Genomic DNA, 72,089 nt, shown 5'->3' with positions numbered 1-72,089 from the left:
ATTCTCAAACACAATTAATTAATCAATTAATTATATAATTGTAAATTATATCTCATATAAAATACAAATTTTTCTTAAGACCGAATTTGAACATTTCAAATTCTCACTTTACCTAGTTTTTCAATTTTGTCCACGGTGACCTAGCAAGAGACCCGATGAACCTACAGATAATGGGCTCCAACGATCCGAGACTAACCGGTCAAACTCTTTAACCTAGTTAATCAACATTCGTTAACTAACAGGATTGTCCACTATAGCTTGTAGTTGCACTCTATTCACTATAGATATATTATGTGTCCATTTGATATAACTGTCATCAATAAGTTGATCCTTCACAGATTGTTCGTAACCTCATCTAGGTAAAATATCGAAATAATCCTGAGTTACATCTTTTCTCCTGAAGTATCACATTCCATCTAATGAAAAATTGATTTAGGATCTTAATCACTAAATCCATTCCCTCTCAGGTTAACGAGAGGATAAAGCCCCTTGTTCAAGACTCAGGATCAACCCTTAAGGAAACAACCTTTCTACAATCCCTAAAATGGGTAGGAGTGAATTCCATTTTACAAATTCTACGTCTCCAACCATCTACCCAGTCTTATCCCTGAAATGGGAGGCATATTGAGCAGTGATGTTGGGCTTACCCTCATCTATGTAGATCAACGGACATTCACGAATAAAAAGGAGTTCATCGACAACATAGGATCAAGATCAAGTTACTTAGGTCATCAAGGAGTGAAATTAACCAGTGTTAACAGTAAACGGTGTTAATACGTAAGAGTGATTATTTTGTAATCTATTTTACACAATTTCATCATGTAGAACACCCCTGCTCACATGTCTCTACATGAACGAACTGATCACATTGTTTATGAAACTTTATAATATTTTTAACAATCATAAAGCGGGCCATATTCAATAGTATCTCCAAGAATAGGTACCCAAACTAATCCAAGTATTATAGATGGTTTAGGCTATTTTACTCGAACTTGATCAAGTTTATGTCTCCACATAAAGTCCAAGTATTCATGACAATAGCCAAGGGTTCGTAGTTTATTGGATTTAGAGTTATTAAACAATCAACAACAGTTGTCTGAATAAACTTCATATATGTTTACTGTTTACAAAACTACGTGTTTTAAGACATACAACCCAATAGGTATTGCGTTCATAGTTGAAGTGTTAAGCAGATACTTGAGCAACCTGAGAATGGATCATTGGAAAGCAACCAAACAGGTTATGAGGTATTTACAGAAAATAAAAGATTATATGTTTACTTATCAAAGTTCAGAAGTTTTGAGATCATTGGGTATTCTAATTCTGATTATGCTGGATACCAAGACACTTTACGATCCACATCAGGCTATATCTTCATGTTGGCTAGAGGAGTTGTATCTTGGAAAAGTATTGAACAAATACTTATGGCATCTTCTACTATGGCTGCAGAGTTTATAGCATATTATGAGGCATCCAATCATGGAATATGGTTGTGAAATTTTGTCACTAGACTACGAATAGTGGTTGGCATAGAAAGATTACTCAAATTATTTTGTAACAATAAGTCGGCAGTTATGTATTCTAACAACAACAAAAGCAATACGAAGTCAAAGCATGTACACGTGAAGTTTCTAGTTGTTAAAGAAAGAGTTCAAAATGGTCAAATTTCGATAGAATAAATAGGAACAAACTCTATGGTGGCAGATCCATTAACTAAAGGTCTATCACCTAAAGTTTTTCATGGGCATGTTGCTCACAATGGTGTTAGTTACTTTTCTTATTCCATGGTTTAGTGTGAGTTTGTTATTGAGGATGTTCTTTGACCTTATATTGTTTATTTTCTATATAGAATAAAGTTGATAGTTTATGTTTTATTATCTAAAGTTGTTTATCATGCATGTAGTTTAGAAAATGCAGTTTAGCATAAAGTTTTTAATAATGATCTTACCAAGGAATTTTGACCAGTTAGAAATAGGCATGATCTAGATCATTTTGTAAGTAGTTTCCATGCTATCCACCAATACATGATCTATGTCATTGAATGTATTGAAATTGGTGATCAAGGAAGGTTTAGTTACAAGGGTAGTGACGAAAACTGCCTTGATTTCGTGCTAATACAGGAGATGGATTAGATTAAACTAAAGGGGAATTCTATTATTGAAATAAATCGTTTATGCGCGCTTAAAGTTTAAGTGATTTAATTATATCAAGTACACAGACATAGCCCAAATGGGAGATTGTTAGACATATTTAAATAATAATATGTTTAATTAAAGTATGACCTATGTATGTGGATTAGTAATTTATCACATTAGGTTATTTTATTATATTGGGTCATATTATGTGATCTAATTAATTAAGGCCCTAGATTCCTATTTGATTATAAACGTAATGGGTAGAATCTAATTCCTAGTTAATTAGGGTTTATTGGGAATCCTAATTGAACTAGTTATAAAAAGATCTTAGGGCTATAGTCCCTTATATACTAAAACAATAAGCACTCAATCTTTCTTGAATCCCATCTAGAGGGAGATCCCATTAAGGGCATTCTGAGTTTTGGTTGAAGGAAGACAATAGCCACTTTAGAGCCATCATCATTTCGTCAATGGAATCCAGTATGTATACATTCTTGAAATTTTGGCATATATGATCATATGGTTTATCTATTCAACATAGATATAAAGTAGTTATGCTAACATTTCTATCACTGATCGACGTTGATAGACTTCTATCAGCTTCTATCTGTGATAGACTCTAATAATAATGTTTATCACAACTATCTAAAAGCAAAAGAATTAACGATGTCTAGTGCATGTATCATAAATTATCCAAAAGAAAAAGATTAAAAAAAAAACTACCAACAACTAGCAATAATAAAATGATTATTTATTGATAGGCAAGTGATAGTAGTCTATCATAGTCTATCACCAGTGTGTATTTTTATTGATAGTGATGACAATATCTATCACAACTATCTAAAAGCAACAAAATTTTCATATTTAATAACAATGTCTAATGTATAGTTGATGGCAACAAAATTATGAACAAATACATTATCTCTTGATAAACTACTAATAGTAGTCTATTACATGTTATCACTGATAGATAGTGATAGAAAACTTTCATTGTCTATCACAGATAGACAGTGATAGACAACTATTAGTATCTACTTGTAATAGTTGATGATAGTATTCTATCACTTGATCTATCACTTGGCCTTCCATTATCAATCATTGTCATTCTAATTAATATTTTTGAACTAACAACAAAACTATAAATGGAGGAGGAGGAGGAGTTTCCGATGAGTTTTTTACGAGTGGGTGAATTCTGGGCTTAAGTTTCACACATGTGTTTGGTGTTTGAAGGGCTTTTTTGTCCTTTTATTTGGGCTGTAATGGTAATCCAATTTGGTTATAAAGTTTTTTTATTCGTGTAAATATTTTTTTCTTATTTTTTTTTATTTTTGAAAATCTCCTATAATTAATATATTTACACAAATTAGGTTTAACCAAAGTATTTAAATCTCAAGTGATACTTGAACATAAATAAATTGGTTAAGCCAAATATCATCAACTAAGAGATCAAAATTACAACATTGCTCCACCTACCTTTTTGGTACAACAAACATGAGCGGTAAAGAGTTAAATTCCTAACTTAGAAGGAGTACATGTTAATTATGGTTAAATTAGGTTCATATTTAAAATAAATTTTATGTAACTAATTATGAATAGGATGACATTAAGTATAAGTTGCTAGTTCTAATCAATCAATTTGCATCCTGCTAAAAAAACATAATAAATTGTTTCGAGGTAATTGTAACTAATAAATTAATTCTAAATAGTATGGCCCAATTAAAACAAATTAATTGCTTTAAACGTTTAGATAATTTATTTTTATTTCTCCTTCAATCCTATATGCTCTCATTCAAGATTATTCTAAATAACTCATATTTCTATTATGATGAAAGTTTTGAAACATCTATGAAATGTCAGTAAAAATATATTGGTGTTGGCATTATCTTAATGCATTGGGTAATCTGCTCTAATAACATAGTAAAAAAACAAAATCAAATACAATTTTAAAAAAAAAGAAAAAGAAAGCTTCCCCAGTAATTAACTGTGGTTGGACACAAGTATTTTTCTTATAAACTTTTCCCCAGGTTCTTTTCCCCCAAACTAATACATATTCATAACAAATTCCCATATTATAATACAAACTAGGTTCACAAATACTTCATTCATAGAAATAGTTTATTTAAATTCACCCCGAGACATTGTATATATGTGCCATTGATTAAAAGAGATTATTATGGGTAAATCTCTATAATAGACCTTAAGCCCATAATTGGGATAATGTTGTAGCCACCAAATCCAGCTTCTTTGATCAATTGAGCCCACTCCTCTTCTTCTCTCTCTTTTCCACCAGCAAGAATCATCATCAACATGTCGAAGAAAAGTTGAGTTTTGATCGAGTTCTCATCTCTTTTATTGTCGACCACCATATCAATTACAATCACTTTTCCTTTGTGACCATTGCTCGTTATGGCTGTTTTGCAATTCTTCAGAATCTTCACACATTCTTCATCACTCCAACCATGTAACATCCACTATTTTGTCACACCACAAATATCTTATTATTTAGCAATACAAATAAAAAAAAATTAGACAAGATGGAAGAAAATGATGCATGCAATCATAATAATAAGAGTTGCATGTATATATATATATATATATATTTTTTTTTTTTGAAAAGTCGAAGCAGTGGATTTAGTAGATGCATCAAGATATCTGAACTAAATTTACACATTTTTAATATATAATTATACCTCGACAATCATGGACTTCATTGATAAAAAAAGAATAGGTACAAGATCGAGTTGCATTTGTACATATAAAATAATCAGGGTATTATTTGAGGATACGTGGACTTGCTTCAACTTCAACTTAAGTGAAAAAAATAAAAAGCTAACTCAAAATTGGGCTTCAAAATTCTAATACTTTGGCGGTTATCTTAGGTTTAATCGTTTTTTGGTAGTTCAACCCAACGACATGATTCCAAATGACGAATTTTTTAAATATTATTATTTTAATTTCTTTTCTTGTTGTGGCTATTCTAGATTAAAAAAAGGAAAGAAAGAAAGAAAAAAAATAGTTATAGCCAAGCTAACACCAAATAGTTATGTGTTGCCCTTTTTAACAACATGCATCTAATCATATTCAACCATTTCATCAAAAGTTTTTACTCTACAATGGTATAATATTGTCCACTTTGGGAATAAAGTTCATAGCTTTGCTTTTGGTTTCACCCCAAAAGATCTCATACCAATAGAGATAATCATTATCACTTGTATACTCATGATCCTTCTCTTATCTAACCAATGTGGAACTTTGGTCGCATTCCCAATAGAGACAACCAAACTAAGTACTTTTTATTAAGAAAAATACATGAATATATCTAGGTTCCACCCATTTTATCCCTATTAAACTCAATTCTCAAATTATAATTTTTCACATGATAAAATCTTTTTCTTATGAAAAAATAAATATTTTTTACGGTTGTGTATGGTTAAGTGGATAATAAAAAGATAGGTGTAGTCGAGAATGCACTCAAGTATTTTTCTTTGTTAGTAATATATCAATCCTTCAAACGATTGTAGATAACAATAGAACTTAAATTTTACCTTCAAGAGAAGAGCATCAGCGGGAGGTATCACCTTAAACATATCACCTTCAACGTATGTCAAATTTGGTTGATCTGCTTTCAAGTTAACCACAACATGAGGAAGATCAAGCACAGTGCATTCAATTTGTGGAAAAGCCATTGCAATAACTTTGGCCATAGTTCCAGTCCCACCACCAACATCAACCAACGACCCAATTCCCTCAAAAACACATTTATATTTCTCCAATAACACACTCACCACCAACCTCGCATCATTCGCCATGCTTGTGTTAAAAGCCTCCCGATCTCTTGGCTTACTCTTCATGTACTCCCAAAACGGTATTCCGTGAGTCGCCTCAAATGGCGTGTGGTCATTAGTTTGGAACCAGGCTGAAAGGAACTGCCATGTTTCCGTGAGGGTTGGTTTGAGCATGGTAAGTAGGAAAGGAGTTACACTACAAGGGTTGTCTTTAAGAAGAAGACGAGATAAATTGGTAAGCATATATCCTTCTTTTTTTAGAGCAAAGAAGCCGGAATGAGTCAACAAACGCATCAAGCGATATATGAATTGGGTTTTATTAGGATGAAGTTTGAGGGATGAAACAAGAAGAGAAAGGGCCATAGGGCTGGGGCCATGACGATGGATGGCGTCTGGAATCCCAAGTTGAATGGCGCATTTGAGAGACATTGAATTTATGAAGTTGAAGATGTGATTCCATATGTGACCTTCAGCTTCCAGCAACTCGTCGCCGGCAACTACCGGCCACATCTTTGCACCTTCAGAATCCATATTCACACAACCAAAGAAAGACAGAATAATTATGTGTACTAAGTTAAGGTGGTCAGGTCCTCCTATTTATATTACCAACACCAAATAAAATTGAATGCTAAGGTTCTATTAAGATGCATTTTAAAGTCCAATAAATCAATGAACATAGCATTGAAAGTTGAAAAATATTTGATGCCCTTTTTAAAGTTTATGAATATCTAATAGCGCACCATTCAAGAGTTTAGGCATCTATTCATATTAAATAATTTTGAAAATTTACAAGCTAAATAAACATAAAACTAAAATTTTAGACCCGTCGATAATCATTTGATTTTTATTTTTAAAAATTAAATCTATAGAAATTATTTCTATCTCTAAATCTCTTTGTTTGTTATCTGTTTGTTCTTTTTTTTTTAATTAATGGTGTATAAAACTAAGTAAAATTTTGAAAACTAAAATAATAGTTTTTAAAAATTTGTTTCTATTTTTAAAATTTAGCTAAAATTCAACTATTTTCATTAAGAAATATTTAAATAATTTTCAAAAAAAAATGGAGAGAAAATACGTGTAATTTTTAAAAATAAAAAATAATATAATTACGAAATGGGATCTTAGGACTGAAATTGTAATTAGTCCCAAAAATAAATTGGGACGTAGATGAATGTAACAAAGTAGATTATGATTGGGGCGTGGTTGATAAAACCTTAAATCTGCCGTACTTGAATATCCACATAATAATTCCTCCGTTGACATTGAAAAAAGAAAAAAGAAGAAGAAGAAGAAAAAAAGCTGAAAATTTACTTTTAAACATTGGTCAGAATAATTTTAAAGCCGTTTTGAGAGTGCAATTGAATTTAATATGGAATTATTTAAGGGTTCTTTTTTTTGGGATACTTATTTATCCAGACAGTTGAAGACCTCATTCATTTCAACCAAATAAATTGGGGTGGTCAACTATTTGGTAAAACCTTGAAAAATCTACAAAGCGCGTTGGTTGGAAAATTTGAATATTATAAAAAAAATATGCTGTCACGAAGGAGTATAGAGTCAAATACATTGTAACCGGTTTCGTGCCTACTCTCTTTGTACGCATGTTACCCTCTATCGAATCTATTTCACTCGTCGAGTTGGCCAAGCTCAAGCCAGCTTAGACCAAGCTCAGTAACCTGTTAATGGGGTAAGAGATGAGCTTAAGACAACAAAGTTGAGTTCACATATTGCAATTAATAATTTCGAAGCGCAACTTATAATGGCTCAAGACATATCACTATGGGTGTTTAATTTTCCCATATATTCTCCTTCAGGGCAATTTTATTTAGCGATGTTGTATACGAATTTGACTAAATCAATCTAATCTTTTTGAGTTTAGTCTCACCATATATACATCATCAAAATTTTATAGAAAGTAAGTTCATCTTCTCTTCCTATAAAAAATGGTAGTCACCTTTTGTTGAAAAGTAAAAACTTATTTAAGCACAAGCAGTCTGTGTATTATTATTCTGATTATTTTGCTGGTGGCACGTGGAGGTTAGGTGTGTCTCTTTTACTAGATTTTCCCATCAACAACATTCATGTTATTGGTTTTTTATATTATATCATAAAAAAGTAGTTAGGCTAGCTCATACCATTAAAGGAAGTTCCCATCGTTTGTATACAGTACAATGAATTTTTTTTTTTGTCCACATAAATATTTGACATTATTCGTATTCTCAAACTTTCGGTTTCCGTAAACAGTTTAACCATGAAAATATTAAAAGAAATTCAGATGAATTTGGTCATCACATACATATATATCCATCTAATCATTGCCATTTTTGCTCATTTGTATTAAAAATAAACTTACTTAAATCTGATATGATGCATTAATAGATAGATGTAATATCTCTATGTGAGTATTTATGAGCATCAACTTCCTATGGGTTCAACTACTTAGGTAAGAAAATAGTCAACAAATTAGTTGTTTTTAAACAAAAATTTAACCAACTTAAACAGCTTATGTACAACAGAATAATTTTTCTTAAGCATATAACAGTAAATGTCTCTAGAATATGTTTATTTCAAAACTATTTTTTCTCATTTATCTTTCTCTTTCTAATACATATCTTTCTCACTTTCCTCACTCATTTAAACGCATATATTGTTTATTTCATATAACATTAAACATAAAAGATTTCAAAATATGAAATTTGAATGTAATTAATGTATGTGTTTAGATTTGTAGGATAATAATTAATATCATAAAGTGTTTGCATTACGAATTTTTGTATATAGAAACAAAAATAAGAGAATACTTAATTAAATGGAAGAAAACAAATAATGTATTTATAAATTAAATTGAGTATTACTTAATAGGTTTAAATTCTATTTTGGTCTGTGTACTTTGAATTTTATTCTATTTTCATCACTAAACTTTCAAAAATATTTATTTTAGTCTCTGAGTTTTTTAAAAAATGTTTATTTTGGATCCTGTCGTTTTGATTCCATTAACATTTAACAGGAAATTGAGGTGGCTTATATTTTTTGATGGCTTATATTTATTTTCTAGCTATAGATCGTTTATGTCAACAAAAAAAAAAAAGTATACTTCTTATATATATATATATATATATATATAAAAGTGATTTAAGTCCTACTGTTTTTTATATCAACAAAAAAAATGCTACATCAATTGGAATCTCCAAGTAAATTAGAAAAAAAAAATAGAGTTGAATCAAATATAACAAAATGGGCATATTAGTGTAGAAGACATTTTGTAGACATCTGTCTATTTTTCATATAAAAGTTTTTTTTCTCAATCATCAATATTTTATTTTCTATGTACTCTTCTCCACTTTATTTATTATGAGAACTTTTTAACCCAAGAACAAAACATCCCAGATCAAGGTAAAATAAACTAAGAAACTGCAAATAAATGCTACCCGTATAAGAAACAAAATATATAAATCACCTCAACCTTCTATTAAAAAGTTAAATGAATCCTAACGACATGGACAAAAAATAAGCACTTTTTTTTAAAGTTCAAGAAATATAAAATAGATGTTTTTAAGGTTTAGAGACTAAAATAGAATAAGATTCAAAGTTCATGACCAAAATAGGATTTATACCTATTTAACATATTGTTATATAAATTTTAACTCTTAACTTGTCAAGTTCATTTATTTTTACTCTAAACTTTAAATTTTATTAAATTGTGTCTCAAACCTATCTATTTGTATTATCTAAAAGTGGCTTAAGAGTAGAAACTTTTGATTTTGTGTTTTGTCCCTTTGGACATATGAGTAATTTTAATTATAGTGATTAAACAATTTGTAACCGAAAGGAATCGAATTCCTATTGTGGAAGTGAGCGATCGCTTATGTCAGTGAATCTTTTTTTTTTTTTTGGAATAACTTAAATTAGAGAAAAACAAAACAGAGAGGATAAACAATATATAAAGCATACTACACAAAACTTAGAGGAAGGGGAAGATTAGAAAACTTACCTTTGAAGATACTCAATCTTCTCGTCTTCCCCTCTGGTAGTCACGATCTCTTGTTCTCTGCTCAAACACTTCAAGCACGAATGCAGCAACCTCTCTAAGAAGAACACAACCAAAAAAGTTACCTTGCTATTCTCAAGGTGAGAATCACAATAGAGTTCTGAGCTTGCCTTGATTTTCGTTAAAGGGAGAGAGTGTTCTTGAGAGGAAATTTGACAAAGAAAGGAGATGATTCAAAATTGCAGAACGAAAAGAAAAATTCCTCTTCACAGTTTCACATTAACCACACCCTACCTTCTCCACTTCCATATGAGAGATGAAGGAATTATCTCATAATTCCCTCTCTACAACGAGAAATAACTCTTAAGGAGATATTTTTCAAACTTTAATTATATTGCAATTAATATAATTACAATCCAACTATATATTATATCATATATAATATATAACCTATAGTTTATATTATATCACATATAATATAACCTAATATAACCTATAGTTTATAGTCTCTCATATAACGTAGTTTTAATATGAATCATATTCATATTAACATTAACCTATAGTTTTTATATAGATCACATTCATATAATTAATGTTTGAATCATATTCAAATAACAACATCTCACATCAAACTATATAGTTTTAATATGATCATATTCATATTAATTTTTAACATATAATTTCTATATAAATCTTATTCATATAATAAATATTTGAATCATATTCAAATATTTATCTCTCTCATTAAACTTTATAGAATAATGTATTAGCATACATTATATTAATTGTATCTCATACAATTAATTCCCTTTAATTAATTTGAACCATTCAAATTAATCCAAAATTATTTTATTCTAATTAATCTTTATTGAGCTAACAAAGGGACCTTATGGACCATCATTTTAGAAACTCCAATAATACGAGATTAATTTATTAAACTCTTTAATTAAATTAATGAACATTCATAAACTATTGGTCACTCAACTAAAGACCGACAACTGCATTCTTTGCGTTGTAGGTATATTTCTGTGTCCATTGGATATAACCAATCAACGATGCGTTGACACTTCACAAATTGCTCATATGTACAGCTAGGTCAAAATTACCGTTTTACCTCTATAGTTACATCTAACTCTTTAAGTACTATAGATTCTTCTAATGAACAATTAACATAATCTCACTATGACTAGACCCCTCTCTAGCCAATGAGATGGTAGGGGCCCTCATTGTTCAAGGCTCAAAATTAGCTTTCAAGAGAGAAATTCATCGACTTACCCTAAAAACGGGAATGGGTGAATTCCATCTTGTGCAGTTCAGTTCCTAGCTCCCCACTCAGATGAATTCCCAAAATGGTAGGCATATTGAGTTAGTGACTACTTTCACCCATGTAGATTAGAGGACCACCCTCATAAGCAAGAGTGTATAGCATACCCCCACTCACATGTCTCCACATGAACGATTAGGATCAAATCGTTTCTAGCAGTTTACAACAATTGTAACAGTTACAAGGTGGATTAAGGAACTCTAATTATAGAGGACCTTTGAGTAGAAGCGGATCGTCCAAACTCCATTGTGAAAGAACTCATACATTTATAGTCATATAGAACAGATTATGCATTATAAACTAAGTTAAAGCATGCTTTCGAAATGAAAAACAAAGGATAAGGGATTATACCTTCGAAGAACACTTCTTCAAGTAAATCCCTCGATCAAACACAGATGCAACGAGCAAGACGATCTCCCTCGAACAACAACGAACAAAAACTCATCCTCAAACAAACTAGACACTACCACTAGATTACCTTGGTATTCTCGGTGTGAGAATCTAGGAGTGGTGGGCTATGGCTTATTTTGGTTTGTTAGGATTTTAAGTGGAGAAGGAAGACGATCGAGTAAACGAAATAACACTATCGCATAGAAGATGAAGTCTATCGCACAGACTAGATACTCGATCGTCTAGGCTCTTTGAAGCTATCATGTAGTAACTCGATTGCTAATAATATGAGATATGAGATTTTGAAATCAAATTTCATTTTATCCAAAAATTGTCATAAAACTGTGCAACTACCCACTAAGGGTGGTTATTGTGAAAAATATTTTTAATTATCAAATAATTAATAAATATAAATAAATATGATAACTAACTTATCATATTATATTTATAACCTATAGTTTTAATATTGCATCATATACAATATATAAACCATAGTTCTTTTTCTTTATTTTATGGCATTTAATATAAATCATATTTACATTAAATTTAATAACTATGAATCTAATTCATAGAAGTTATATTTGAATCATATTCAAATATTAGTTCCTCCAATCAAATAATAATATATCAAATACATTATATCAATTATATCATATATATAATTTAATTAATTTAATTATATCATATATAATCAAACTCCCTCTTATTAATTTTAACATTTCAAATTAACCCAAAAACTGATTCTCAACTTGAATTCATTGAGCTACCAAGGGGACCTTATGGACTAATAGCTTGAAGCTCCAATGGTACGTGAATAATTGACTAAATTTTTTAATCACGTTATCGACGGTCCGTTAACTGTCGAGTACTTCACTAAAGATCGACAACTGCACTCTTCGCACTACAGATATATTTTTGTGTCCATTGGATATAATCAATCAACAATACGATGATCCTTCACAAATCGCTCATAAATACAACTAGGGCAAATTACCGTTTTGCCCCTGTAGTTATATCTAACTCATTAAGTACCACTGATCCCTCTAATGAACTATAGATCATAGTCCTATTATGACTAAACCCCTCTTGGGCCAAGAGAGGGTGTGGCGCCACATTGTTCAAGACACAAAATCAACCCTTAAGGGAGAAATTTATCTACTTACCCCTACTTCGGGGAAGGAGTGATTTCATCTTGTGTAGTTGAGTTCCCAGCTGCCCAATCAGACGAATCCCCAAAGGACCGCCCTCATGGGCAGGAGTTCACAACTCACTCAGGATTAAAGTCATGTTACCTATGGTCATCCTAATGAAATGAAAGTCTCAATTATGAATGGCGTTATATTACAAGAATAAACATTTCATGGTCTAGTCTTATACAAACTTCTTTGTATAGAATATCCTCGCTCGCATGTCTAATACATGAATAATCAGGATCAGATTATTTGTAGCATTTTACAACATTTGTAACACTTACAAAGCGGGCCATACTCGTAGTGTCACCAAGATAAGGTATCCAGCCTTATTCATATACTACAGACCATTTAGGTTATCACTTAAAACACGATCCACTTGTATGTCTCCATATACGTGTTTAAGTTACAGCGATAACCATGGATCGTAGTTTATTGGTTTATGGTTAATGCAACTAAAATATCAAATATTTCATAGACTGAAGTGAATAAAATATCATATATTATAAATAACAAAATGTTTATTCATATAAGCGTTTACAAACTATAGAACCCTACGAGATTTAGGGCATCAACCCCAACAATGGGTCGTACCTATAGTGTCACCAAGATAAGGCACCCAACCTGTTGAAATACCTTGAATTTGTTGGTGCTTCGAACAACCCCCAAAACCTATTTAGAATTCGTATTTAACATATTTAATATTTGTAGTTATTTACGATTATGATCCTAGGGTTTAGAGTAGTGTGCTATATAAACTCTCTAACCCTAGAGGTATCGTTTGATATAATTTTTCTGAAAACATTCTCCCTAATAATATTATTCTCCCTTTGCCCGTGGACGTAGCTAACACACCGTTAGTGAACCACGTATATCTGTGTGCTGATGTTTTCTATCTCTACGTTCCTTTTTGTGTTATTTAATTGTCGATTTCGTAATACAACCTTATCCATTTACATAGATCATTTAGGTTATTACTTATACATGATTTATTTGTATGTCACCACATACATGTTTTATCTACATAAAATAACCTTCGATTTTTCTTTAATAGATTATTGCATATATAAAATAGTCAACCATTGATTCAAATAACATATAGCTATGAGACTTTAGGGCATACATTCCAACAATCTTTCACTTGCACTAAAATTGGTGAGACATAAGCCAATGAGACATGTAATCCTAGGGCATACTCTATACCCAACATGCTCTCCCACTTGCTCTAACACACTAGAGACATGTCTTGTAGTCCTAGACAGTCTAGAAGATCCTCTCACACTTTAGCCTAGAGAATCGTTTTATATAATTCAAATTGTCATGTCAATAAGAACTATCTGGTCACCACCAAAATGTTTATCTCATTTTGTTGTACTCCTATAACTTAGTGTTTACATATGTCCTCACACTTAGTCCTTGCACCACAATATCTCATAAAGTTGATAGACTAAGTTATATCTGAAACAACTTGCAGATATTTAAGGATATACTTGACTATGCAAATTATTGCTTCACAAGCAAAATTATTGCCTCATAGTCCAATTGACACCACTTAGAATAAAACATGGACTTCTCTAAATCCAGTATGAAATAGTGTATCCCGTAAAGGATCAAATATTAAACTTTATATACTAACTTCTCATTATACGAAAGTTTTAATATTTTAAATTCAATTTTCATACCATCGATTCATCTGAATTAACATACCAATTGTATATTAAATGTCAATTAAGGTCTCATGTAAGATTTATATTCCCTCAACATTTTAGGTATCTTAGGAAACTTTTCCCTTAGACATATCAACTTCATTGTACAATGGTACATTACCATTCCATCTGAAGTTGTTGTATCGAACATTAAATAACAATTTTGTAAATATAAGATGCACGAGACAAATTTAAGATCATGTACTAAACATCTTCATGTGGACTTTTAATATAAAAAATAAAAATAAATAAAAAAATAAAAACTTTAAATCAACTATTTGAAACTGGTTAAACAGTCAAACCTTCATATTGATTTCTACTCATTCATAATGAGTAAATATCAAAATAAAACATATAAATACCTACCCTTCATTTTATTGTATGTACAAGAACATCGTCATTATTCAAAGTCATGGGTTGTGATACTATATCAAACCCTTATTCTCAAATTTCCTAATTGTGAAATTCATTTCTCAAATGCACATCCCAATTTTGCAACCCTACTTCAATTTATGTAGATACATTGAACTTATTTTCATAAAATATTTTTACATATCTCAGATGAAACAATGAATCAAATAATGCATAAAGACTCTATCATAGAAACTAGTTAAGAAATTGACATGCAATCTATTTTTACCAAACAGTTCTAGCGTCGACTTTCACTTAACACCAAGAGTCTTACCTTGAAGATCTCGATCTCCAAGTGATACACTTTCAAGTCTTCATTTTGTAACACCATTTATATCCTTTGAATTTGACCCCATCAATGAAAATCTACCAAAACTTACTCAAATTAAGTACACTACTTCATTTCAAATTTTATGACTTTGACATAATGTCTCTTTGTCAAATTCCTTCAATTTTTGTTATCCATTATGAAAATTTTGACTTCCAATAAGCCATAGTAGAGATTGAGTATAGCATAATTCTCCCACTACTTTAAGGTTTATAATTTTTCATCTTGTCATCTCATATGACAATGGAGACTTCAAGTAAGCCTTTGCAAATGTTGAGTTATCTCATAACTCTCCCACTACGATGAAAACTTATATGTTTGACAATTAGAAATTGACGTTCAAATGAAAATAAAAGATTAACAACATTTGTTAATTATTACGTGGTTTTACTTGGAACTAATTCATCAACACAACTTGATCATTTTACACGTCTGCAACCCTTCATTTTGACTTTCCAAATGAAACTAGTATTTCTCACATAAATATATCATTTTATTTTGGATTGTCCAAAAAGCCATTTGTAAACTCCTCAATGACTACTCACATTTAGGTGTATTTTGGAACATTTATTTTATCAAATGTTTGTTTTGACACAATTGTCTCAACTTACCCAAAAACTCAAGTGTCATAAACTAGTTTTACAATACTTTCATAATCCAATATTGTTTCTCAAACATTTTTTAGGAAATAATGTCTAAAAATGCAATCTCCATTGCATATCTATAGTGAAGTAAGACATCAATGTTGTTTTAAAGATTAGGATTATGTTTAACAAAGTACTTAAAACGTACCAAGTTTAACAAGGCCACATTTCCCCTATTGCTTCATAATTTCATCCAAATTGTACTCAATGCTCGAAGTTCAGATACCATCTTACTGTATCAATTAGGCTTAGAACAATAAAATTCTTGTACTAATCATTATAATCTGTGAAGGAAATCTAAACATAGAGATCCAGTCAGCGAAAGCAGATTGTTCCAAATCCTATTGAGAAAGAACATAAACACATTACAGCTTACAAGAACAGATTATACATAATTCAGTAAATTACAAGCATGCTTCTTTAAAAGAATGAACAAGGGATAAAGTATGCAAACCTTTGAAGAACTCTTTCTTCAAGCATCCCTCGATCAATCTCCAATGCGTCCAACGAAGTACTCGAACGCAACAATCAAAACAGCCATCAACATGAACTGAAGAATCCTCGATCACTATCGAGTCCAACTCGATCCTCAAACCTCGAAGGGAATTAGAATACCACCACAAGAGTTACCTTGGTATTCTCAGTGTGAGAATCCAAGAGTTGTGGACTCTGTGTGACTTTGGATAAAGGAATGAAGGAGGAAGACGATCGAGTAAGTGGGAGATGGATGGAGTCTATCGTATAGACTAGATACTCGATCGTTTAGTAAGAAGAAGCCTATTGTACAAACTTTGCTACTCGATCGTCGAGCAACGAGTATCGAGTAACTATCGTATAGTAAACTCGGAACTCGATCGTTTAGACTCTCTATGTTATCGTTTAGTATAACGCTTTTACTCGATAGACTTTTATGTGAGATCTACTTCCAAATGAATCAACTACTAAATTTTGGGAAACGATTTTCCTTTTATCTCACAGTTACCATAACTTCCAATAACCTCTCACTCTATTGGTTATTAAAGAAAAAGAATTAATTATCCAATAATTAATATTATTATAAATATAAATGATAACCAACTTATCATATTATATTTATAACCTATTTTTTTTAATATTTCATCATATGAAACATACAAACCATAGTTCTTTGTCTATGTTATTGTATTTTATATAAATCATATTATATTAATTCCTCCAATTAATGTATCTAATACATCATATCAATTATATCATATATAATTTAATTAATATATGATATAATTGATATGATATGAGGATAATGAATTAATGTTTTTCATTTAATGAAATAAATTATTAAGTGTAGTAAAATTTAATCTTCTTTGATAGAGACTGATTGAAGTCTATAAGGGTCTATTAGCTGTAGAAATTGATAGTCGTCTATCATTAATACTATCAGTGATAGAAACTGATACAAGTTTATCACTAATAGATACTGATAGAATTTTATCAGTGTCTATCATTGATAGATGCTGATAGAATTCTAACAATTCTATCACTATTGATAGATGTTGATAGAATACTAATAGTGATTGAAACTGATAGAAATCTACTATTAATAGAGATTGATAGAAGTCTATCATTGTCTACCAATGATAAAAACTGATAGAAGTCTATCATTGATAGTATAATGATATAAGTCTATCACTGATAAACGTTAATAAAAGTTTATCAAAATTTCCCAAACAATTATAGGTTATGAGAGAATATATATAGAATGTGATTCATATATACCTTAAATAAGATTTAATTAATACATAAGATAATTAATGATTAATTAATTAATTAATTTTGATCTAATTAAATACCTCTATTGTTGCAGTTGCAAGGGAGTGGAGTAGGGAAAGGAGATATTGGGATGAGATCTGAATGGGTGGTACTCTGCATTTTTATAGAAACAAAAGAAACCTCTCACCTTCCTCTCAATGGCATTCCCTTTTCTTTCTCAAGGTTCTCACAAACCTCTTTGTCCAAGAGAATAGTAAAGAAGATTCTATTGGTGGTGTCTTGTTCGCATCAGTTCGTGTTGTGAAATTCATTAAGACCAAGAGAAGTTCAGAAGACTGTTCTTCAAAGGTTAATTTCTTGTCTCTATACTTTGTTTTTCCACAACATGCTTAATCTATTTTTTTAATTCTGGAAAAAAATATTTTCTCCCAAATTCAAAAATAAAACCGATAAAACGCTTCTGCATTGGGATTCAGTTCTTTCATAAACATATTGATGTAAAATATCATTTTATTGTACTAAAAAGTTTATCATAGAATAAATCGAAAATGGTAAGATTGAAGTCTTAAAGGTTCATACCTCAGATAATGCTACAAACATGTTGATAAAGTCTATTCTTCATCTCAAATTGTTTAAATTTCTAGAACTAATCGGCTTTGACTTACCTAAAAAAGGATGAACAAGACTTTAGCATGGGAGTCATAAAATTCTAGTTGCTTTCAAGGTGGAGATTGTTGAAACCGGTTACTCTTAACCTTTGTGAAACCTGTTGCAACATATAATTTCTTTTATTATTTTAAACCTCTCACTCATTATAAAAGCTAGATGAAAGAGTAGAAATAGTGTTATTACAAGCTATGAAAAACAACTCAAACGGTTGTTAGAAAATTAGTTACAAGCTGTCTTTAAATACATCTGTAAACTTCTTGTACATACATGAGTGGAAAAAAGATTGAGAGATCGAGATAGCTAAAAATACTCATCTTGTAATTCTTGTTGTAGCTCCCCGATCAAGAAATCATCAGCTTCTTCGTGGATGTAGGCTCCCTTTGGCCAGACCATGTAAAAATTATTGGTGTGTTTCCTCTTCCTTTATCTTCTTTATCTTCTGATCGTTTACCTTAGCACCTCCATTGTCTAGATGAAAATCGGCAGCACCTCCATTGTCTAAACGAATCTCGGCAGCATCTCCCTCTGGTTTTTTCCTCTTTTCTCTCTCGTTTTCTTCTACAAGAAAGAAAAGAATAGGGTTGGTCATTAAAATGTTTTCAATTCCCTGAGTGCTTGAGGTGAATCGTAACCATCAAAGTGTATGGTAAAGATCAATCTTCACGAAGATTGTGCTTTTAGCACACGGTTTTGTTTTAGATCAAATTTCATTAGTGATTTTGGTTTTAATTAGGGCCAGGCTGTCAACTAAAGCCCAAATAACTTTGTTTCAATTAGCAATTGTTCTTTCAAGCCCATCAAGCCCAACAAGTGGTATTAGAGCCTACATGAAAACTTCAAGATTAGTCAAAGATTCTAAAGAAACAAAATCTTGGAGCTTTCAGACAGAGAAATGGTAGTAGCAAGATATGATATTGAAAAGTTTGATGAGAAAGAAGACATTAGCTTGTGGAAAGCCAAGTTCAAACCCATTTTAGGGCAACAAAGGGTTCATAAAGCCCTTGAAGATCCAGCCAAGCTACCTACTATTGCAACAAAAGAAGAAAAGGAAAACATTGAGTTAATTACTCATGGCACACTTGTTCTTAATTTGTCAGACAGGTTTTTAAGACAAGTGATCGACCAAGAAACAACATTCAAGATGTGGAGTAAGCTGAATGAGCTCTATGAGACAAAGAATCTTCCCAACAAGATTTTCCTAAGGGAAAGGTTTTTCACCCTCAAAATGAGTTCTTTGAAATCCTTGACAGGAAACTTAGATGACTTTAAAAGAATTACTACTAAATTCAAGACTCAAGGAGAAGAGATTGGGGTAGATAATGAAGTCTTTGTATTTCTAAACTCACTTCCGAATTCCTATAAGGATGTCAAGGCTGCCCTAAAGTATGATAGAGACTCTCTAACTACTGATATTATCATTTCAGCCCCTAAAATCAGAGAGATGGAGCTTCTAACCAGCAAGGAAGATAAGCCCAGTGCTGAGGGTTTATTTGTCAAGGGAAAGTCTAAAAAAAAAATAAGAAAAAGGGGAAGCAAAACTCAACAAAAGAGGGCAAAGAAAAAACCAAGATTAGATGTAAATATTGCAAAAAGTTAGAACATCTAATCAAGAATTGTAGAACATTGAAATGGAAAAATGAGCAGAAGAACAAGCAATCACAGCCTCAACAGAAAGTCCAACAAAATCAATCAGGTGAAGCTTCAGTTTGTGAGGATTCTTACTTCTATTCAGATGCCCTAGTTACATCAAATTTAAAGGCATATGAAGAATCTAATAAGAACCTAGATTGGGTTCTAGACTCAAGGTGTTCTTTTCACATGACACCCCACAAAGACTGGTCAGCACTTATAGAGAATTGGATGGAGGCTCAGTTTACATAGATAATAATAACTCATGTTCAGTGGTTCGTATTGGTTCTGTATCACTCGAACTTGAAGATGTATCACTCAAACTTGAAGATTTCACTAGGCATGCTTGATTCGATTGGTTGTGAATACAGAGGAAAGGAAGGCTACTGTAAATTTTTGAAGAACAACAAGCCTATTCTCAGAGGGGTTAAGATAAATGGTGTCTATATTGTTCAAGGAGTTCAGAAAATGCATTCAGCTTTGGTTATAATTCAGAAGCAGCCTACTGAAGGAGATCTTTGGCACAAAAAACTCTCACACATTAGTGCCAAAGGTCTACAAGCTCTTGCTAAACAAGGAATTCTATTAAGGGAATTCATCAAAGCCTATCCTTCTGTGAACACTGTGTGATAGGCAAGGCTACAAGGCAGAGTTTTGTAATGGCTCAGCATACAACCAAGGCCATCCTTGATTATGTGCATTCGGACCTATGGGGTCCCTCACCTTTCCAATTCTTGAGTGGAGCCATGTACTTCTTAACCTTTGTGGATGATTATTCTAGAAAATGTTGGATACATTTCCTTAAATCTAAAGACTTAGTGTTTGATAAGTTCAAAGAATGGAAGACTATGGTTGAAAAAATATCTAACAATCAAATTAAATGTCTAAGAACTGACAATGGGCTTGAGTTCTGTGCAGAAGATTTTAATATTTTTTGTAGACAACAGGGTATTACTAGACACAAGATTGTTAGGTATACACTTCAGTAAAATGGGGTGGCAAAGAGATTGAATAAAACTATTATGGAAAGAGTAAGAAGCCTACTGTCAGATATAATTCTCCCTGAGAAATTTTGGGTTGAGGCAGCATCTTATATTGTCTATACCCTAAACAGATTCCCTCATGCATCTCTTAATCTTTTAACTCTTGAAGAAAGGTGGACCAAATAACCTCCAAGCCTAAATAATCTAAGGGTGTTTGGTTGCATTGGATTTGTCCATCAGAACAAGGGAAAATTAGATGCCCGAGATATAAAATGTATGTTGTTAGGTTTCACAGAAGGAGTAAAGGGATTTAGAATGTGGCAGAGAAGAGATGTATTACAAGTAGAGATGTTATTTTCAGGGAGGCTGAGATGTTTATGCAAGGATCTACATCTAATGTTACAGTACCTCAAAGGAATAATGATACAATTGAGGTGGAGCAAGTTCTCAACCCTAGCTCTGATCCTTCAAGCTCAGAATCACTTTTTGATCAACTACCTCATCTTGAAGAAGAAGTAGAAGATGTTATTTCTGATCCAGAGTAAGAAGAACCAGATTTTAGGGGGTACAACCTAGCTAGAGATAGACAAAGAAGAATTATTGTGCCACCTTCAAGATATGATGACTACTTAGCTCTAAATACTTCAGATCTATATAATGAAGCAGAACCCTCAACTTTTGAAGAAGCAGTGAGTTGTCCTAAAGCTAAAGCTAAGTTGTGGATAGAAGAAATGAATGAAGAAGTTGATTCACTAGTAAAAAATAACACTTGGGAGTTGACACTTTTGCCCAAAGGTTACAAACCAATTGCATCCAAATGGGTGTACAAATTGAAGGAGGGATTCCCTAATAATCAAGGACCTAGATATAAAGCTAGGTTGGTAGCTAAGGGATTTACTCAAAGACTAGGTGTTGATTTCAATGAGTCTCCAGTGGTCAAGAAAACTTCTATCAGACTCTTACTGTCTATTGTGGCTCAAAATGATCTAGAGCTAGAGCAACTTGATGTTAAAACAACTTTTCTACATGGTTTTCTAGAAGAAGTTATCTACATGAGCCAACCTAAGGGGTATGAGGTCAGAGGGAAAGAAGACCATGTTTGCCTACTTAAAAGGTCTATCTATGGCCTTAAACAGTCACCTAGGTGCTGGAACAGAAGATTCAGTGACTTTATGCAAAAGAATGGCTTTAATAAGAGTTCCTATGATAGCTGAAACACTGACACCTACATTCATCCTATCTATTTGTTACACTATGTGGATGATATGCTATTATCAGGAACAACTATGCAAGAATTAAATAAAGTCAAAGATCTACTCAAGTCAGAATTTGAAATGAAAGACATGGGCCATGCAAAAAGAATACTAGGCATTAATATAATCAGAAACAGAAAATAAAACATTCTCAGCATTGATCAGTCACAATATTTTCAGAAATTGCTTAAGAAATATCATATGACAGAGGCTAAATCAGTTTGTACTCCTATTGCTAATCATTTCAAACTTTCAGCAAAGAATTCACCTAAAGAATCTGACATTGAACATCTGAAGGTAATGTCAACTATTCCCTATTCCCAAGTTATGGGAAGCCTAATGTATCTAATGGTGTCTACAAGGCCGGATATTGCTTATGCTACTAGTTTGGTAAGTAGATATATGGCTAATTCAGGTAAGAGGCACTGGGAGGCAACTAAGTGGATAATGAGGTACCTTAAAGGCACTACAAGTGCTAAACTAATGTATCAACAACTATCAGACAGAGAACCACTAATTGGGTATGTTGACTCTGACTATGTTGGAGACCTAGACGAAGATCTTTATCAGGTTATATCTTCCTATATGGAAGGTGTGTTCTAAGCTGAAAGGCTACATTGCAATAAGTAATAGCCCTTTCTACTACTGAGGCAGAGTTTATTGCTCTCTCAGATGCAGTAAAAAAGGGTTTATGGCTAAAGGGTCTCCTAAGTGATTTTAAGATCAAACAGAATACAGTAAAAATATTTTGCGATAATTAGAGTACCATACATTTATCAAAGCATCTACAGTATTATAACAGAACAAAGCATATAGATGTAAAATACCATTTCATTCGAGAACAGATTGAAGGACAGCAAATAGAAGTGTTGAAAGTTCATACCTCAGAGAATGCCTCCGACATGTTGACAAAGACTGTCACTCAGTTCAAACTTCAAAAATGGCTTGATATTATAGGGTTTGAGCTGAGAGACAAAGGTTAAAAGAAGAAGAGATTCAGTACAAAGAAGCTGAAGAAACAACTTGAAGTTTTCTTTCAAGGTGGAGTTTTTTATTACAAGCTATGAAAAACAACTTCAAAGGTTGTTAAAAAATTAGTTACAAGTTGTCTTTAAATACATCTGTAAACTTCTTGTACATACATGAGTGGAAAGAAGATTGAGAGATTGATATAGCTAAAAATACTCAACTTGTAATTCTTGTTGTAGCTCCACGATCAAGAAATCATCAGCTTCTCCATGGATGTAGACTCCCTTTGGCCGAACCACGTAAAAATTCTTGGTGTTCTTCCTCTTCCTTTATCTTCTTTATCTTCTGATCGTTTACCTCAGCACCTCCATCGTCTAGACAAAACTCGGCAGCACCTTCATCGTCTAGACGAATCTCGGCAGCATCTCCCTCTTGTTTTTCCCTTTTTCTCTCTCGTTTTCTTCTGCAAGAAAGAAAAGAATAGGGTTAGTCATTAAAGTGTCTTCAATTCCCTGAGTGCTTGAGGTGAATCGTAACCATCAAAGTGTAGGGTGAAGAACAATCTTCACGAGGATTGTGCTTTTAGCACACGGTTTTGTTTTAGATCAAATTCCATCAGTGGTTTTGTTTTAATTCGGGCCAGGCTTTCAACTAAAGCCCAAATAACTTTGTTTCAATAAGAAATTATTCTTTCTAGCCCATCAAGCCCAACAAATAGCTAAAAGAGTGATTGTGAAAAACTCATCTAGAGTGAGAAATAGCGTCTTCAAGTTTTCGCTTTTCAAAACTACCATCTTTTTCTAAAACTTGTTAGAATAGTTTTTCTTGATCTATCTAAATTGAGATTGACCATCAAGATTTACTTTAAAAAAATTAATTTTTTTTAACTTATCGATTAATTTGGGCTTTCTCAGTACATCCCGACCATTACACATCGAGATTCGGTTAATTTTTTCAAATATAATATAATCTTCCAAAATCTTATACCAAATCTTATATATTTTAAGATTTTCTACAAATTCAGCCAAATATTATATAAAAAATTTACGTAACTTTTCAAATCTTTAGCTCAATTTATGTTTCACGGTTATTGAATGTTCAAATATCCAAATGGTTTTTAATTGATCAACTTGTGATTTTTAAAATTTGAGAAAAATCAATCTTGCAAAAGATTAAGTAAAATGTGAGAGATTATATAGAATCTCGGTGTTAATTTGTTCGAGAATGTACCGAGAAAGCTCAAATATATAAAATCACGATGTTAATCTACTCGAGATTAGTATTGAGATTTTATATATTTTTCATATCTTAGCTTTTTAATTTTGCAAAATTTAATCTTTCCCAAAAATTTTAAAATAAAAATGTAATCACTTGAGATTCATTTGTATAATTGGTAAATTCATTTGAAATTTTGAAAATTCATATAATTGTGGAAACATAAAATGAACTAAATATTTTTAAAAAATTACATTATAATATTTGGTAAAGATAAGTTAACTACTAGAATATTTGAAAATGTATAAGATCATTTGGTATAAGATTTAGAAAGATTACATAATATTTTAAAAAAATTAGATGAATGTAGATGGATAATGACCGAGATGTACCAAGAAGGTCTAAATCAATCGATAAGTTAGAAAAAAATTGATTTTTTAACTGAATTTCAATGACCGATCTTGCTTGAGATGGACAGAAAAAACTAGTTGAACAAAAAACATGCTAGTTTAACATGAAAATTTGAAGAGATTACTTCGGACAATTTTCCTTTCTAGTTTTCAATCCAAGAAGTTGATCGGAATAAAATGGAGGCTCCCTTTACTAAAGTGGACGTAGCATCAACTTGCTTTGCACCATTGAAGAACTAAAACAAAAGTTTTTTGGAAAATTATAAGAAATAACATATTCTAAGTTTCACTTTTCAAAACTACCATACTTTTTGAAAACTCAACTAGTTTTTTTTTTAAAAGTCAACTAGTTTTTCTCATTCAATCTCGATTGAGATTCATCATTGAGATTCAGTTAAAAAATTAGCTATTTTTCCTCCTATTAATTGTTTTGGGTTTTCTCTTGTGAAATCTCAAGTAGTATTTAAAGTGAAATTCCACTAATTTTTTCAAATATTATTTAATCTTTTCAAATCTTATACCAAATCTTATATCTTTTCAAATTTTCTCTAATTTGATCAAATCTTACGTAATTTTTCAAAATTTTCACACAATTTATGTTTCCATAATTATCTGAATTTTCAAATTTCAAAATAGAGTTATCGGAAAAAATCTAGTACTAACATAGTACATACTATCCATATTCATCATTTGACACGTCAGTAAATGATTTATTAATTTATTATTTATTTTGTGGATCCCACATTATTTTTAAATGCCACTCTTGTGGCAAGCAATAAATGGGGGTAGTATGAAAAATTTTCTATACTACCATAGTACTAGAAATTCCTCCGGATTTATCAATTATCAAAATGATTTTTTTCAATGGACTTTAGATGATTGCATTGTGATTTTTAAATTTTAGAAAAGATCAAATTTTGTGAAAATTGAGTAAGATTTGGAAAATATAAAGAATTTCGGTGTTATTGTATCTAAGATTTTACCCAGAAAATCCAAATATATAGAATATCAATGTTAATCTTGCCCGAGATAGCACTGAGATTCTTTATATTTTCCAAATCTTAGTTAATGTTTTTACAAAATTTGATATTTGGGCAAAAGATTTGAAAAATTAGATAAACTTTGATATCAAATTTGTAAATATTACATAATAGTGCACAACACCGAGAAAATTCAAAACAATTGATAAGAGGAAAAAAGATTAATTTTCTAACTAAATCTGAAAAAACTATTTTAATGAATTTAAAAAAAGTTCTTAGTTTTGAAAAATAAAAAAACGTGAGGATTCTATTTCTGACAATATTTCAATCTTTTCATCTCCTCCTTTGTATTATGCATTTCACATTTTATGAAGTCAATTAGGGGTGTTCGTGGGTGGGGTTGGGTTGAGTTTAGGGATATTTTAGATTCAACCCTATGCTTCGGTTTGTGTATTTTTCTAACCCAAACTAATTCAATTATGAACCCAAACCAAACCAATCCAAAAAAAATGGGTTGGGTTGATTTGGTTCCATTGGTTCCCTTAAACAAAGAGGAGATTGAAGAAATATTTCAGATATTTGATAGGCCTCCAATTTAGTAGGCGAATCATATAGCATTTGGTAGTTCCAGGCAAGCGATCGCGGGGTCTTCGTGGGCGATCGTCTAGTGTTACTCAGCGATCGTGTAGCCGAGCTTAGTGACCATATAACATTTGGTAGGCGATCGTATAACACTGGGTAGGCGATCGTATAGCATTTTTGTTACTCAGCGATCGTGTAGCCGAGCACCGATCATGTAGCATTTGGTAGGCAATCGTATAACATTGGGTAGGTGATCGTATAAACATTTTGTTACTCAGGATCGTGTAGCCAAGCTCAGCGATCGCATAGCATTTGGTAGGTGATCGTATAGCATTGGGTAGGCAATCGTATAGCATTGGGTAGGTGATCGTATAACATTTTGTTACTCAGCGTTCGTGTAGCAGAGCTAAGCGATCGTTTAGCTGAGCTCAACGTTCGTTGTAGCCGAGCCCAGTGATCGTGTAGCATTTGGTAGGCGATTGTCTAGAATTGGGTAGGCGATCGTATAGCATTTTGTTACTTAGCGATCGTGTAGTGGAGCTCAGCGATCGCGCTCAACGATCGTATAGTATTTTGTAAATGATCGTTTGGACTTGTTAAGCGATCGTCTAGTCTCTAGGTCGGTGAAAATTCGAACCGAACGGTTTTCCTATGAACCAACCTATTCGGGTTCATTAAAAAAAAACCCAAACCAAACCAATTTTTTTTAACCAACCTAAATTAGCTGGGTTGGATTGGGTTGCTCGATTTTTCGGGTCTTTGATTTTTTTGAATACCCCTAAAGTCAATAAACAACTTTTTCAATTTCTCTTCTGTTCGTTCGTGAGTGAAAAGTAAGGTAGTGTGTAGTTTTTCTTTTAGGTATACACGTGTAATGTTTGGTGAAAAAAATGTGTAAAACACTACAGTAATTTTTTTAGGGAATTTGGACCCTTCATTTAGATCATGTTCATTAAAAACGGATAAAAAAAAAAGTAGATCCCATTTGATTATTTTTTATATTGTTTACTTGTGTTATATATTTGTATTGACATATGAGTCCCACATCTAAATCTGTAGTGAAATAAGACAATTTGATTGATGAATAAAGAGTACTCGATCCGATTGTATCTGAGAATTTCTTATCATTACCGTTATCGTTATAGTTACCATTATGGCTATCATTGTTATTACAATTATAGTTGAAAATACCATTACTACTACCATTACTGTTACCATTTGAAAAAATTCATAATTTTAAGTAAATACGATCAAAATCAATCTAATTATATTTGCGATTCAAACTCATTATAATTGATCAATCAATAAAAATTTATTATAATTATACCGATTTTCATTACGATTTGATGAATGTGACCTTAGTATAATATTTTTCATAATTATGGCACCTCACGCCATCTTCACGTCTAAGGTTTTAGGAGTATACCCAAAATGCCATTTGAGAGATAATCTCTAGCTTCTAAAATACAGTATAACAAAATATAGCTTCTATTTTAGATAAAATCTTTAAAATTATATTAATTTTGTTTTTTTTAAAGAATTGCATATCTAATTTTTCTTTTAAAAAAATAACTTTTAAATATCATAATCATTTTTGTCGTATCTCCAAAATAATGGTGGAAACTGAGGTGGAAGAAAGTCGTGGGTCACTCGTTTGCTATGAAAAAGGAGGTTGGTCGTTTGGTTTGCAATCGTCAAATGGTTTATGACATAAATATGCCCAGTTTATGTATGTTGTTCATTAATTGGCAAAATATTTAATACATAAGAAGAAAAGACAAAATAACTATGTTATGTTATCATCCTAGGGTTGTACAATTTTGTCTTTAAACATTCTAGGGTGCCATCTCCTGTAAATAGCTATGTTATCATTAAATTTATTGTGAAAAATATATATATATAAAAAAAACCGTAGCCGCTTAGTACTGTTCTTTATTTTGTTAATATTAAGCGATCGTTTAGGTTTTATTAAGCGATTGTTTAGAGAATACTAAACGATCATTTAGCTAATTGTTCCATGATCGTTTAGGTTTATGCTAAATTTATAGAATACAATTGGTGTTGTACGTTTAACTAAGCAAATAAATAACCAAGCGATCGTTTAGATAAATTTGTGTTAAAATTACTAAGCGATCGTGTATAATTTACTAAGCGATCATGTATAATTTACTAAGCGATCAAGGATAATTTACTAAGCGATTATGTGCGATCGTGTATAATTTACTAAACGATCGTATAGTAATTTACTAAATGATTACTAAACGTTTGTGTTCAACAGACGCATTAATGCGGCGTACGGGGAAAAAAATTAAATAAAATATTCCCAAATACCGGTTTATTTACTTTAAATACGACGTACGAGACTAAAAAAATAATAAAATATTCCAGAATGCATCTCTTCAAGAGGCGTACTCGGATGAGGACAAAAAAAACCATTTATTTTTCTTAAATAAGTTAGAAACTACCCATTTTCTCCAATTAACTTTCAAAATACCCCTATTTAAATAATCCAAAAAATGGATCATGCCCAATACAAAAGTCAGAGATGATAAATTGATTTAATTTCCTCACAGCTTGCCACAATGATTAATTTGGACAGTGAACTAGTGCAAAAAAATAAAATATATTTTGTGAGTGTGGAGAATGAACTTGTTGTCTTGAGCTATAACCATATATTTATAGGAGTAGTTGACTTATATTCAAAATGTTTAAAATGTCGATATCGACTGAAATATCGAGGTTTTAGTTCTATGAAAATTTCGATGGAAATATCAATAAATTTTGACTTTGATGGATATTTCTAGAAAAATTATAAAAACAAAAAATTCAAAAATAAAGTTAAATTAACAAATAAACATTTTATGATTTTTAAATAAATTAACATCTCTATAATTTACATTAGTGATATTTTGTTGCTTAATTATTATGTTTCGTAGATTTTTCTGGATATAATGTACATATAGATTCACCCTCATGTTGATGTCGATGGAAATATTGATATGCGATGGAAATTTAATATTATGCTTATATTGTCTCAATAAGTTTTAGAGTTACTCTGAGATAATTCTTCTTCCCACCCGATCAGAGGTCGTGATCTATTGTGCATCTGGCTAGGACGATCTCAAGCACCTTTTCCCTTAGGTGCATTTTGATTTATAGGATGATACTTTGGATCGGGACATACACGAGATATGCCCTATTAGTTATTTTGCCACCATCAGCCTTGACCTTGGATGAGGCTGAGAGGACATTAATTTGCACCTTAACTCGAGCTAACCCTCTCATCTAGGCCTGAAAAATCATTTTATTTTCTTGGCCTTATTACTTCATCCTTATTTTATGTAAATTATATCCTCCAGTGTAAAATCACCCATAACAAATTAAATTTATTCACGATGTATTAATTAAAATATACCAATAATTTAATATAAAACTAATTTTTTTTATAAAAAAAATACACTTTTAATAATCAATCCAATCAGTTAACATCACTAAATAAAATAGAGAAGAAATTCACATCCTTAATATAAATGTAAAGATAATATTTGGATGCATCTCGAGATGTACTCATTTTTGTGCATCTCACTCTATTTAAAAGTTAAAATAAATAAAAAGAAAAAAAAAAAGAAAAAAAGAAGCAACAGATATTTTCTATTTGTCAAACTATAATTGATCAATTGGATAAAATATACAAAAATAGATATTATTGTAAGATGCAACTAAATATTTTTCATAATAAAATTTTTTAAAAAAAAGTACCTACAGCATATACTCGTGATGTATGCATGATGGAGCCGTTGATTCTAATTTGTAATAGTATTTTATTAAGAGAGAAAAAAGAACACAGGAACGAATAAAATTTAAAAATTATTATGTCACGAGATACTAATAAAGAAAATTAATAAGGATAATGTGTAAAAAGAAGAGAAGAAATTTGAAGAAATTTGCTGAAAACACAAAACAAAAATACTAAAAGAACCATATTAAAATAATGATGGTTTCTTTAATTATAAATAATGAATAGTGGTAGTATGAAATATTTATAAAAAAACAAAAATACTTTTTTGGTTCTTAGGTTTTGGGTTTAGTTTCTATTTAGTTATAAAATTTCAAAATGTTATACTTTTAGTAACTGTATTTTGAATTTAGTCATTTGGTTTTAAAATATTACAATTTTACGTTTGAAATTTGATTTTTTGTTTTTTAATATGGTCTTCTAAGTTTCAATGTAGTACAACTTCTAACTTCTATTTTTGCTAAATGCTCACTTTCAATCTTAAATGTTAAGGTCTATTAATATATTTAAAAGAATTAAAATTGGTTGAGTTTTTCACTATTTTTCTTCCCTTCATAATTATTTATATTAATTAATAGACTGAAATGTCAAACATCAAAATAAGTTAGTGAAAAATCAAAGTTAATAATGTAAATCTTGAAATCTAGGGATCGTCATATTGAAATAAATCTCAAATGTCGAACGTAAAATTGTGGGCTATTTTTAAATATAAAAAAATAAATCAAAATATTTATAAGATATAACGAAATTTTATAACTATCAATGATAGATTCTATCAGTGTCTATCAATATCACTGATAGACACTGATGAAGCATCTATCATTGATAGTTCTAAAATTTTGCTATATTTTGCAAATATTTTCAATAGTTTTACCATTTGAAATAATTTTTCTAAAATTTTCATATTTTAAAACTCTAAAAATAAATCAAATTCAAAACTTAATAATTAAAAATATAATATTTTGAAATTTTGTAACCAAATGAAAGATAGATTAAAAAAACAATATCTTTTCCAAATAATTTTCGTACGGCCTAGATGTAGCCCAGTTGGTGGGGACTACAACAATAAATGTTGTGTCTAATCTAACAAGACTTCGGAAAAGGAAAGGGTGGTCGAGGGGCATCATCCATCACATTTTAGGGGCTTTTCTTTTCTTTTTTCTTTTTTATGTGCATCATCCATTGATAGGAGAAACCCAAATCACATTTGGACACATCACACAACGTGTTTGGACAATTTCTCTCTTTTTGTTGTGAAAAATGAATTTGGATGGTGGAAAGATTTTAACAATGGGAGGAGATGAGTTGTTGGAAGCTCAATCTCACATATGGAATCATATCTTCAACTTCATCAACTCAATGTCTCTCAGATGCGCCATTTAACTTGGGATTCCAGACGCCATCCACAGCCATGGCCCCAACCCTATGCCTCTTTCTCTTCTTGTTTCATCTCTCAAACTTCATCCCAATAATACTCAATTCATATACCGTTTGATGCGTTTATTAACTCATTCCGGCTTCTTTGTTCTACAAGAAGAAGGATATGTGCTGACCAATTCTTCTCGCCTTCTTCTTAAAGACAATCCTTACGCTGTATCTCCTTTCCTACTTTCCATGTTGGAACCAATCCTCGTGGAGCCATGGCAATTTCTCTCAACTTGGTTCCAAACTAATGACCCGACGCCATTTGACACGGCTCATGAAATACTGTTTTGGGAGTACATGGGCAATAAGCCAAAAGATGGAGATGTTTTCAATGCAGGAATGGCGAGTGATGCGAGGTTGGTGATGAGTGTGTTATTGGGGAAACATAAAGGTTTTTTTTAAAGGAGTTAGGTCACTGGTTGATGTTTGTAGTGGCACTGGAACTATGGCCAAAGCCATTGCAAAGGCTTTTCCACAAATTGAATGCACTGCATTTGATCTCCCCCAAGTTATGACTGACTTGAAAGAAGATCAACCAAACTTCAAATATGTTGAAGGTGATATGTTTAAAGCTATTCCTCCCGCTGATGTGTTTCTTTTGAAGGTAAGCTAATCTAACTACTATGTCACATATTACAAAGAGTAATGATTGGGTATAGTCTAGGTTGTATCTAACTCTATACTTCCTTTTCTTTTACAAAAAAAAAAAAAAAAAAAAAAAAAAAAAAAAAAAAAAAAAAAAAAAAAAAAAAAAAAAAAAAAAATTATCATATGACAATCTTTTATTGGACAACTATCTCCCCAAAGATAGGTGCACTAAAAAACACAACCTTGGTATTTTCCTATTAGCAATATTTGAGGTCATTCTTGACTGCACTAATTTTTTTGCATCTCACTTTGACCGCACAATTAAAAAAACGATTTGATCACTCAATGCAAAAACAATTATAAAAAGAAATTATGAACACTTGTCTAGACTTTCCCTTGGTGATTTATCAAGATTTTTTTTTTTTGTATGGATGACTCATTCTCATGTGTCTTTATGATTAATATTGGAGTTTTGGTTTGTTGGTTTTATAATTTTCTCTAAGCCAGTGATTCTACAGATATATCAAATAAAGAATTAATATCTAGTTATGACATTAGAGTATTTTCCTATAGAATATTTTTCATATTTGGAAATATCCGACTGTGATATTTAGTCCGATAAGTTCCTTTTTGAAGCGCGACTTTTTATTCCAAATGAGGACTTATTTTCTTTATTGGATTTGTTTCTTTAATGTGAGTGTTGCAGACCATTTGAGGTTGCCACATTTGTGTAATTGGGCAGAACATTTTTCTGTATTCCGACCGAACTATTCTATATCGTGTTCTTGCTTGTTTGCTCACTATTCTATTGTGCATGTTCTTCATTCATTGAATGCAACATGTTGAAGAGTTTTAAGGTCTTAGGGGGAGCCTAAGCTATTGCTGCCAGAGAAGGGATTCTCAGTCTTATGAGGAGCCTAAGACTCAGCTTCAGAGAAGGAGTTCTCTGTCTTAGGGGGACTTAAGAGTTGTCGATAAAGGGAGTTCACTGATCGAAGAGGTAGATAATCAAGTTGAGAGAAGTCTCACACACTGTTGGGTGTTGAAGTGTTAGACGCTAATATTAACATACTTAGAAGGAGCCTAAGTTTAGTTGAGAGGGAGTCTCACATCTAAGGGAGCCTAGGTGCAGCGTGGATTAAGCTCTATGTGAGCAACTGTAGTAGTTGGTGTGTTACAGATAAGTACTACGTTATAATTTACTTAGCTCTTTAATATTAGTGGATTGTCTTTCCTAGGCTTTCTGCCCCCCAGACGTAGGTGTTTATCACCGAACTGGGTTACCAACTTTTGTGTGCTTTTACATGTTTACTTGTTATTGGTATTTTTGTTGTGATAGTTATTGTCAGTGCTTTCAGTTTAATATCCATATATCGAGTGGTGAGTCACCATAGCGCTTTTCCAATTGGTATCAGAGCGAGTCACCTTTATCCCCGGTGCTTCGATCATCGAATGAATCAAGGAAGGAGGCTCTACCACTCGTCCATCCGTTCTTGTGAAACAAACTATTCTTATTGGAATGCTTAAATGACTGCCTTTCTAAAGTCGATTGATAGCAAAACATGGAAGGCTATTGTATCCGAATGGACTTATCCTACCATTAAAACTGATGATGCAAAGGAAATATTGAAGTCAGAATCTCAATGCTCTGGAGAAGAAGATGGAGCATCTTTGGGAAATTCTCGTGCCTTGAATACCATATTCAATGGTGTAGATCGCAATATATTTAGATTAATTAACACTTGTATCTTAGTTTAGGAGGCATGAGACATATTGTTTGTTACTTATAAAGGAACATCTAAAGTAAAGATGTCTAGGTTGCAGTTGATGACATCAAAGTTTGAGCATCTTCGAATGCATGAAGAAGAATCCCTTGTTGAATTCAATGTACGTTTGCTAGATATTGCAAATGTGTCATTTGCTCTTGGAGAGAATATTTCAGAAGAAAAACTTGTCAGGATGGTACTTCGATCTCTACCCAAGAGATTTGACATAAAAATCATGACCATTAAGGGAGCTCAAGATATAACAAAGTTGAAAGTAGACGAATTATTTGGCTCCTTACTCACCCTTGAAATGACCTTGGATGGGAAATTTGACAAGAAAAATAAGAGAATTTTCCTTCAATCCACAGTTAAAGAAGAGTTGTTAAGTGACAATAGAGAATAAGAAGATCCTCTTGTTGAATCAATTTCTTTGCTTTGAAAACAGTTTAACCGTGTGCTAAAACGTTTCGATAAGAGGTCTGGTTCTTATAATAATAAAACCATGACCTTGGATGGGAAATTAAAAAAGAACTGACTTATGAATCAATCACAAACTTATGTCTTCTATTGCAAATTTGAAGCATGAACTCTCTCAAGTTAAAGAAGGATTCAATAACCAAGAATATCAGAATGTTGAATACTGGAACTGAGTCTTTGGAAAAAAATTTTATAGAAGAAAAATCTACTGGTGATAACTATGGGTTTGAATTTTCTAAAAGAGGAAGTCAGCATTACAACCAGTCAAATCTAAAAGGGAAGCAAAATATTGAGAGAGTTGAAGATCCCGAGCGTTACTGCTTTCAGGTACATCCACCAACAATATTGTACTGAAAGATAATCCCTTGACTAGATCAATGTGGGTTTGTCTTTATTGTGGAAAGGTGAGGCACAAACATCCTTTTCGCTATCAATTATTGAAGATTCTCTATAGAACCACCTATTCCAGAAGTGCTCTCTATTTCTCACAGAACCATTATAAAAATCAGACAAGAGTCAAACAGGTGTGGAGAGTGAAAAATGTTAAAAAAATGTAATGTGGTTCTAACTTCGCTCAGATTCTCTATTAAAGGTGACTGGTATTTCTATAGTGGAAGCTCTAGGCATATGACTTGTGAAAAGAGTTATTTGTCCAATCTCAAAACTGTCAGTTCCAAAAAGGTGACTTTTGGTGATGGTGCTTGTGGAAATATTATTGGGAAAGAAAAACTCAATTATCCGGGTCTTCCTCCATTGAAAGATGTAATGTTGGTTGAATGACTCACTACCAATCTAATTAACATTAGTTAGTTGTGCGACCAAGTACAAAATGTGAGCTTTACCAAAGACAAATATGTTGTCACAGACGATGTCTTTGCGTCACCTGAAATATATATTTCAGACAAATATATTACCAAAGACAAGTATTTTTAAAAATTTTGAAATATTTTTATGTCTTTGCGGAAGTGTTTGTTATATTCTTATTGATAGAGAGACTAGAAGAAAATGGGATTCCAAGTCTGATGAAGGCATATTTCTTGGATATTTCAGACATAATCAAGCTTACCATGTCTACAACAAACGAACTTATATTGTAATGGAGTCTATTAATTTTATAATTGATGATGATGCTGCTTCCCTTGGTTCTCCTCCTATTGAAGAATATCTCAATATCATTTCAGTTGTCAATATTAATGTGCCTAACATCTCGCCTAACATGCCTTCAGATGTGAATTCAGAAAATCGAGTGAAGATTAACCAGAATATCTCAGAGCAGGCAGAAGCTTGTAACAAACAACCTTCCAGCTGGGGTTCGTAATTCATCCTTCTAGTAATATTAGTGGGGACTTAGAAGAAGGAGTGATGACCAGAAGAAAGGATAAAATTAATTATCTTGACATGATCAGCAACATTTTCTTCACTTCTCCTGTTGAACCAAAGAATGTCAAAAAAGCTATTGCAGATGAAAGTTGGATAAATGCCATGCAAGAGGAGCTTGAGTAATTCATGAGGAATGACATCTGAACTTTGTCCCTAAGCCTGAATATGTGAATGTTATTGGCACAAAGTGAATTTTAAAAAACATGACTGATGAGAATGACGTTGATGTTCTGTTAACAACCAAAAAGGGGGAGTTGTTTGTGGTTTGGTTTGGTGGAGGTTTCTGACTATTTTTTGCTACTAATTATGATGTGTTTTTGCTCTAAAGACCGATATGTTTTAGCTTGTTTTGTTTTGTTCTGTTGATGTTATTGTTTTTATGAAGACTTTCTTTCAGACATCTATGCTTATTATTGAATGGTAGTTTGTTTTTGTTTTGCCTATAAAAAAAAATTATATGCCAAAGGGGGATTTTGTTGGAGATTTTGTTTGTTGGCTTTATAATTTTCTCAAAGGCAGTCGTTCTATAGATGTCTTAAATAAAGTATTAACATCCAGTTGTGACATTAAAGTATTTTCCTGCATAATATTTCCATATCAAAAAATATCCAACTATGATATTTAGTCTGATATGTTTCTTTTTGAAGCACAACTTTTTATTCCAAATGAGGACTTATTTCCTTTATTAGATTCGTTTATTTAAAGTGAGTGTTGCAAACCATTTGGGGTTGCCACATTTGTGTAACTGAGCAAGACGTTTTTCTATATTCTGGCTGAACTATTCTATATCGTGTTCTTGCTTATTTGCTCACTATTCCGTTGTGCGTGTTCTTCATCTGTTGAGTGCAACACGTTGAAAGGTTTCAAAGTTATGGAGTGCCTAAGTCATTACTGCTAGATAAGGGATTCTCGATCTTAGTAGGAGCCTAAGAGTCAGCTTCAAGGAAGGAGTTCTCAATCTTAGGGGGACTTAAGAGTTGTCCGTGAAGGGAGTTCACTGATCTAAGAGGAAAATAATCAAGTTGAGAGGAGTCTCACACACTGTCGGGTACTGAAGTGTCATATGTTAATATTAACATACTTATGGGGCGCCTAAGTTTAGTTGAGAGGGAATTTCACATCTAGGGGGAGCCTAGGTGCAGTGTGAGTTAAGCTCTACATGAGCCATTGTAGTAGTTGGCGTATTAGAGATAAGTATTACGTTATCAATTGCATAGCTCTTTAATATTAGTGGATTGTCCTTTTTGGGCTTTCTACCCCTAGATGTAGGTGTTCATCATCGAACTGGGTTACCAACTATTGTGTACTTTTACTTGTTTACTTGTTGTTGGTATTTTTGTTGTTACAGTTGTTATCAGTGCTTTCAATTTAACATCCATACATATCGAGTGGTGAGTCACCCTAGCTCTTTTTCAATTAATAATTTGCCTCTCACAAATGTATGAAATCTAACATTTTGCTTAAGTGCACCACCACATTATAACGTATCGTGTTAAGGATGGTTATATCTATCGTAGCACGCAGCAAACATCTTTATCGCGATAAAATTTTAAAACTTTGATCGCAATATTGATGACCATCACGTTAGCACTACAATAGATATGGTTATCCCTAACGGGATTCGTTATAAAATGCATAAGGGCTATGATAGACATGGTCATTCCTAACACGATATATTTATATGATTCGTTTGGTTTGAGGGTCTAAATCGAGCGAAACCGAACTGCTTATACCCCTAATCCTAACACATTAAATGATCGGAGTGACAAAGAATGTGTAAAGATTTTTTTTCCAATCTTTCCAAAATGATTATGAGCTTATAAAATGTATTCTTTGTGTATTGTGAAGAAATATGATATTTTGTATGTGACATAATAGTGGATATTACATGATTGGAGTGATGAAGAATGTGTGAAGATTCTGAAAAACTGCAAAGAAGCAATCACAAGCCATAGTAACGAAGGAAAGGTGATGGTGATTGATATTGTAGTTGGGAACAAAAATTTGGAGGAGGACTCAATCGAAACTCAGCTGTTCTTCGACATGTTGATGATGGTTTTAGTAGGTGGAAAAGAAAGAGAAGAAAAAGAATGGGCTCAATTGATTAAAGATGCTGGATTTGTCGGCTACAAAATTTTCCCAATTATGGGGGTAAGGTCTCTTATAGAGATTTATCCATAAGTATTTGTGTTGATCAAAGTTGGGATGTATTTGAGATCGAGTTTCTAAACTAATTTGCTTAGTATGTGGGAACTTTGTTACGAAAACTTATTTGAAATTATGTTTTATGTTTAACTCAAATTGGAATCTTACTTGTATGCCTTTCAAAATGTCGATGTATTCTATTTGTACATCTCATTTAACATTTAAAGAAAAAAACATTTCTTTCTAAAAATAGAAAATTTTGTTATATAACAAATTATGATTGGATAATTTTGTAGGATGCATAAAAATGAATGTAACCCAAGAAGCACCTATTTTTCTTTTCATTTCTATTTTTTTTTTATCAACACAAGAACAATACTTGAGTGCAACCCAAATGACATCTATCTTTTTCCATCCAACTATACTCACACAAAAAATGTAAGAAGAATTTATCATACGACAAATTGATTGTAAAATAACTGATAGCTGGATGCACAAAATCGAATGTGACATATAAGATACACGTAGTATTTCTTAGATTATAATGTTTTGTGTGGGTACGAGAAGAAGATAGTGAATAGATTAAGATGATGTGACAAATATTAATACCTGTACTGAGGAGCCAAAACAATTTGTTGTTGGATTTCATTTTGACATTCCTCTAATAGTTTTTTTAATTAAATTCCAACCCTACATGAAAATGACATGAAAGGTTAGAAACATACACGAAATATGCGGTACATGAAAAAGTATCAGGAACAAGACAATTTTTTCCGGTGGGAAAAGAATTTTAGCACCAAATTTGAATTTATATGGTTGTAGAACCCTTTATTTGAAAAAAGTATCAACCACTACGGCATGAAATTGACATAATTTTAGAGGGAAAAAATCAAAGCAAAATTTTTTGAATTTTTGAAATTTTATTCGATGGTCAAAGCTAATTTTGTGTATAACTTCATTTTATTGAATTTCATGAATTTATGAACATTTTTATTTTCTTTTTGTCAAAATTAGTGGCTGAATTAGAAAAAAACCTGACCAAAGTAAAAAATTCAATCTCACTTTTAGGTTAAAAAATGATTAAATATCCTCTTGTATTTACCTATTTTAGACAATGAACTATATAAATACAGTAAATTTTGAACATAGTATTAGAGTCCAAAATTAGGGTTTGACATTGTTGTTCGTGCGACGTCAATAGTCTTCGTGTGTCGTATTGTCCGTATTCATTTGTTTCTCCATTTCGTCGGTACCCATTTCTCCATTCCGCCAGTAGCCGTGTCGCGAGCGTTTTTCGTCAGTCGGCGACTCTGGTCGTGTCTCCATTCGATTCGTACAAATCTCGTGGCTCCGTTCTCTATTCAAGTGTCAACCAGTTCGTGCGTGTCTCGGTTAGTGAAGCATCACATCTATATCTCAGTGTCACGTCTCGGTTTGTGAAACACCATCTCCAAATCGCACGGCGTTTCAGCTCTCATCTCCAGATCTTAGCGTCTTGGTTCATGAAGCATCATTTTTGGTTTGTTTCGTTCGTGGTTGCTGTCACAAGCTTCAGCGCCGTCCCAGATTCAGATCCAGTAAAGCAGCCGAGCTAAGCCATATCTCCAACTGCGTCGAGTCGATCCTTGAGACGAGCTGAGCCGAACCAAGACAAGCCATATCTTCAACTGAGCTGAGCAGAGCTGAGCCACACCTTCAGTCGAGTCGAGCTGATCAGTTGGCCGTTTTGTTTAAACCGGTTTGGTTTAACTGATCTGGTTCAGTTTTTCTTGGTTCACCACCTTGACAGCATTGGTTCTCCCATTGTGGTTGCTTCAACTGGTCTCATTGAGAATGGCAAGGACGTATGAGTCGCTCCCTTGCATAAATTGTGTAGTACATATATTAAATGAGATAGAAGAAAACATATTTCACCGAAGCTATTCTACACTCATGATCTTGAAAAAGATGACGACATCACTGTACAATAAATTTGTTCGAAGGATAACCTGATAGACTTATTTACAAAGGCATTACCAATCGCAATTTTTAAAAAATTGGTGCACAACATTGGAATGCAGGGACTTAGAGATCTTAAGTGATGTTTTTATGAGGGGAGTAAATATATTGTATTCTCACTAGAAGAATTTCGGGCTTTATTGTCGGTTTTAAACCAATATTAAAGAGCTTTAATGTCGGTTGACAACTGACATTAAAGATAGTGTTATTAAAGTCCTTTAATGTCGGTTTTAAACGAACATTAAAGGACTTTAATAACACTGTCTTTAATGTCAGTTGCAACCGACATTAAAGCCCTTTAATAAAATTTGTAACCAACATTAAAGCCCAAAATTTGTCATTTTATCAATTATTGTCCGTTTTTTTAAATTTTGTTGCCGAATCCATTTTTTGGTCAACAAGTATAACATGACACATCATCATCGAACACTATGGCTATGACATATTATTTATATATGGATTGGAAATCTATTATATTTAATCTACAAATTCTGCTATAAAATTATAATTTAAAAGGTCGTACAATAATTCAACCCTTGAAAACACAAATTACAAGTAATACAAACATTATGATTTTACAAATATTATGAGTTTACTGTCCCTCTCCACTTGGTAAGTATGGATCCCTTCATAATTCTTCTTGAACAGACCCCCCAGCTTCAGCAATGTCTGGTTATAGGCATCTTTGTTTGACCACTGTTGTTCAAAGGATCACAAACAAAAAAGGTTTAAGACAAAAGATTGAAAGTAAAAATGTGATCAGAATTCATATTAACCGTGTTTACAGGGAATGTGTATAAATTGTGTACATTCAAGGAAAAATTCTTTACTAGATTTCCCCAAGAAAAAACATAAAAAGGTTGCAATGTCAAATCTTTACTCCTTTGTTGCACCTACAAAACAAGAAAACTCAATAGTTGAATAAATGAGAGAATCTTCTTTTTAAAACTGTGAGTCATCAACTAAAAGTTATTAAAACCGTGAGTCAAACATTCTTTTAGTGTATTTAATTAGCATAATGCACATGTTCTCAAACCAATCAATCGTTTAGTTCTTGCATCTATTGCTTAGCTCCAGCGACCCATCGTGTAGCTCAATCGTTTAGTAAACGATCTCGCGCATAGGCTATCGTTTAACTACCACGCCCATCGTCTAACGCATTCACCTATCGCTTAGCATTCCGCCTATCATGTAGCACGTCTGCTCATCGTCTAGCGCAGCACGGCTATCGTCTAACGCATTCACCTATCGCTTAGTGCTCGCACATTTGCTATACGATCGTCCAGCGCCTGCCTACACGATCTCCAGCACCCGCGCATATCTACACGATTGTCTAGTGCATCACTTAGCTCTGCGCATCTTCTATACGATCGTCTACCTCATTGTTTAGCTCTCCGCATTGCTACAAGATTGTCCAACGCCCGCCTACACGATCACATACCTCATCGTGTATTGCTACCCATTTGCTACACGATCATCTACCCAGCGCCTTGCGCTCAACATTTTTCCTTCACTGCTCTTGCTCATGCATACTCAACGAAGGAGCAACTCTTGGCAACGCCTCTTGCCAATACTTCAACAAATGTATCATATACAACAAAACCATTAATCAAATCGAATTTCAAAGAACATAGACACATAAAAAGGCCCAAATCTAAGAGTAGAGAGACATATTGAAGTAAAACCGTAGTTGGCTTTCATTGAGACATTTACACAAACAATTGAGAAGCGTAACATAAGAACAAAAATTGCTGATAGTTTAAGAGAGGAAAGAGAAGAAGAGCATATTGATCTGGACGAACGACGAACGACGAACGACAGCACACATCACGTGGGAATATGAACTTTAGATCTGGAGACACATGATTAACGTATCAAGTCTGGGTGCTTATTTATCAAACTGAGAGTATAAAACACAGAAAAATAACTGAAGAGGGAACAGTAGACCGGGCTGTGGCGCTTCAACAGAATGAGCTTCACCCACGATCAGATCCGGGTTGGCTGTGGCGCTTCGACAGAACGAGCAGCAGATCTGGGCGACTGGGTGTGGCGGCGTAGGTTGAACGACGAATAGACCTGCATGAAAGCCAGATCTACATCACAACAAACTCTTCACCCACGATCGACGGAAGAATGGCAAGGGTTTGGAAGAGAGAAGTGAGAAAGAAGAGGGTCTGAAGAAGGAAGTGTGAGAATGGGAGGAAAAAGAAAATAGGGGTAGAGTGAAGAGGGAAAAATGGAGAAAATGGGGGTGAAAATAGAAAATTGGGGGAGACTGAAGAGGGAAAAATTAAGCAGGTCTTTAATGTCGGTTTAAAATCGACATTAAAGGTACCCTTACAATGTCGGTTTAAAATCGACATTAAAAATCCGCTTTTAAAAAAAAAAACCGATATTATACATCCGATTTCACTTTTTTCAACCGACATTAAAGCCCAAAATTCTTGTAGTGTTTTGTAGGAGTATATATTTTATAAAATATGTACTCTTTTTCTTCACTAAGATTTTTTCCCATTGAGATTTTCCTAGTAAGGTTTTAATGGGACATATTTCATATATATATGAACATCTAAGGGGGAGTATTATGAATATTAAATAATAAATAGATACCCATTGCTTAGTGTCCCAAAAGCCCAAAAGCCATGTGTCATCCTTTATGTTTTCCATGTGAGTAGTAATTATCCATGCTTGGTGTCCATGTAAGTCCACATTCTACTAGCTACTTCGCTAAATAGTGGCATTTGGTGGATCTTCACACATACATTGGTGAGAATTCCACTTCAAAATTTCACTAATTTTCATATCATCCAATTTTATAATTTTAGTTATTTTATTTTATATTGTATTTTATATATCTAATATTATTATATAGATATATTATTATATTATATTTTCTCTATATCCGTGTTCCTGTCGTGCTCCTCAATTTTACAACAGAGTTAATTTCTTCCACGTTCTAAAAATCCTAAAGGTTGCTACATGCCATTTTCTATTTCTAACTAATTAGGCATCAATGTTTGTATGACAAGTACCATCATATAAGTTTTCAAGTCATCTCTCATCCCTACTTTAGAAATTTAACATTAAAGAAGGTGGGTGCACCCACCTTTTAATATCCCTATGGTACATTGTTTCACTAATACCTTTAAATTACTTTAAAAAGTTACTAATACTTTTGACCTTTTAAAAAAATAAAAATAAAATAAAAGAGAATAATAATTCGTTACATACTACGTGACAAATTTTAATTAGAAGACTAGGTGGATTGCAAAAACGAGGGACAGGTTCTAGTATTCTTATGGTACCTACTTCAGATGTGTTCACATACATGCTAGAATTTTTCAGTTCATAAAAAATATTTAATTTTTTTAAAGAGTAATTCTTATAATAGAAAAAAACAAAAGTATTTACAATCTATAACAAACAAATTGTCAAAGGAAGTGATTTTTTTTTTCAAAATTTCTAAAATATCCTTGCAATTTGAAATCCGTGCATCCTCACCTATGGCTTCTTCCTCATTGTTCTTCAACTTCTTCCTCGGCGTTCTTCGTCATTGACGTCTTCTTCCTTATTGACGATGTATTCTTCCTTGGTTTTTTTTTTTCGATTTTATGCGCGTGTAGGTCTATTGTTCTTCCTCGATTCTCTTCTTTGGTTTTTTGCACACGTCTGTCTATAGCTTATTCCTTGTCCATGGCGTCGTGATTCCTTGACCACGCTATTTGTCTCGTGAAGTGACTTTATGAAACGAACTTCACGAGACAAAATATAGAAATGACGTAAAGTTGAGTTTGTTGAGTTCATTTATCATGAAATCCGTCTCTTGAAGTTCATTTCATGAAGTAACTTCACGAGACGAACTTCATGAGATAAAAGATAGAAATGACGTGTAGTTGAGTTCATTTCTCGTGAAGTTCATCTCGTAAAATAACTTCACAAGACAAAAGACAGAAATGACGTGAAGTTGAGTTCATTAATGAGATGCATCTAATTGTCTTTTTATAGTTTGTATTACATCTAATGAGATACATATTATTATCCTCAAATGCTTATTCTGGTCTTGCATTATTGTTTGATGTTCATTTTCCCATTCCACTTGTTTAAACATATAACTAACGGTCTATATTCTTTCATTTACTATCACTCACTATTATCATTCAATGAACATTAGTAAACTTCTACCATTGTCTATCAGCGATATACACTGTCTATTGCAAAACATGAAATGTGATAGACAATGATAGTATCTATCACCATCTATCAAGTACTTCTTTATATACTAAAGCATGACATCAAGTGTAATTAGTCTATGAATGGTAAAAACACCAATTGTAAAAGAAATATCAAAACACCAACTGTAAGTAGCTCCCAACTAAACATATCTAAGAAAACATATGTATACATTAGTAGTGCTATAAATGATAGACTACATAGAACACTTACTGTCACAACATAACTAAACCATGGAGTGAATCCTATAATGTCACAACATTGTAGTGGTATGAATGATAGACAACACATAACACTGATATTAGTCTATTAGTGTCTATTTGCAATAGACATTGATAGACATATATCACTTTCTACGTACTTCTTTTCTTTACATCACAACATGACTAAACTACAAAGTGGATCCTATAAGCAAAATAAGTTGAAAACAATCCAAATATCAAAACATATACAAACTAATAAGTAGCCCCTAACCAAATAATCAAATATCAAAACATATACAATCAAGCCAAACATATAAGAGAGAATGTTCCATCACCTTATATCATTGATAGACAATGATACGCCACTATCAATGTCTATCATAGGTTTGTTTATACCTTCAGTTTTTGTTTTCCTTATTCTCTCTTTTGAGTTTTTATCTTCTTTTGTTTCTTTGATGATTTTTCTCCTTTAACTATCTTCCTTTTCATGTTGCTTACCATCTATACACAAAAATTTAGGGTTAATAAATATTACCATTAAACAAGAAACTAGAATTAGGCTTAATAACTATTATAACTCACAAATTGATAAGAAGAAAAAAAAAGAGTTATATCTTTTGAAGTTGAGTAATTACTGATGTAGTGGTGGAAGAAAGATGCGGCAAGAAGCAACAGTGGAAGAAAGATTAAGAAGAAGAAGAGGACCAAGAAGTAAAGGACGAGGATGAAAATGAAGCAGCAGATGTAAAAGGACGTAAATAGAAAAAAAAAAGGTGAAGTTGCATCAATGGAAGAAGAAGAAGAAAAACAATAAGAATAATAAATTGATTTTGAGAAAACAATGAAATTGAGAGGATTGGAGGAGATGATCTTTCATTGGAGGGAAAAATCTACAGAAAAATTGCATTAATTAATCGTGGTTGGTCAGGTTCTAGGTTGGGTTGCCATCTTTTTTTTTTTGCATTTGGGTTGGGTTTTTTCAGTATTTTACATTCTTTTTGGGTTTGGTTTGGGATTTAAACCGTTTCTTAATCTTTTTTTTACTATAAATTGTAAATACTTTGACTCACTTTTCTATATATCAAAATCTCCTGTTTTTAAACATGAGAAGGATGTTGACGTAACAATTAAGTTAACGGGAGTAGTATCATTTGTATAAATTTGTTTTTCTCTAAAAAGGATGACAGTTCAGGATGAAAATAATATTTTCAATAAAAGTTATGTGGTAGTGATGCCACATCGTGACAACACATATAGTTGCTATTTTTGTTAGGGAGAATTGCAATTTTGGCTAGTAAGGTTTGAAGTTGATGTCTTTTGATCCTTGAACTTTCAAATAAAAACTTTAGTCTCCAAGGTTAGGGAAATAGTTCTAAATGGTCTTTGAGACTACTTAGACTATCAGTTGTTACTAACAGTAAAATGATGTGGCTATGAAATGTTGGGTGCAAATTTATATTTAAAACGGTTCATTGATTATATTTAAAACGGTCTATTGGTTATTTTGAAAACGGTCCATTGATTAATTTTAAAACGGTTCGTTGATTAATTTTTAAAATGGTCCGTTGATTAATTTTTAAAATATCCGTTGATTAATTTTAAAACGGTCCATCTCGATGTTGAAGGCCTATAAAAGGCGAGGTCCTCAGTAGTTCGTAAGACACAGAATTCATTTTCTTAATTTCCAATATCTTTTTCCTCTCCTCCTCCATCTTAGCTTTCCGAGCAATGAGTTTAGAAAGGGTGTACGTTCCGATCGGTAACGGTGCATTTTCGATCGGTTTTCATTTGACTGTTTTATATTGGGGACGATGTGATAATTTTCAGACCTATTTGTATACTTGGGTAGAGCTGCGAAACGTCTTAAAGAGAGCGAGATCCGCGACTCAGCCTATAATGAGTTTATGTTTTGCAGGTTTTTCTCTTCACTTGACCGTCGTGCTTTGACGATTAACAATTTATTGTTCTGAGGGCCTTTCCGTTTTCAACATGAAAGGATGAATTAGCTAGCTAATTTGGTAAATTTTATTAATCTAATATTACTCTTTTAATGAAGTGAACTACCTATCCTTTTCTTTTTCTCCATTATTTTCTTCAACACCTCCCAACAAATCTCTGATTGTTGCTGTTGCGCCTTTCTTATTGCCTCAGTATCAATTGAAAAGCGGAGGTTGTCACTATCATGGGTAGTCAGGTGAAATACGTTCTTATTTTGAATGTGATTTACTTTGTGGAACCAGTGAAGAACATCTCCTTCGACTTTATCAAGAAAACCCACCCATTTATTGGGAGTGTAAAAACCAAAACTGAACCAATCGGGTTGGTTCAATTTGTGTCCATTTTCTTTCATAATTCAAACCAAATTGAGAAATTAATTAGAAAGGTTGATACCAAATTTTAGACAAGGAAAAACGCACATGACTTTCATGTGACAACAACGGTAAATTTATAATTTGGGGAAGAAAGGACCTACAAAACAAAGAAAAAAAGACTATGATGCCTAGTCAGTAAGAGAATTGAAGAATAAGAGAAGAAGTCAGAAGTATAAATTACCCTATATATAGAGCCATTATGGTCTATATATAGAGGATTTGATCTAGGGTTTATCTTATTAATTCTACAATGATTAAGATATGAGATTAATCATCTAGGATTAGGATATGGTTTTTCCTAATCCCAGGCAAGTTAAATTAAATCTTCATATCATTTTATCTTTATTTTATCTTAATATTGACTCTACTTTATCATATCTTGATTCTGGCTTTTATTCTGTCTGACCAAAATTTAACATTAGGGGTTCATGGTTGACTATGTTTTTATAAGCTAATCTCGTGAGAAACCAACTTGGGAGTACATTTTCCCCTTCTATCCCCATGCTACATCGTCGCGAGATGTATTTCGAACTTTGCGGGTGTTGGGCCTTTCGAGCCAAGCTCTTTTGAGGTCCAATCGATTTCTCAATGTGCTTCTTCGCCTCATGGCGAAGTTATACGTCAAGTCGTGTCAGGCCCACCTTGAGGATAGACCTGACAACTGGTCATTACTCTTTTGACCTAAGGTGGGCCTCGGGTCATGAACGAACCTAGAATATTATTTGACCAAGCCTGTTACAGCTCAACCAGTTTCATGGTATCATTCATTGCCCTTTGGGCGGAGTTACGGCTACTTCACTCATCATTTCCCTCAATGGAATGTCATTTTTGCTTATCTTCAATAATTCTGTAGCTAGATCATTAGTCTTATAGCTTATTTGGTTATCTTCAATAATCTTGCAGCGTCATCATCAACCTTTGCGTATTGTCAATAATCTCGTAGCTTGATTATCAATTTCATACCTTTTTTACTTATCTTCACTTATAAGGTTAATTTTTCTATCTTCTGTGACGAACTTTAGTCCGACCTATAGTTGTCCTTAGGCTTTAGACATTGAATTTGGTTAGTTGACTATGGTGTGACTAGCTCCCCGTTTTTCACCAAATATTCTTACCTAGAACTTTACTTCAGTCCCAATTGGGTTCCTCATAACAATTTCCCTTTTAATGTATAATCGAGCTCCTAGTGGCTGAAGAATATTTTATAATCTCATGCATCTAGATAATTTATTATATATGAAGTTACATTGATTCAATACGTTTTTACAACAAATATTTTTTTTTATGTATTCTAGTTTATCAATAATCTTAGATATATATGCAAAGTGATTATCGTAAGTATAGCATCAAAATAAAACTTATCTTATGTTTTACAATTTTGTAGAGATATTTTAAGATTTTAAGATTTGCTCCAATGTTCATTGTCTCAGACTGGTTATGATCTTGAATTCTAAATGAATTATCATCTTCTCTCGTGCCGGAATCTTGTATCATATTTGTTATGGCTCCAACTTCATCGATATAGAGTTGAGAGTGGTACCAACTTTTTCTTTTGATTTTTTTACCCACGACGACAATTTTCTAGTAATCTTCACATTGTATTATCTTTGTTAACAAGAAATTCCAACCTAAATCTTCATAAATTGATTTTTTTTTTAGAATCATATGGTAGAATATTCGTTCAAACTTCAACTTGATTTAAATATATTTTCATTATTGGTGCAACATAAATTTCTTAAAAATTATCCATAAAAACTACTAAATGTTGACTTTTTTATGTTATCATGGTTATCCATATTATGTCTATGTCAAACCAATTGGGGTAGAATTTAATAGGTATAAAAACTTCAGAACCTCATCCCTTTTAACAAACTCTTTGCCCCTTGCCCTCCTTATATAAATATATATGTATGTAGGTAGGTATATATGTATGTATGTTTGTCTGTACATACATACATATACATATTAGGTATGTATGTACATATGTGTGTACGTATGTATGTATTGTAGGTCAGTAGGTACACTATTGTATCTCAATTAGGTTAACACCCTTTTTATATACCACTCCAAATTACTCCTTAATATAATAATATATACAAAGGGGAAGAAGAACTCTTTAGCTACTGTGCCGATAAATAGAATTTGAAAAGCAATTCATTGCTAGCAATAGTCATTATCTATGCACCGTATCATCAAGCCACACGCTAACGTCGTCGGATGAGTGTTTCACTGAACATCTTCCATGCGTTTGTGTGTGATTCTCTTGCAAGTTTGGATGAAAATCGCTGAAATACGCTGCTTTTTTTTTTTTTTCCATTGTTGTAATCATCTTAAAGTGGTGAGGAAAAGATCTATACGAACGATGAACCCACGAACTTACAAACTACTGATCGTCAAGCACTGGCTGGACCTGGGCGTGAATAGATATGATGTTTTAGGATAATGCGGCAATTGATTTATGCATTATGGTGTCAGTGAACCCATTGGTAAGAATAACGACGGACAGATCCCTCTTGAACAATTATGAATGGATCACGATAATCCTAAGCAGCAACGAAGTATCAGAGCAACAATGACAAGATTGAACTCGGATCATATCTAATCTGGTTAGCGGTAGACGATTGAGCACGATAGTGGCACGACCGGCGGTAGAACCCATACATATTCATGAATTAGACAGAGGCTGTGTACTTGAACATGAACACGATTCCTGTGACGATAACACACGAACCGGATAAATGGATCTGACAGCGACAATGCCACGAATGGATCAGCATGACAGATGACGATAGATCTGAACAAACGACGATGAACAATCGATAATAGATGACGACTGATGAAGGATGTGGATTGAGCAATGGACGATCGAGTAGAGACAGTGATCGATGATCGACAATAGATTTGCAATAGTAGTGAGCAACAGATCTGTAGTTCACGAATCTAAAAGGACGAGTTTGGCAACGTATCGCGATGATTTCTTTTTGGGATTGATGCCCTAAATCATGTAGGGTCCCGTAGTTTGTAATTGTATTGTACAAACTTTTTATTTATTCAATAAAATATGAGATGTTTTATTTGATAATTAGTAGCATTAAACCAACAAACCAATTGGGGTTGATGCCCTAAATCTTGTAGGGTCCCATAGTTTGTAATTGTAATGAATAAACATTTTATTTATGTAATAAAATATGTGATGATTTATTTCAAAATTAGTTGCATTAACCACATACTAATAAACTAACATCCAATATTATCTTTGTAGCCTAATCATGTATGTAGAGTGAATTATGTTTAAGTGATAACCTAAATGGTCTGTAGTAGATGGATAAGGTTGGATACCTTATCCTGGTGACACTATGAGTATGGCCCACTTTGTAGATATTACAATTATTGCAAACTACTATAAATTATCTGATCCTGATCATTCATGTGAAGACATGTGAGCAGAAATATTCTATACAAAGGAGTTTATATAAGACCAGACCATGAAATGTTTAGTCTCATTATATAACACCATGTTAGGTTTTATGTCCTAAAACATGTGGTATGTAAACAATGGAACTTATTCTGAAAATTCAATAAGGTGTTATTGTTGGATTGACACCATCATGTAGCGGAAGAAATCAGAATCCATAATCATTGTAATTCATTAATTTTGGTTGAAAAGAAACATGCTAAAACAGAGTATTATGGGTTTCATGAACATACCTTGGCCGAACCAACGAAATCTCCATTTTCAGCTGCTAAATCCTTCAAATCCTTGTGTAGACCACCACAAGATCTTCCTTACTATCCTCTTGGTGCACTAGATTGAGTTGTGGGACTCAAAATAAGTTGGAATCAAAGAGAATACGGAGAAAGCTCACTAAACAGAACCCATTGAAAAACACCTTCTTCATCCGAATTTTTCAGCAAAAATTCAGTCGGTTCTCATTCCTTTTTTCACTCCAATCTCTTCAATATATTGCAGACTATGATCAAGAGATGTGCTGCATGAGATGCAACTCATGCTTGGAGTAAAACAAAGGAGGAGGTGGGTTCCTTGTAAGCTAGTTGAAGATGACTTGAAAAACCCATTTTCAAGTTTTGTGTAATTTTTTAATTTTTCAAAAATCCATTTTGATTTTAAAATCATATTTTATTTCTAGAATCAAAATTTATTAATTTACAAATTAATTTCATAAATTAATTTTCTAATAAAATTAATAAATAATTATTTAAACAATTTAAATAATTCTAATTAATTTAATATCCAATATTAAATTAATTTTTACACAAATTCATTTTCATATATTTAAATCATATTTAAATATATTTTCTCCAAGTTGATTCTAATTTGAATGTTTCAAATTAAGTTATCATACTACTCTAGAGTTAATCCATTTCCGAGCTAGTAGGGGGACCTCATGAACCTACAGATCATGGGCTCCAACGATTCGAGATTAATCGGCTAAACTCATTAGACCGATCTAACCCCCATTTGTTAACTAATGGGTCCCTCCACTAAAGCACATAGTTGAACTCCCCTCATTGTAGATATATTATGTTCACTCGATATAACCATGATTAGTAAAAGTTGTTCGTAATAACAGCTGGGTCAAATTTTTGTTTTACCACTAAAATTACCTCTTGTTCCTTAAGTCCCCACTGATCCCCTAATGAATAATTTTTTTGTGATCCATCACAAAATCGAGTCCCTCTCATACTAAATGAGAGAGTGGGACCCCTTGTTCAAGCCCAAGAATCAGCACTTAAGGGAACAACCTCTCTACTATCCCTAAAGTGGGTAGGAGTGAACTCCCTCTTGCACTCTATGTTCCCAGCTATCTATCCAGTCTTACCCCTAAAATGGTAGTCATATTGACTCGGCTTTGTTGAACCAACCCTCACCTATACAAATCTAAGGGCAATCCCAGATAAACAGGAGTTCATAGTTAGCTCAAGATTAAGGTCAAGTTAACTAGGTCATCGCTTTGAAATAGTCAGTCTTAAACAGTAAACGACGTTATAAAGTAAGAGTGACTCATTTCGTGGTCCGATCTTGTACAAACTCTTTTGCACAAGGACACCTCCACTCCTCATGTCCAACATGAACGAATTAGGATCAGTTCGTTTGTAGCACTTTATAACTCATTGTAACAACTACAGAGCAGGCCGTATCCAATAATGTAACCAGAATAAGGTACCTAACCTTATCCATGTACTATAGATCATTTTAACTATTTACTCGAACTTGATCCACCTTGATGTCTCCACATAAAGTTCAAGTAGTCATCCAATAGTCAATGAACTTTTAGGTCTATTGGATTTTTATTCAAGAAATAGGCCTATTCAATAACACCTTTATTGAATTATCAGAATAAACTCCATTGTTTACATACCACGAGTTTTAGGACATAAAATCCAACAAACTCCCACTTGGATTAAAACTCCAGTGGTAACTTATACATCCGATATATAAGACTGAGTTTCTGAGTTTTATAGAGAAATACAATAAACTAGGGCATCCCATACCCGTCCTTTACCATTCGGTATCTTTATACCCGATATTTCTCCCACTTGCCCTAGGTTATTTGATATTCCTAGTCTTATTAGGTAATTCTCAAACACTTTAGCCGAGAGAATTATTGTAAACATTTTAGTATACAATAGGCTTTAGATAAAACTATAAGGGAATTGTATCTTAATCTCAATAATGGCCAGGAAACACACTTTCCTCCCACTACATTGAGGTACTCTCAACTCTTTGAGCAAGATGCATCTGACCTGTCTTAATAACTCTTTGTTAACAGTCAAATCTAGAAATCTTTAAACTTTCTATACTTTGATCTAGCCATTTAGATATCTGAATATCTACAAATGACATTTAACAATTTGATTCTCAACAGAGGTTGTTAAAACAAACATAATTTTTGAAAATGAACATTTCATTTATCACAAAAATATATACAATTTGTTCCTTACAAGTTTTAACAATTAAAAACAAGTAGCAACTTCTCCCATTGGATGAGATGAGCAAATGGTCCCAGGGTCAAGCTAGATTGGTTACCTTTTCTATGCTCTCTTCTTGACAAGATATTGAAGGCAGTATCTCCTCCAGTGCCCTTCTTCGTTGTAGTGGAAACATTTCCCTTTGCAGCTTTATCCTTGCCCTTCAATCCAGTAGGCTTCTTCTTCCCTTTCCCTTTCCCTTTCTTCACAAGAATACTCTTACTCTTTGAAGAGGAAGCAACTTCAGGCTTAGAGGACATTCCTCACTTCTCGGCAGTAGTAACATTTACTCATGGCATCAGACCCTTTGTTCTCAACATTGTCTGGTAAGCATGTAGCTCATTGAGTATAGTAGTCAAATTTTATTCATTAAATGAATTCAGAATTGCAAAAAACTCTTCAGAAGAGATTCTAGAATAAAACCAACTTAACTTCTCTCGTCCATGACAGCACCATTTACTTCTGCAATATTAAAGTAGACCATCATGTCCAGGACATATTCATAAACATTGGTCCCCACTTTGATGCGACTGTTGTAAACGTACTTAATGACATCCCTTAGATTCCATAATCTCTTTGGTAGTACTCATATCGTCATGCTTCTTTTGTCAACACATCAGATAAGCTGGCGAGAATATAAGCACAGGCTATATCATTAGCCTTGACCCATCTGTCATATACATCCCAAACATTTGGGTTTGTATTAGAGCTAGGAATGGGAGGACAATCCTCAGTTACGACAAACCACAAATTGTCTATTAAAAGTATCGTGTTCAAATTTGATTTCTAATTCACATAATTATCCCCAATAAATTTATCTGGCGCCAACACTTGTATTAATGAACTTGTCATTTTGAAATTTAATATCCAATCAAGTTTTAGCAATTTTAATAATTTACCCAAGATTATTCTTTTGCAACGATACTACATCAAGACATTCTTGACTAAATACTACCTCAAGAATAACTCATATTTTGATAGTCATTTAGGTATCGCTTTTGGTCAGACATTATTAACACTTAGTAATTCTGTAAGTGTAGACCCACCATTTTCAAATCTTATAGAATAGTATGAGTATTTCTCCGAAATGGAAAACAATACCCAAGACGGAACTATAAAACTTTATTCATTTACTGAAGCCTGGATTGTTCCGAATCCTATGTTACAACCTTCCGTAGGGATAGCCTTCGTTAAACGACTAGCAAAGGGCTGCTTAAAGCTAACCAGCAGGCACAACATAAGAATCTCACGGTTCAAACTAATGGAGGAGACCATAGGATATGTTGACACATTTCCTTCACCCACTTACTGTGAACTATTTCCTTCGTTCACTTTGGTATTGACGCATACATCCGCTCTCCGAAGGGAGGTCACTCTCAGGGTGACACGAAGCGTCATATGAATCTCACGATGTGAACTATGTGGAGACGTGGAAGTTGAAATCATACACTAGATTTCTGTTCGAACAACTTCCCCTTATTCAACCGAATCTAAATTTAAGCTAAAAAATACACTTCGAAGGGAGATCACTCCCAGGGTGACACGAAGTACCACTTAAATCTAGACTGTGAACTCTTAGGGATGCAAGAGCTAAGAATAATATATCGCGTATGTTATTAATCTCTCGCTGAAGTTTTCTAATAACTCTATCATATAGAAGTTATTCACTACCATTGAAGTGTTCTATTGTTTGGGTAACCTTGTACTTAGGTTCTTTTCCGGCTAATTAAAAATAACCCTAAGTCTATGTGGTTTATCAATGTATAACTTTTATAAATGAACTTAAACCTACAATGTCTAGGTGATAAACCCTTTTATTACCTCACATCGCTCACGGATACTCATAAAACTGGTTACCAACGCTCAATTATTCAGTCATAATCCCCAGGTAGGAGGTGTTTCGTAGACCGTCAACTTAAATAACCCTCAACCTTCGACAGGATTATATATCGGTTGAGTTTGTAACCCTAGTTTTACAAGTTTAACGACTTATTTTAACTAATCAAAACAAGTGGTTAACCTACGTGAGCATGCAACTGTTCTTCGTTATGGATTTTAAATGTCTAACCCAATTTTATAATAGCTTATAAAACTTTAAACATGCTAAACATCTACAACATACAGGCATTCAATATCTAATAAAACACTTATATTAAATACAAGAAACCTTAACAAGCATACTATATATTATAACAAATTATAACATACTTTCAATGCATGTTGCATGCTTCTTATGGTGGGATTTTAAATCTAAATGGCATACTATATGCACATACCAGATTTATTTAATTATAACATACATCCAATGCATAAATAATTAAACACGTACTAATATGGTTTTAGTTTTGGTAAAAACAAGCAAGCAAAAGCCAAACTATTACAAAAACAGCTTCAACACCGCTCGAACCGCTCCAAAACCGCTTGAATCAGACCCGAACCGTCTAAACTGGAACAACCACAAACCATTTGAAGCTGAACTGGACCAAACCTTAAGAGAACTTGCCGAACCGGCTTCTCTTGCTCTCGCCCAAAATCTCGCTAAGTCAGATCGTTTAGCATTGACGACCATCATCATGCGTTTGGCTGAATTGTTTAGTGTTTGCTTCATCGTTTAGCAACCAACGACCATCGTTTAACAAAGCTACATGATCGTATAGTGTTTGCCTTCTATCGTATAGTGTCATCGTCTAGCGTCGGAGGATGCTACCGATCGCTTAGTGTCAAACACTATCACATAGACTCCATCGTTTAGCACCGCATCTTGATCGTTTAGCATACGCCGAGGTAAGCGATCGCCTAGAGCATCGCATAACAATCGACACATCTCTCGGCTGCCACTCATAGGTAAACGATTGTGTAAGCAATCACTCAACGTCATTGCTAGCCTTTCGCCTCACCGCTTAGCTCCCACCCGAAGCTATACGATTGTGTAGTGACATCGCATAGCAAAACAATGCATCACTTAGCTTTCGAGGTAGACGATCGTCTAGCGCACAACACTTAAACGATCAATGCCTGAAGCTAGACGATCGTTTATCTTTTCCTTCATATCGTCTAACGATAAAGCTAAACGATCTTTTAGCTACTAAAGCTTAATGACGATATGAACAGAGGCTTATTGTCTGGAATCTGCAACTTGGCCCCTTCGCTTGTTTCTTCGAATTATAGCTTAATTTCAACTCTAATGATTACAAATAAATTATAGACTCTTGAGAAGACATTAAAACTCATCAAGCAAGAGCCAATTACAAATTTAAACGGGAAATCAAAGAGAAATTAAAGGCCAAAACTCAGAAAACCTTATCATTACAGCAGTTTCATATTTTCATATAAAACACCCACCAAACCAGAATTAATCCGAACTGAATGCTTATAAGATGCTCTGATACCAATTGTTGGATCGACACCATCATGCAGCGGAAGAAATCAGGATCCATAAGAATTCTAATTCATTAATTTTGGTTGAAAAGAAACATGCTCAAACAGAGTATTATGGGTTTCATGAAAATACCTTGGCCGAATCAACGAAATCTCCATTTCCAGCTGCAAAATCATCCGAATCCTTGTGTAGACCACCACAAGATCTTCCCTACTATCCTCTTGGTGCTCTAGACTGAGTTGTGGGCTCAAAATAAACTAGAATCAAAGGGAATATGGAGAAAGCTCACTGAACAGAACCCATTGAAGAATACCTTTTTCATCCGAAATTTTTAGAAAAAGTATAGTCGGTTCTCATTCCTTTCTTCACTCCAATATCTTCAATATATTGCAGACTATCATGCAAAGAGACGTGCTGCATAGGATGCAGCTCATGCTTGAAGTAAAAAAAAGGAAGAGATGGGTTCCTTGTAAGCTAGTTGAAGATGACTTGAAAAACCCATTTTCAAGTTTTGTGTAATTTTTCAATTTTTCAAAAATTCATTTTGATTTTAAAATCATATTTTATTTCTATAATAAAAATTTATTAATTTTACAAATTAATTTCATAAATTAATTTTCTAATAAAAATTAATATAATAATTATTTAAACAATTTAAATAATTCTAATAATTAATTTATCCAATATTACTTAATTTTTACACAAATTCATCTTCATATATTTAAATCATATTTAAAATATTTTCTCCAATTCCAGTTGATTCTAATTTGAACGTTTCAAATTAACTTATCACACTACTCTAGAGCTAATCCATTTCCAAGCTAGTAGGGGGACCTCATGGACCTACAAATCATGGGCTCCAACGATCCGAGATTAATCGACTAAACTCATTAGACCGATATAACCCTCATTCGTTAACTAATGGGTCACTTCACTAAAGCCCATAGTTCAACTCCCCTCACTGTAGATATATTATGTCCATTCGATATAACCATGATTAGTAAGTTAACCCTTCACAAATTGTTTGTAATAACAGTTGGGTCAAATCTCTGTTTTACCCCCGAAATTATCTCTTGTTTCTTAAGTCCCCACCGATCCCCTAATGAACAATTTTTTTGTGATCCAATCACAAATTGAGTCCCCTTCATACCAAATGAGAGGGCGGTATCCCTTGTTCAAGCCCAAGAATCAGCACTTAAGGGAACAACCTCTCTACTATCCCTAAAGTGAGTAGGAGTGAATTCCCTCTTGCACTCTATGTTCCCAGCTATCTATCCAGTCTTACCCCTAAAATGGTAGTCATATTGACTCGGCTCTGTTGAACCAACCCTCACCTATACAAATCTAAGGGCAATCCCAGATAAACAGGAGTTCATAGTTAGCTCAGGATTAAGGTCAAGTTAACTAGGTCATCGCTTTGAAATAGTCAGTCTTAAACAGTAAACGATGTTATAAAGTAAGAGTGACTCATTTCGTGGTCCGATCTTGTACAAACTCTTTTGCACAAGGACACCTCCACTCTTCATGTCCAACATGAACGAATTAGGACCAGTTCGTTTGTAGCACTTTACAACTCATTGTAACAACTACAGAGCAGGCCGTATCCAATAATGTTACCAGAATAAGGTACCTAACCTTATCCATGTACCATAGATCATTTTGACTATTTATTCGGACTTGATCCACCTTGATGTCTCCATATAAAGTTCAAGTACTCATCCAATAGTCAAGGGACTTTTAGGTTTAGTGGATTTCTATTCAAGCAATAGACCTATTCAATAACACGTTTATTGAATTATCAGAATAAGCTCCATTGTTTACATAGTTTTAGGACATAAAACCCAACAGTTATTGAATAGATGTTTTGCTTAATAGAAATAAAATAAACCTAAAAGTCCCTTGACTATTAGATGAGTACTTGAACTTTATGTGGAGACATAAAAGTGGATTAGGTTCGAGTAAATAGTCAAAATGATCTATAGTATATGAATAAGGTTGGGTACCTTATTCTAGTAACACTATTGGATGCGTCCTGCTCTGTAGTTGTTGACCGTTTTATATACGTTAACACTGAGATGTATGATTGATGATGTTCTATGCTCGAAAAGATGCGATACTACAGCTAGATGGATGTTCATGTAGTATGCCATGCATTGTCACAAGTTTGCTTACGATGGAACCAAGTGTAATTCCACCTCAAGTTTCTCGGTGTGATCCGAGGTCGAACACGGGGACTGATTTAGGTTATTGTGGTATGCTCATGATATATGCGACCAGGTTTTCAATCTTTAAAAGCTTGGTTTGTATAGGTATATGAATTGCAATAATGTAAAGTAAAGCAGTAAAGGTGCGATAATAAAATAAAAATACAATAAACCTAAGCTAGATGAACAAGATACAGGCTTCATGTTATAAGATGCTGGGGTCAAGCTGGCTATGAAACTTATGCAAAGAACGTGGAATGCGGCCAAAAGTCTTATGAACAGAATAGAAAGACAAAGACAAAGAATATAACAACGCAAGTTCTCAATTGCGTTGAAGCTATAAATGCTGTTCCGCTCTTCTCTTGGCATACACCTTTCAGTGATCGACCACGCTCCCACATGTCTGTGGTGAAACAGAGACTAACGTAATGAACGCAAGGTTGCTTCCATGTCTGGAAGTACTGCTCGCTTTAGTTAACGCATTCTTCTGACCTTCTCTCGATAGGTTAGAATGACATCTTCACTTCTGCTCTCACAGGTGAAGATGTTGTCTAGCATGCCTTAGCTAAATGCATTATATATCTTTAACACAAATTAAGTACTTGGTTAATTCATATTGCTTATCAGGGAATTAAGAAGACATCATAAAGAAAGTGATTGACGGGTGAACGAAAATAGACAGAAAATGGTAAATGAAAGCTATTGAAACATTTAATTTCTCTATTAAGTGTTTGATACATGGTGTGAATGCAGAGGTAAAGAAACAGTGAAATACAATGATGAAAGAGATAGAACAAATACAAATAAGTGCCAATGTCTTGGCACTGATTCGGTGGAGATCTGCTTGCCGGATAGGATGGATTTGATGGTAGGAAGAGCTTCCCTCTCAGGCTTGCTCCACCGGTAGCAGGGATCTTTGCATAGAGCTTTCAATCGAGTGTTTGGCAGATTAGATATGAGATTCACCTCTCGGCCTTATCTCGTCTTCTTCCTGGATTTCTTCACTTAAGCACTTAGCTCAGCCTTTTCTCTCAATAGTTTTGCAGCACTTACTTCGTATTCAACAGCCTTTTCTTTCTCTGAAATCTATGGGGTATTTATAGGTGCAGGTCTTTGACTCCGGCCTTGTGGTTCCCACTGATTGTTATGGAAATTCCGAAGATGGAGAGATATTATTTCTTCTGTTATGCAATCAGATCATCAATTCTACACAACTGTTAGTTATACACGTGTCTCAATCCTCCACTTTTGCGTTGCTCAGCTGCATCTTTCCATTATGGGTTCACATGCGGTGTTGTTTTTATTACCGCATGCAGTTGCAACACAGCTCTGGATCGACTGTGCATTGCGCCGTCATTGTGGTAATCGTCTCTTCATTATTGATTGATGGGCGCAATGTGACAGAGATGCGTTGATCAGTTTCTCGTGAGCCTTGAGCGCAAGCGGTGGCTTCGTCTCCTACAAAACATAGTAAAATTCAGTAAAATTCGGCTTGTCTTCCATCTTTATGGTGTTAGTGGGTGTAATTGCAAACATTTATAATTATTGTAATACTAGGCTAATTTTCATACAATAGGTGCATATTTATAAATTTTGGCCGCAATATCTAGATAAGGTGACATAAATAACTTGTATTTCTACAAGTGATCACACCCCCAAATTTAGATATATGCTTGTCCTCAAGCATATCTTCTACTAAGGCAATCATGCTCCATTCCTATCGTCTATTTTTGTGACGATTGGTTGCTCCGAATGTTACTCTTGGGCACATTACTTGACATCGCAATTTCCTTCTATCCTTGCTAATTCTTAGCAAGCCCTACTTTATTCTTCTATATGACAAAATTCTGCTCAAATATGCTTTTCTATTTTTCAAAATAGAATGTTTCTCTTCTTTGTCAAAAAAACTCGATGTATCTACATGCGGTGAGCAAAAAATCTACGTCATTTCTTTATTTAGAGACTGTTGGTCATGGTTACACTCTTCGTTTTGGCTTATCCCCCGGTTGTCATGCGGACATCAAACTATGGTTGTGTGCCAATTTAAACTTCAACTCATGAGGATTAGAGGAGTTGTCTCTTGCATTCTTTTATTTTTATTTTTGTTTGTTTGTTTCTTTTTTTTTTTTTCATAATGCGTTGTTCTTGGAAACCCACCTTCGTTTTGGCTTGCTTCTACGGATGTCATACGAACATCCAACTACGAGCAGGCTCCTTTCACAACTAAACTCTTATCAGGTTGAGACAGTTTTGAGGTTTTCCCTTGCGCTGACATTGGAGTTTCGCAAAAAAAAAAAATTTGTTTTTTTTTTTAAAATGAAAATTGACACATTTTCTTAAATACAGCATAATCTTGATCTCATCTGCTCAGACCTTCCCCACCCCCAAATTTAAAGATGAGCAAGGTCCTCATTGCGTTGTTTGGAGAGACTAGACAAACACTTAGAAGAAAATTTCAAAAAGAAGGTTTGAGCAGAACTTTAAAAGATAAAAGGTAAAGTATTGCTAAACTAAGAATTAACTAATTATTAGTCAAAATTCACTAAGTATGGGAAATATTTCTAAGTATAAACGTATAATACATCTTAGCAACGCAATGAAGATAGTAAAAATAAGAGATTTAGAACGTCACAAAAATTAGCAAAGGAAGATAAAGAAAGAGGCACAGACAAAAAGTGGAGTGAATATATACTCTGATTGTATTGACTATTAACAAAGGATACATATAAATTACAAATGAACGCATCACAAAAATTTTCTATTTCCTGAACAAGAGTCAAAGAATTTGATTACTTTAAAAATAATAAATGAATTGAATACAAATAAAGTGGCCGCATAAAAAAAATATTCATATTGGAAGAGGGTGTAAACATTAAGGTTGAGGAGCAGGGGGATCCGGTAGGGGATGTTGAGGTGGTGCAACAGAAGCATCATCAAATAGTAAGTGCCGCCTTAAATGCGGAGGCACCATTGGACCATGCAGATAGGCCGTAAGAAAGTTGAAATACTCTTGATTATGCTTCGCTATCTGTCTCTGCTACAGAAAGATCCTATGCATATTGCTGCATATTAATGAGTGCCTCCCTTGAAGTCGCAACACTGCGTTGAATCTCATCAATGTGATCCATTACTACCTCAAATCGTTGATTGAAGAAGTGATGTTGTTGAGAGATAAGTTCTTGCTGTTGAGAGAAGAGGGTTCTCATTTCAACTAACTAAGCAGCCATGAAGGTGGAGGATGGTTGTGCCTGCGATGTCTCATTAGTACCATTTTGAGGTTAGGCGGATGTGCCTTCAACCAAATTGTGTGGGTCATCAACTTGCGGCGGTGGGATGGTGGGTTGTGGTGATGAAGTTGTTAGTGAAGGTGGGGCTGCTGGGTAAATAACAGGAGAGTTGGGGACAAGAAGAAGGTTTGTAAAATGCTTGTGTAAGGGGGAAGAGGGTTGCGTTGGCGGGCTCGGAGGGCTTGGAGGCCGGATGACTAAGGGAAGAGGGTCCATAGGTTCAGGATTTTGCATTGGTGATTCTTGGACCTTTTCTTTTCCTTTATCCTCTTTTCGTCTTCTTTTTGGTCTGGGTTCCAGCGACGCATTCAAATCAATCGCAGGCCTCTTTGCTAGCAGCTCGGGGCAGTGTTGAGAATCTTTGAGGAGCATCCTCAAAATTTTTATGTTGATGAGGTTGTGGACTTCTGGCATGGGCTCCTCATCAATGCCTACACCCATAAACAGGCATAGACTTGAAACGATCAATGGGAAGAAGTACTGTCCCCGAACAGGCCCTACTAATGCTCAGATCTGCCTCGCGATCAACTACCTTACGTTGATAGGAATGCCGCGGGCTATGTAGTACGCGGCCATGACCCGACCCTTGATACAGTTCTGTTGTGCGTTGTTGGGATCAGCCGCTTCTTAACGAAGTAAACCTAGAGCCTTCCCTCTGGTAGCAAGGACGTGGACTCTAAGGTACGGATGCCTTTAGGCGACACCGACCACTTCGTGACCAGTTGCGTTAGTATCCTCAACGCATCTTTCATCTGCTTTTTTGTGGGATCATCAATCATCTTGTTCCCTGGCGCATCATGGTTGTCCTTCATCTGATAAATTTCGTTGATGTCCCTTACGTTGAAGAATACTGTATCTCCCTTAAAGGTCACCGTATCCCTATCTCCATGTAGTCACCCACGGTAAAAGCTTCGCACTACCCGAGGCACTATTATGGATGGGCACTGGCAGAATGTGTCCCACCCATGTTCCACAATTACACTCATGATGAGGTCAAGTAGTGGATTCGGTGCAGGAAAGAAGCCCATCTCGATCAACATATCATCGTTTTCCTTTTTCTTTGATGATTGCTTCTTGGCCACCATGGGTTCGCTGGTTTCTGCTATAGCCTTGCCTTTTGCCAGCGCAAGGCGGGCTGCTTGGCGTTCTTTCTTTTCCCACTCCTTGTGCTATTCTTCTTTCTCACGCTCATCGAGTTCTGTGCCCTTTCTCTTATATAAGCACCGTTTTTTGGCTTTGCGCTTCCTCCTCTTCTTCTCCAACAACAATCTGTCTTTTTCTTCCTTCTTCCTTCTCTCTTCTTCTTCTTCTTCTTCTTCTCTTTCTTCTCTCGTAAACTCCTCTTCAAATTTCTCAGAGGCCAACAATAAGTGTTGTTCCTCTTCGCGCTTTCGGATCCCTTCAAATCGGGCAAGCTCATTGTTGCTTCGCATTTTCTCAAACTCCAATCTTCTTTTTTTGTTGCCCTCTGCGATGATAAGCTTGCCCCTCTCCATCTTTTCTTTCTTCTCCTCTTCTTTTTTTCTTTTTCTCTCTTCCTCTTCCAATGCCATAAATTAACCTTTGAGGGTCAATGTTGGACCCTTGTGGCACATTCTCCCTGCGACGCCGAATTAGGGGGTTCCCTCTACTTCTTCTCCTTCATCCGTCGAAACCAATTGCGTTGCTTCATGTTGCACCGGTTCCATCAACTGCGCCATTTCCCCCATTCTCCCTTACAGAGGTTGATTCTCCATCATTTTCAGGGCTCGCAGCCTTCTACCTTGCTTTTTTTTCTTCTCTCATGCGCCTCTTCTCACGTCGGCACAATCTTCTCTCCTCTTTCTCCTTCTTCTTCCTCTTCTTCTTGGCCTCTTCATCTTCATCATCATCCTTTTGCTCTTTGTTCTTTCTTGCCTTGCAATGATGTGAAGACTCCGCCTCTCCAGCCTTTTTTCCCTTCTTCTTCTTCTTCTTATCTTCCTTTTCAGCCTCTTCTGCCTACGCATCCCCTGCAACCTCCTTCATCGCAATGTCAGGGGTCACTAATGCAGCCTCTGCTTCCTTTGGGCCTTCCTCGATTTGTGATCTTTCTTCTTCTCTTTCTTTGATCGCAATTTCCTCTTCTTTTCTTCTCGGAGGTTCGTCATAAATTTCTGCGATGATAGTTGCCTCCTGAGTTCTAGGAACTAGAACATCATTTCTCCGTTTTCTTCTTCTTCAACCACTACTTCTTCCACTACCACTACTCCATCCTTCACTGCTTCATCTGCCACTACTGCCTCCTCCTCCTCCGTAGGCAGTGGTTGGTTTCAACTCTTGCCTCGGGCAGTCCACCTTCTTGCTCCAAGGTACTTAGGATGTTGCCAAACACTTCCGTATCATCGTGTCTCTTCCTTTCACTTTCAGTGGAGACAAAGGTGTTGGCGTAGGCATGCTCTCGGTGCTTCCTCCTCTCTTGAACACAGGAGGCCTAACGGTCAAGGGATTTCTCCGGGATCTTTCGACGAGTCTGGGGATGGTGTGGGCTTAGGCGGCAAGCCTGCGACTGGCAGCTAGGAATGTTGCCTCTTGCATGGCTACTTGATCAGGGGTGGAAGGTGAAGCAGATTAGTTTGGGGTTTGGTCAGCCATGGATACGAGCTTAGAAGGGTCTGGTAAAAACTCGAGTTGCTGGGGAGAAAGAAAGGTTTGGGATGCAAGATGCTTAGGGTTTCTGGTTTCCCAAAGTGAGGTAAAGGGTTTCCAATAAAGGAAGAGGTTGTATTTATAGGTTGGGCCGTGGTAGGGCCCAACGCGATTTTTCCGGTGACTGGCCTCGAGCAGCTCACAGGAGCATCGTTCCACCTCCCTCATTTATGGAAGTTTAGAAAAAGTGTCTTTTTGTCTGCCAAGTCATAATTTCTTGGGGATACGAATCGATTGGACTTCTTCTTAAATTGCCAAATGAATTTTTCTTTAATATTTTATTTGAATGGATGCATGAAAAAGAATAACGCATTGTGCTCACCAACGCAACTGTATCTTTGCAGAGGATGGCCAACAGCGCATATATCCCTTAACCAACGCATTTTTGGAGGATACCTCAACATAGTGCATTTGGCTAAGGACGGGCAAAGAACATATACGAGCGCAACACACCCCTCAACTCAATACAGTTGAGTTAGGTGAACTCAAAGCATTCCTGATTGGTTTGATATGCATCCATTGCCGCCTTGCATATTTGTTGTTAGATGTTTTTGTCATTATTTTTATTATATCTTTTTCATCAACGCAAGTGTTGTGGCTTGCAACAATAGATTTTCCTTTATTACTCAATCATTTACAATTTAAACCACAACGCATTGATTACAAAAAAGTCAAAGAATTAAAGACGAGACAGAATTAAATGCAGATAAGTGAATGAGGAAATAAATTCATAAAATCAAAATTGAATTAAATGAAGAATTGAAGACAGAATTCAGAATTTAAAGAGACAGAAATTCAATAAAGCATTAAACATAGTATTGAGTTATGGACCAAAAATTGCATTGTCCTGGGTGATCGCAATCCACATCTCCACAGGCAGTCAGGCTTGCCTGCTCAATGTCTTAAGGACATTGCTCATTCCCTGTAGATCCTAGGGCTTCTAAATTGCTGGGCAATGTTCCCGGTGTTCGACTTTTTAGCTTAGAGGCCAGCTGGCCCACTTAGATCTCTAGATTCCTTATAGAATACGCTTGTGTTTGCATCTCTGCATCATTTTTATCCATATATTGCTTCAGCAGCGTCTCTAACGAGCCTCCTGAGGTGTTAGACAATGATGGTTGCTGGTTATGTGGTCTTGATTGCCTTTGATTGTGGTGAAAAGGGGGATTTCTTCTACTACCCCCTTGATGGTTCATGGCCCCCTAGGTTGGGTATTGCCTTCCCAACCAAAGTATTAGGATGGCTCCTCCAACCCGGATTTTAGGTGCTTGCTGTAAGGGGTTGTTCTGGATAGCACACAATTGTTGAAGGTTCAAATGGACACACGTTCAGCTCCGTGAGCACCCACAACAATTGACGCAAATATTGCGGCACTTTGAGCTGGTGCCGCAGGTTGCGCTGATTGTGGGGGAAATGAATCCTTGGTTTAATTGCCATTGATTGGTAGATCGAAGATCACCGTGGCCATCTGTGCGGCCAACGTGGTCATTGTATCCACAGGGACAATGGTTGTTTTATTTCCTTCTATCGGCGCCTTCAACCTCCATAACCATCACCGATCCAGTCATCCATATTCTGCAAAATGCGATCGAGAATGACTTTGGCCTCCGTGCATGTCTTACCCATAAACCTCTTGCCGCGGAGGCAGTCAACAACAGCCTGTGTTGCTCTGTTTAGGCCATTGTAAAATGTTTCCATCAAGACGCAATCAAGAATCCCGATATGTGGGCAGTTTTTCACCAGTCTCCTAAATCGCACCCAGGTGGTGCTCAGGGTGTCATTCTCCTTCTGTTCAAAGTTCAACACCTTTCGTCGCCCTGCGTTGACGCAGGTGGGAAGAACCTTTTCATTGAACCGCTCCACCAAATTGCTCCCATGAAGGTGATCTCATTTGGCTTAGTGAGTAAAGCCACACTCTTAGCCTCGTCCCTCAAAGTGTAAGGAGAAAACAGGATTACATCTTGATTTTTTTCTGGGGTCACGCCAGGCAAGGAAAAATTGCCACACATCTCGACAAAGCTGGTCAGATGGGCATGTGGGTCTTCACCTTATAGACCCCCGAACTGCCCGACATTTTGAATCATCTGCAACATGATCGGCTTAATCTCAAAATGCGCGTTCTCCTCCACAGTCGACCTCGAGATTCCAGGCGAAAAATCATACAAATTGGGTACCGTATAATTACGCATCGGGATGTTGCGATCATCCGCCAGGAAGACATGATCCTGAGCTGGTCGAACAACCCCTTGGTTCACAGCCGGTACTGCATTATCGTTATTGTCTGCCATGCTGGCTGCCTTCTTTCACCTAATTTGGTTCTAACGTACCCTTGCGTGGAAAGTTCACTCGATCTCACGGTCATCTACGAATTCCGGTTCAGCACCAGGACTCATAAACCGTCAGGCTGCTCTCCACGTTGAACAAATAGTACAATGAGATCTATCCTGCAAAATACCAAAAACACACTCAAACAATAAACCGTTAACCAATTCCCCAGCAACGATGCCATACGCTAACACTGAGATGTATGATTGATGATGTTCTATGCTCGAAATGATGTGATACTACCGCTAGATATGCGTTAATTATGTATGTTCACGTAGTATGCCTGCGTTGTCGCAAGTTTCCTTATGATGGAACCAAGTGTAATTCCACCGCAAGTTTCTCGGTGTGATCCGAGGTCGAACACAGGGAATGATTTAGGTTATTGTGGTATGTTCATGATATATGCGACCAGGTTTTCAATATTTAAAAGTTTGGTTTTTACAGGTATATAAATTGAAATAAAGTAGAGTAAAGCAGTAAGGATACGATAATAAAATAAAAATACAATAAACCTAAGCTAGATGATATAAGATATAGGCTCCATGTTACAAGATGTTGGGGTCAAGCTGGCTGTGAAAGTTATGCAAAGAACGTGGAATGTGGCGGCAAGTCTTATGAACAGAATAGAAAGAGAAAGATAAAGAATATAACAACGTAAGTTCTCAATTGCGTTGAAGCTACAAATGTTGTTCCGCTCTTCTCTTGGCATACACCTTTCAATGATCAGCCACGCTCTCACATGTCTGTGGTGAAACAGAGACTAACGTAATGAATGCAAGGTTGCTTCCATGTCTTGAAGTACTGCTCGCTTTAGTTAACGCAATCTTCTGACCTTCTCTTGATAGGTCGGAATGGCATCTTCACTTCTGCTCTCATAGGTGAAGATGTTGTCTAGCATGCCTTACCTAAATATATTTTATATCTTTAACACAGATTAAGTACTTGGTTAATTCATATTGCTTATTAGGGAATTAAGAAGACATCATGAAGAAAGTGATTGACGGGTGAACGGAAATATACAGAAAATGGTAAATGAAAGCTATTGAAACATTTAATATCTCTATTAACCGTTTGATACATGGTGTGAATGCAGAGGTACAAAAAATAGTGAAATACAATGATGAAAGAGATAGAACAGATACAAAAAAGTGTCAATGACTTGGCACGTATCCGATAGAGATCTGTTTGCCGGATATGATGGATTTGATGGTAGGAAGAGCTTCCCTCTCAGGCTTGCTCTACCGATAGAAAGGATCTTTGCACAGAGCTTTCAATCAGGTGTTTGGCAGATTAGATCTTAGATTCACCTCTCAGCCTTATCTTGTCTTCTTCTCGGATTTCTTCACTTAAGCACTCAGCTCGGCCTTTTCTTTCAACAAACTTACCCCATATCTAGTAGCCTTTTCTTTCTCTGAAATCTATAGGGTATTTATAGGTGCAGGTTTTTGACTCTGGCCTTGTACTCCCCACTGATTGTTATGGAAATTTTGAAGATGGAGGGATATTATTCCTTCTGTTAAGCAATCAGACCGTCAATTTTGCACTGTCGTTAGTTGTACACGTGTCTCAATCCTCCGCTTTTGCATTGCTCAGCTGCATCTTTCGATCATGGGTTTGCATGCGGTGTTGTTTTTATTACTGCATGCGGTTGCAATACAACTCTGGATCGACTGTCACATTGCTCCGTCATTGCGGTAATCATCTCTTCATTGTTGATTGATGGGTGCAATGTAACAAAGATGCATTGATCAGTTTCTCGTGAGCTTTGAGCGCAAGCGGTGACTTGGTCTCCTGCAAAACAGAGTAGAATTCGGCTTGTCTTCCATCTTTATGGTGTTAGTGGGTGTAATTGCAATACAATAAGTGCATATTTACTAACTTTTGGCTGCAATATCTAGATAAGATGGCATAAATAACTTATATTTCTACAAGTTATTAGTAGTTGTTACAAAGAGATGTAAAGTGCTACAAATGAAGTGATCCTAATTCGTTCATGTTGGGACATGAGGAATGGGGATGTCCTTGTGAAAAACGGTTTGTACAAGATCAGACCATGAAATTAGTCAATCTTAATTTATAACGTTGTTTACTATTTAAGACTGACTATTTCAAAGCGATGACCTAGGTAACTTGACCTTAATCCTGAGCTAACTATGAACTTCTATTTATTTGGAATTATCCTTAGATTTGCATAGGCAAGGGTTGGCTCAACAGCGCCGGCTTAATAACCTCCCATTTTAGGGGTAAGACCGGATAGATAGCTGGGGACATAAGGTGCAAGACGAAATTCACTCTTACTGGCTTTTAGGCATAGTTGAGAGGTTGTTCCCTTAAGTGCTGATTCTGGGTCTTGAATAAGAGGCCTCACCCTCTCACTGGCCTGAGAGGGACTTGGTTTTGTTGATTGGATCACAAAACAATTATTCATTGGGGGATTAGTGGGACTTAAGGAACAAGAGGTAATTTCGGGGGTAAAACAGAGATTCGACCCAACCGTTATTACGAACAACCTGTGAATGGTTGACTTACTAATCATGGTTATATCGAATGGTCATAATATCTACAGTGAGGGGAGTTCAAATATGAGCTTTAGTGGAGTGACCCGTTAGTTAACTAATGGGGGTTAGTTCGGTCTAATGAGTTTAACCGAATAATCTCGGATCATTGGAGCCCATGATCTGTAGGTCGACGAGGTCCCCCTACTAGCTCGAAAATGGATTAGCTCTAGAGTAGCGTGATAAGTTAATTTGAAATGTTCAAATTAGAATCTAACAGAATTGGAGAATTTATATTTAAATATGATTGAAATATATGAAGATGGATTTGTGTAAAAATTAATTTAATATTTGATATTAAATTAATTAGAATTATTTAAATTATTTAAATAATTATTTATTAATTTTATTAGAAAATTAATTTAGGAAATTAATTTTGTAAAATTAGTAAATTTTGATTTTAAATCAAAAGTGATTTTAAAATCAAATTTTGGATTTTCGAAATAGAAAATTACACAAATGGAAAAATGAATTTTTCCATCTTCATCTTTAAGTAGTTCACACTAAACCCATTATCTTTGTCTTCAAGTACTCCAAGCATGAGCTGCATGTCATGCAACAATCCTTATTGCATGATGGTCTACAATATATGAAGAGATTGGAGTGAGTTTGAGGTAGTGAAACCGATAGAATTTTAGCTGAAAATATGTGTGAAGAAGGTGTTCTTCCTTTAGGTTGCTGCTGTGAGCATTCTCCAAGTTTCCTTGATTCCAGCTTATTTCGAGTCCCACAACTCAATCTAGAGCACCAAGAGAATAGTAGAGAAGATCTTGTGGTGGTTTACACAAAGATTTATAGAGATTTGCAACTGGAAATCGAGATTTCAAAGGTTCTTCAAAGGTATGACTTGAAACCCATTAATTTCTGCTTGAGCATGCTTTTGTTTCTGCCAAAATTAATGAATTAGAGTGCTTATCGATCCTCTTCGCTTCCACTGCGTGATGATACAATCCAAAACACCGTTCGTAATAGAGACTTACATTTCACCAGGATGACCATAGGTAACATGACCTGAATCCTGAATGAGTAGTGAACTCCTACCTTTGAAGGCAGTCCTTTGAGTTTTAGGGGTGAGAGTGGCCAAATCACCAACTTCAAAAGCCTACCATTTTGGGGATTCGTCTGATTGTGGAGCTGGGAACACAGCTACACAAGAAGGAATTCACTCTTTTCCCAATGTCGGGGTAAGTAGATCAATTGCTCCCTTAAGGGTTGATTCCAGGACTTGAACAATGTGATGTCACACCCTCTCCTGACCTGTAAGGGGTTTAGTCATAGTTGGACTATGATTTATTGTTCATTAGAAGGATCGATGGTACTTAGGAAGTTAGATGTAACTATAAGGGAAAAATAGTAATTTTGGCCTAGTTGTACTTACGAGCAATTTTTGAAGGATCATCATCCTGTTGATTGGTTATATCTAATGGACATAAAAATATATCTGTAGTGCGAAGAGTGCAACTATTGATCTTTAATGGAGTATCTGAAAGTTAACGGATGGTGAATAATTTAATTAAAGGAGTTTAATTAATTATTCACATACCATTGGAGCTTTAAGCTACAGGTCCATAAGGTCCCTTTATAGATCAACAGGAATTAATGAGAATTAATATTTGGATTAATTTGAATTGTTCAAATTAATTATATGTGATATAATTAATTTAATCTAATTGTATATGATATAGTTACTATAATTTATTTTCATACATTATAATATAAAGTTTATTTGAGAGGAAATAAATATTTGAATATGATTTAAATATTAATTATATGAATTTGATTCACATTATTTAGTTTAATATAAATGAGATTTGTATTAGATGTCATTGGTGAGAGAATAGAAACTATAGGTTATATTGTTTTTTATACAATATAGAAACTATAGGTTATTTGTTATATATGATATAACATATAGTTTAATACATATTATATGATAAGGTAGTTATCATATAAATATAATATAAATATAAATATATATATATCAAATTTATTTATGAAAACAAATTAAATTAAATTAATTTATTTTAAAAATCATTTTGGGATGGAGTTGTAACTTCCTCTCCCTCTTTTCTCTCTAAAACGTGGTAATGGGGAAGTTAAAATAAGTCGTTCTTCTTCTTCCTGGTGTGGTTTTTCACAAGAGAGAGATACATAGAAAAGTTCTATGAAAAAATCTGAATATCATCTCTTCCTCTCAACACTCTAAAAAACCCTCTCTTCCAAAATAGCCAGAGTCTACAAAACTCTTTGATTCACATTCATGGTGCAGTAATTTTTTAAAATTATTTATATGCTGTATAATTTGGTTTTATTATTATATGTCATAATGTATGCCATATAGTGTAAATCTCACCATAGGTTATTCATATTTCATGCATCATTTATATTATAAATATTATAATATGTATTTGCATGATTTTATATTTATAGCATGCTCATGCGTTATATAATATAATTGTTATAATATATGCATGCATGCATTAATAACATATCCATGCATCATTTATATTACAAGAGTTATAATATATAGTATGTATGTACGGATGGTAGTATGTTATTAATTATTTAATTGCTTTATTATATATATGTTATATAAGTTTAGAATGAAATGAAATTGCATGATGCATGACATGAAGGAAATCAGACATGAAGATTTCCATGAGCAGCGGAATGATCGTCCCAAATTCCATTCGAAATTGAACATAAACAATTACAATACAAGAAATGGAAACTTACAGGTCATGCAACATCTAGAAATTACAGCATGCTGATAAGATAATCAAGGGATAGGATATACGTACCTTTGAAGACTCATTCTTCAAACTCCCTCGATCACGAACACTCGTTTAGTCTCCAAGACAGCAATACAAGAATGCTCGAACACAATGATCGTAACACAACACGATCAATACGATCATCCAAAAGTCATAAACCCAACGAACGACCTCCAGAACCTCGAACTCA

The 72,089-nt window shown here is 34.2% G+C and overlaps 1 protein-coding gene and 1 pseudogene across 1 annotated transcript; one reads left to right on the top strand and one right to left on the bottom strand.

Annotated features, from left to right (window-relative positions):
• Positions 1 to 4,306: 4,306 nt before the first annotated feature.
• Positions 4,307 to 11,295, bottom strand: LOC120078365 (probable O-methyltransferase 3). Its single transcript, XM_039032629.1, has 3 exons — positions 11,286 to 11,295; positions 5,681 to 6,417; positions 4,307 to 4,606 (listed from the first exon to the last, which is right to left on the bottom strand). Exons 1-3 carry the CDS (start codon positions 11,293 to 11,295, stop codon positions 4,307 to 4,309), a joined length of 1,047 nt encoding a protein of 348 aa, XP_038888557.1.
• Positions 11,296 to 31,307: 20,012 nt separating this feature from the next.
• Positions 31,308 to 38,081, top strand: LOC120078374 (annotated as a pseudogene).
• The last annotated feature ends 34,008 nt before the right edge of the window (positions 38,082 to 72,089 follow it).

This window comes from Benincasa hispida, chromosome 5, assembly GCF_009727055.1.
Source record: "Benincasa hispida cultivar B227 chromosome 5, ASM972705v1, whole genome shotgun sequence".
In the NCBI taxonomy this organism is placed as follows: domain Eukaryota; kingdom Viridiplantae; phylum Streptophyta; class Magnoliopsida; order Cucurbitales; family Cucurbitaceae; genus Benincasa; species Benincasa hispida.
The sequence above is the reverse complement of the archived record's forward strand: the minus strand, read 5'-3'. Positions and strand labels throughout refer to the sequence as shown.

What these genes read in the sequence shown, in the direction of transcription:
- LOC120078365 (XM_039032629.1), bottom strand. An exon ending in CTGATGCTCTTCTCTTGAAG is followed by an intron (nt 4,607 to 5,680) that starts GTAAAATTTAAG and finishes GTGACAAAATAG; the next exon opens with TGGATGTTACATGGTTGGAG.